The sequence below is a fragment of the Chlorocebus sabaeus genome, chromosome 13 (genome assembly GCF_047675955.1).
Source record: "Chlorocebus sabaeus isolate Y175 chromosome 13, mChlSab1.0.hap1, whole genome shotgun sequence".
Taxonomy (NCBI): domain Eukaryota; kingdom Metazoa; phylum Chordata; class Mammalia; order Primates; family Cercopithecidae; genus Chlorocebus; species Chlorocebus sabaeus.
Genome location: NC_132916.1, coordinates 73,987,922 through 74,060,010, shown reverse-complemented (window position 1 = coordinate 74,060,010; position 72,089 = coordinate 73,987,922).

The window sequence follows — 72,089 nt, the reverse complement described above, 5'->3', positions numbered from 1 at the left end:
TTATTTTTGCAACACTCGGACACCTTGTCATACCAATAAAGACACTGAAGTTGAAAGCAGAAATTTAAAACTAGATGTCACCTGCATCTATCAGTGCAGGTAATGACCCAGGAGTCAGTAAGGAAGATTGAAGACGAGGGTTGTTGGGAGATAAATAATGAGCACTCAGGAAGGAAGGAAAGATCTGTTGCTTCTTGCCTCATGTCTAGGCTTCTTATTTGCCTCAGGAGAGAGACCTTTTCCATTTGTGTTTCATCTTCTTGATTGAGAAAGGGTACATAGGAAGAAGCATGAGTATTTAGTTTATAAAACTAAAACCCACAGTGTTCGGGTGATATATCTAAATATATTTCTGCTACAGCTGCAACATGGGTTGTGTCTGTTTGTGTATGATCATGAGGCATTTGCAAGGGTGTGCACACTGGCCAGAACACATTTACCAATAATACTTCACACAATGTATACCTGCAACAGCCTGCTGGGTTTTAAACACTGGTGTATGGCATCATGGAAGAGGAAGGTCATCTTTCCTACTGGGCTGTACATAATTCCATCCTGCAGTCAGGTAGACTATCTGAAGCTGGATGTTCCAGCCATTCTTTACTCAATTAAACTTCTGGCAATACCTTTCTACTTATCACACAACAACCACTTTCTTAAAAGATCATTTGAACATTTCTGGCCATTCAGAGGCATCCTGTAATAAGGAGTGTTTGCACTCAAAAAGATGGACTTTACCCATTTCTTGGAAAAACCATTTGGGACATTTACTGATGCTAGCTTTTAATCAGCTACCTAAGCCACCCAGACTTGGAGAAGGTAGATTGATCTTGCTGTTCATTGATGAAAGGAGTGTTCCTCTAGCCACTATACCCATGCCAGCCTGAACATTGGGAATTTTTTAAAAAATTATTTATATAACATTAATTATCAAAGCTGAAGTTTGAGTCTTTTCTCTCTTTTCAGAAGAAAATTCTCTTTTATTTTCTCCCTTTCCTTGCATTTTATAAATAGATCAATCTCAAAGCAAGTCTCCAAGGGGCATTCAGGTGAAGTTAATGGAGGTTAATCCTTTTTTTACATGCTACACAAAATCCTATGATTCAACCACAAAAATATTACCTACCTGAACAGCTTGAGTTCCTCCCATTAGGGTAGATAAAGGGAAGGACAGAGAGAAAAATGAAATTTCTTCTTACAGATGAGAAGCTGCCTGGATTCTCAAAGATACTGACTTGGATACCTCACAAATTCCAGATTATACACATTCATAAAAATCATTATTCCATATCATAGAATCAAGTTTTCTGGAAAAGATGTATGTACAATATTTGTAAAAATATGATTTGAATCTATAGGCATAAAATGTTATACAAATTAATTATATTAAAGTAAGAAAACTTATATCTATTGTTTTATGTACTAGGCAAGAACAGCAAAATTATATATTGCCTTTCTTATCTGTGTGTGCATATGCTAAAAAAATACAAGGGAAATAAAAATAAGGGTGAAAGGATAAGTCTCTTATTTGCATTCTGGGGACAAAAAATATAACTTCTGTGTCTTTAGCAATCGCAGTCTGACCATGAAATGCAGAAACAGGACTCTCATGGTCCTTTTAACAGTAACAGGACCATCAAGACAAGGGCAGACAGGTTATAGAGCCAGGTACTTTGTAATCACAGACTCAAATCAAATCCTCTGTAATGGAATATAAATTATACCTATTTTTTTTCTATGTTGCAGTGTTATAGTGGCCTTGCATTATGACATTTTTTGAGTACATATGTACTCAACAGAAGGCAAGTTTCTCAAACCAAACATAATTTGAATGAGGTGTGAGGGGAAGCCAGCCCCTTCCTGACTCTCAGGTCCCTAGTTCACAAGCCTGCCTTTGAGGCAGATGATAGAGATGAACATATTTCTGATAAGCCATTTCCAGTTTGGAGCACCACAGAGCATACAACCTTCATAACCAAACTACTGAAGTCATTGGGCATCGAGGACAGTGGTTTGTGGACTGGGAGACAGCAGAAATAACCCTCCTCTGCTGATTCCTTCTGATGAGATCACTAAAATTGCTTTAAAGAAAGTCTAAGTATCTTTCTGAGAAGGGACAGGAGCAGGTACGAGATAACTGCTCTGAACAGGTCGTTAATTAGTACCAACACTTGCCACTCCAATCTACCAGATGATTCCCACCCTATTTGCCAAATATATATATATATATATTATTTTCTTTGATATCTTCCACTCACATATCAAGCCTGCAAAGACCGAATGAAGTCTTCAAACAAGTAGAATGATGAGGCTCTGCTGAAACCCTGGGAGGAGAAGCACCTGGTTTGTCTCTGTTGCTTCAGTGCACAAAATTGCTTCCCACTGATCACCTCATCCCTGCTCTCAGCAAAAGCTCCTTTCTGGAATAATAACCTGAAACCAGTGTCAAAAGTTAATCCCCACTTGGCTTGAGGGATGAGTTTCAAAGACCTGTTTCAGGAATCAAGATTCTCAGTACCCTTTTAGAAAAGGTTTGCTATTTATACAGCACATTTCCCAAATGGGGCTTCTGGTTATTTATAGAAAAGCCAGACTGAACATGTGTCTGGGTTACTACTGTGATTGGCATACTGTGGGGAAAGTTGGTTGCATCAGTCAAGAGATGTTTATGGATTGTCTACTCTATGTAAAATAGTGTAAAAATGAAATTTGTATCCAAGCTTTACTCTTGAGTAAAACAGAGGATTTCAAAATTGAACTGTCTTAAAAAAAACCTGCATGATTGCCATTCTAACTGGTGTGAGATAGTATCTCATTGTGGTTTTGATTTGCATTTCTCTGATGGCCAGTGATGATGAGCATTTTTACATGCGTCTGTTGGCTGCATAAATGTCTTCTTTTGAGAAGTGTCTGTTCATATCCTTCGCCCACTTTTTGACAGGGTTGTTTGATTTTTTTCTTGTAAATTTGTTTAAGTTATTTGTAGATTCTGGATATTAGCCCTTTGTCGGATGGGTACATTGCAAAAATTTTCTCCCATTCTGTAGGTTGCCTGTTCACTCTGATGATAGTTTCTTTTGCTGTGCAGAAGCTCTTTAGTTTAATTAGATCCCATTTGTCTATTTTGGCTTTGGTGCCATTGCTTCTGGTGTTTTAGTCATGAAGTCCTTGCCCATGCTTAGGTCCTGAATGGCATTGCCTAAGTCAGGAAACAACAGGTGCTGGAGAGGATCACTTTTGCACTGTTGGTGGGACTGCAAACTAGTTCAACCATTGTGCAAGACAGTGTGGCAATTCCTCAAGGATCTAGAACTAGAAATACCATTTGACCCAGTGATCCCATTACTGGGTATATACCCAAAGGATTATAAATCATTCTACTATAAAGACACATGAACACGTATGTCTATTGTGGCACTATCCACAAGAGCAAAGACTTGGAACCAACTCAAATGCCCATCAGTGATAGACTGGATTAAGAAAATGTGGCACATATATACCATGGAATACCTAGCAGCCATAAAAAAGGATGAGTTCATGTCCTTTGTAGGGATATGGATGAAGCTGGAAACCATCATTCTCAGCAAACTATCGCAAAGACAGAAAACCAAACACTGCATGTTCTCACTCATAGGTGGGAATTGAACAATGAGAACACTTGGACACAGGGTGGGGAACATCACACACTGGGGCTTGTTGTGGGGTGGGGAAGGAGGGGAGGGATGGCATTAGCAGAAATGCTTAATGTAAATGACTAGTTAATGCCTGCAGTACACCAACATGGCACATGTAACAAACCTGCACAGTGTGCAAATGTACCCTAGAATTTAAAGTATAATAAATAAATAAATAAATAAATAAATAAATAAATAATAAATTTTTTTAAAAAAACTGCATGATATGGTCTTTCCATATCCATGCTGTGTGTCAGAAAATGCTATTGAAACCTGTTTTCATAAGTAAAGGAGTGATGACAAAAAATTAGTGCAAAATATATACTATGCCACGGTCATTCAAATAAGCATTTGCTTTAAAAAGTACACAACATGATATGAAATAAGCACTAGACTAGGACTCAGGACTAGATACTACTTTAAACATGACCATTAACACACTGGATGACCTGAGCAAATTCCTCTTTGAATCTGAGTTTTGACTTCCTAATGGGTAAAGCTAAGCAGGTAGAACAAGATGATATATTAAGTTTATTCCAGTGTTGAAATTCTATGATTTTGTAATTCTACCTCAGTCATTCCTCCATTAACACTGAATTTCTTTTAACAGAAAACATATTAAGCATCAAAATAGAAAAATATTCATTCTGCCTTTCATCGTTAATATATATCTCAAAGCTTTTCAATCTTTAGTTCACCAAATTATATCACATAATTAATGCAACATCTACTGGTATTATCCACAAATGCTATATTTTGTCAAGAATCACTGTCGAGGAGTAATTTAAAATTCTGAATATTGAATTCATTACAAAGTACACTCATCAAACACTAATGATGATTAATTTTTGTTTTGCTGTGATTAGCTCACCTTGTGTCTCATTATGATAATTTGTTCTAATTCCCTCATTCTTCCCTAGCAGAATAATCTCCAACAAACATTTGAAGGGAACATCAAAAAAACTGTTATTTTCATAAGAAAAGACTGAGATACACTTAGTAATCATTTTCCAGAATATGAAGCCACAGATTATGATCAACTATTTTTCATTTACACAAAGGAGAGAAAACAAATCTAAACAGGAAGCAAGGTTGTGATTACCAAAGGAGTTTTCGTTATTGTTCCTCTCTAGAATCTGATACTAAGAAAAATTGGCAAACCTATTGTTCTAGATGCATTTCAGAATATGGGAGATACATTTGTGGTGCCTAATGTTTCTTTCTTGTTTTATCTGAGAAACGGGGGGTGGGGGTTTGGGGGGAACACCAATATTTTTCACAAGTTCTGTTTTATATTTTCCACTATCACTTCACTACTTCCTACCTTCAAACTATCTTGATATATTTAAAAGGTAACCAAAAACACCTTTCTAACTATTTACTTCTACAAAAGTTAAGGCTCTGCTGCTGAGTCTGTGTCTTAAATAAGAACATTAAACATAGTTTCTACTAAGCTATATCTAAGCTCAGCCATTTGACCTATGTAAGCATGCTCCCCCAAAATTTGGAGCAGACCTATCTCCGCTTCAGTATGCCCATGGAAAAGATTTCTGAAAGATTTTGGTCCCTTCTTTAGGGTTTGCTAAGTGCAATACAAATGATAGCACTGTTATCCATGATCAGAGGTCATTGCAGGGGGAGGGTAATAGGATGAGCTAAAGCAGATCTTTACAATATTAATAAATTAATACAAATGACTGCTATATTCTCCCAAATTTTGCATATTCTCTCATACAACCCTCACAACAAACCCAAAGCCATATTCCCCGAAAAATTTACTTGCCTAGCGTTGTACAACCTATAAGAAGATGAGTAAGAATTTGAATCCAGGTAAATTTCTTTATGTTTAAAAGTGTTAAAGAAAAATTCTACGTTGACAATATTTTCAGATAGATGATGTCCAGTTTGAAAGGTTTTATCTGCAAGTTTCAAGCGCATTCACTTACCTGACCCGATTAACCTGGGATCAATAACTTAGAATTTCAAAATAATGAAAAAGTTATTATGTATTTGTTAATAAAAGATATTGGATAGTCATCCAGGAGGGAAAATAGTCAGTCAAATTCTTGCTTATTGAAATCAAATTGTTTGAAGATCTTAATATAAATAAAAATGAAACCATAAAAGTACTTAAAGAGATATGGGAAAAATATGAATAATTGAGAGCAAAAAAGGCCTTTCTAAGAATGACACAAAATTCTGAAGACATAATAGAAAAGTATTATAAATTAGATTATTTAAAAAATAAATTCAACATGGTAAAACCAACATAAGCAATATGAAAAGAATACAACCAATCAGAAAAAAAGATTTGGTATTTATATGATAATTAAAATGTTTCTAAAATATAAAAATATCTAGAAATTAATATAAAAATACTCCACAGCAATTCAATAGAGAAAAGGACAGTAGGTATGAAAGGGCATTTCACATTTTTAAAAAATGAAAATACTTATCTTAAATTTAAGAAAAATATTTAACCTTACTCATAATAACAGAAAACAAATTATGAGATCATAATGATACCAGATTCTGTGTATTAGACTGGCAATGATGAAAGGTCTTGTTAATACCTTATTAATACATCACGTTGAAAAGTGTGTGGAGAAATTGGCCTTTTCACAAATTTCTTAGGAGACTGATGTAACTTCCGTATAGGGCAATTTGGCAATATCAAGCAAGATTTTAAATGCACATACTGTTTCACCCAGCAATTTCACCCCCAAGATTTTATCATTTCATATTCATGAAATTTTGTATGTACAAAGTTATTCATTTTTGAATATTCATGTTTGTGACATTTCTGCAATAGCAAAAGATTGGAAGCACCTTAAATGTCTATCAATAAGTGACGATCTAACCAAATTATGGTACATTTATAATGTAGAGGTTATGGGGGATGTAATTGCCACTCTCTTTTGTTGCCATCAAGAAGGGTTTTTCCTAAACATTCTTATATTCTTGCCCACTGTTTACTAAACCGAGTTGCCTAATTCATGAGTTTAGTGAGAAACTAGGTCCAGTACAACTGAGCCCCCTCATCCAACTTTCGCTTGGGATCTGCCTGCAGTGCGTTTAGATCTGCTCCACCAGGTCAAGAGCCCTTTAGGGAGGGTATCGTGGAGGGAGGCCTGTGGCTATTTGAGCTGTATATCTGGGTTGGTAAATATGCCCAATTTGAGGGCTTAGTGTCAGGAAATCATTGCGTTGTGCACCTGGGCTGCATTCTCCAGTATAGGCTTTAACAGTAATACAAAGATTTTTATTTTCATCTTCTTTGCACTTAATCTAATCTCTCAGTTAATGCAAAACAAAGGTGGGAAAAGCATCAGCACCATTTACTTTGCCTCTCTTATACCAATATGCACATTTGAATCCTATTTACCCACAAAAATAAGAAATACCTCTCCTGGTACAAATAGGAGATCATCTGCAAGTTTAATCACTAGGAGAAAAGAGCAAGGTGCAGAACAGCATGTGAAGAATGCTACCACTAGGTGGAAAGAGGGGAGAAAGCATATGTTCACATGTACCTACATAGCGTATCTCTACAGGGAAATACTGGAAGCTGATAATATCAGTTGCCTCCAGACAGGGGAAGACAGTGGCTGGAGACAGACAGAGGAGTTTTTTTGTAGTATTCATTTTTGTACTTTTTGAATTGTGAATCCATGAGGATGTACGATCATATGAGTCCATTACTTCGCAGTATATTGTACATGTTTCTAAAATTACCTCTTCTTTCCCTTTCCTGCTCCCCAGGAAAATTATATTTCAATAGTGCTGGTGTTAGTAAAACAACATAATTGCAAAATATGTTAGCGGGCAAGAAATAATATATGATTACTCTTGGACTTTCTTACCTATGACAACCAAGGACCTTCCTTACTCAGTCTCTCCTTGGCCCTCCTAATCCATGAAGGACTCTTTCCCCAGGGTTTAAATTTAGGCTTTCCTGATGCAACATCAGCAGACAAGGAGGGGGACAGTAGCAAGCTAAACAGGGAAGGAAGCTGTAGAGAGGAGTTCAGGTTTTTTTAATGTGTCTGGTGCACTTCTATGGAACACAGTATTAGAAATCCTGGCTAGTGCAATCAAGCAAGAGAAAGAAATAAAAGGCATCCAAAAAAAAAAAAAGAGAGAGAGAGAGAGAAAGAAAGCCAAACTATTCGTGTTTGCAGACAACATGATCCTGTATCTAGAAAACTCCTTCGTCTCAATCCAAAAGCTCCTTAAGCTAACAAACTACTTCAGCAAAGTCTCAGGATACAAAATCCATGTGCAGAAATCACTAACATTCTGATACACCAACAACAGTCAAGCCAAGAGCCAAATCAGGAGTGAACTCCCATTCACAATTGCAACACAAATAAAATATAATACCTAGGAATACAACTAACCAGCAAGGTGAAAGGTCTCTACAAGGAGAACTACAAAACACTGCTCAAAGAAATCACAGAGGAGACAAACATGGAAAAAACATTCCATGCTCATGGATAGGAAGAATCAATATCATTAAAATGACCACACTGCCCAAAGCAATTTATAGATTTAATACTATTTCTATTAAACTACCATCAATGTTCATCACAGAACTAGAAAAAACTATATTAAAATTCATATGGAACCATAAAAAAAGCCCAAATAACCAAGGCAATCTTAGCAAAAAGAACAAAGCTGGAGGCATCATGCTACAAGACTTCAAACTATGCTACAGAGCTACAGTAACTGAAACAGCATGGTACTGGTACAAAACCAGACACATAGACCAATGGAACAAAACAGAGAGACCAGAAATAAGGCCACACACCTACAGCCATTTGACCTTTGACAAAACTGACAAAAAATAAGCAATTAGGAAAAGACTCATTATTCAATAAATGATGCTGGAATAACAGGCTAGCCATATGCAGAAAACGTAAATTGGACCCCTTCCTTACATCATATACAAAAACCAACTCAAGATGAACTAAAGACTTGAATGTAAAATCCAAAACTATAAAAATCCTGGAAGCATTCTGGACATAGGTATGGGCAAAGATTTCATAATGAAGACACCAAAAGCAATTGCAACAAAAGCAAAAATTGACAAATGGGATCTAATGAAACTTAAGAGTTTCTGCAAAATGAAAGAAACCATAGCAACAGAGTAACCACATAACCTACAGAATGAGAAAAAAAATTTGCAAACTATGCATTCAACAAAGGTCAAATATCTGCAATCTACAAGGAACTTAAATTTACAAGCCAAAACAAACAATCCCATTAAAAAGTGGGCAAAGGACATGAACAGACACCTTTCAAAAGAAGACAAACATGTGACCACAAGCATATTAAAAAAGCTCAACATCACAGATCATTAGAGAAATGCAAATCAAAACCACAATAAGATACCATCTCACACTGGTCAGAACGGCTGTTATTAAAAAGTCAAAAAATAACGTTGTTGGCAAAGTTGTAGAGGAAAAGGAATACTTATACTCTGTTAGTGATAATGTAAATTAGTTCAGCCATTGTGGAAAGCAGTGTGGCAATTCATCAAATAACTAAAAACGGAACTACTATTTGACCCAGGAATCCCGTTACTGATTATATACCCAAAGGAATATAAATCATTCTATTATAAAGATAGATGCATGCCTATGTTCATTGTAGCACTAGTCTCAATAGCAAACACATGGAATCAACCTACATGCCCATCAATGGTAGACTGGATAAAGAAAATGTAGTACTTATACACGGTATTACTCTGCTCTCATGTTACTAATAAAGACATACCTGAGACTGGATAATTTATAAAGCAAAGAGATTTAATGGACTCACAGTTTCACATGGTTGGAGAGGCCTCACAATCATGGCAAAAGGCAAATGAGAAGCAAAGTCATGTCTTACATGGTGGCAGGCAAGATAGTGTGTGCAGGGGAACCTCCCTTTATAAAACGTCAGATCGTGTGAGACTTATTATCACAGGAACAGCAAAAAAAATACCTGCTCCCATGATTTGGTTACCTCCCACCAGTTCCCTCCCATGACATGTTGGAATTATGGGAGCTACAATTCAAGATTTGGGCGGGGATACAGCCAAATCACATCATACACCTTGGAAGACTATACGGCCATAAAAAAGAATGAGATTATATTCTTTGCAGGAACATGAATGGAATGGAGGCCATTATCCTCAGGGAATTAATGCAGGAACAGAAAAGCAAATACTGTATGTTCTCATTTGTAGGTGGGAACTAAATGAGAACACATGGACACATAGAGGGGAACAACACACACTGAGGTGTACCAGAAAGTGGAGGCTGGGAGGAGGGAGAGCATCAAGAAAAATAACTAATGGGTACTAGGCTTATTACCTGGATGACTAAATAATCTGTACGGCAAATTCCTGTGACACGTGTTTACCTGTATAACAAACTTGCACATTTAAAAAAAAGTTAAAACAAGAAAATGCAAAAAGAGAAAGAGATTGGTGGAAAAAATTGCTGGAATGTATGTTAAAAAGTCAACAGGAGAAAAGTCAGTACTTTTAGGAAGAAGTTCTGTGAACTTATATAAATATCATGGTTCTCGGGCTCTGAGATAGGACTACCTGGGTCCCAGTTTCAATGGACTTAACAAATATTATGACTTGGTGCTGAAACCTGAGCCATGATGGTGCCTTGCTGCTTCAGATGGCTCCCAGTACCACCATTTAGCAGACACATAAAACAAATTAAGGAGATTAAAATCCTCCCGCAGACAGGCTTTTCTTCTACTGATTCTTTTACTATAGAGAGGCATCACCTGCTATCTAAGCCCCTAATGAGTCATAAAACTGGCATCTGTTTTTTTTTTTTTTCCTTTCAGAAGAATATAATGGGGGTACCAGTAGCCTGTGTTCTGGGAGCTCCTAATAAACAGTTTTGCTCATATATATATAAGATACATGCACTGGGCAGCCACTGTGGGCACTGGGCTGGTTTATCCAGCACCTCCATGTTGTGGGCCCTGCGAGGAGAAGGAAGTGAAGCAAAGGCAATTCCCTCTGGCAAGGATGAGAGGAGGGTTCACTCAAACCCCTTTCCCAATTTGGCTGACTCTGTAATCCACATCTCTCTTGTCCCTAACTTCTTTCTTTTTGTTTATCTCAGAATTGCTTAGTTTAACTATTCATAAAAGACATATCATTGATAGGACTAGCTTATTTTTATATAAAGTATGATACTACACAGTTCATGCATAGATCATTAAAGTGTCAGATTGTCTTTGTTATGAATTTTCTTTCATCTCAATATGAAATCCTGTTCACATATTTTTGGTTGTCACAGTTTGTGGCTCACAAACCTCATAATTTAAACACACACACACACACACACACACACACACACACACACACACACCCAGAGGGAATCTTGAGCTTCAGTGCAATTAAGTAACATAGATCCCCTCTGCTGAGATTTGTTGGGATGTTTGTCAGAGTCCTTGATTTGCTGGCATTACCATTTGTTTCTACAACGATGGTAGTGATGGGAAATCATCACTGGCAAGAACTCTGATCCCCTTGCCAGAGAGGTTTGGAGTATGAGGAGAAAGCAGCCAAGAAACTTGATTTAAAATTCTAGAAAAAAATTTTTTTTGCAACAATAAATGTTAACTGTCATTCAGATACCTAAACAGAAGCAGAATTCCCTACAGGACAGAGATTGTTCTGAAATACATAACAAATAAAAAATCCTTCTTAGACATTTTATTATTATATATGACAGCAAGAAGAACAAAGGCAGCAATAAAGGATATGCTCTGGAAGTCTTTCAATGCTCTCCTTATATCACATTTTCAGCTGTATTCTCCCACTCATGGAAGTCAAATCATCCCAGCTAGATTCTATTTTTGCTTGTGAATATTGCTTACATTAGGAGGTTAACATCAAATTTATCACATATATATATATATTTTCAAAAACTGATTTCATTTTCCTGTATTTCTAAATCACCAAATCTTTCTTTCTTAATGGAATCATTAATTCATTGAATCACTTATAAATAAATAAATAAATAAATAAATAAATAAATAAATAAATATATTAATCTGCTTACACAGAACTGGGTTTGTTTAATAAGATATCACAAGGGAACTATCCCCTGTTGATGTGGTTTGGCTACATCCCCACCGAAATCTCAACTTGAATTTTATCTCCTAGAATTCCCACATGGTGTGGGAGGGACCAAGGGAGAGGTAATTAAATCAGGGGGGCCAGACTTTCCCGTGCTATTCTTGTGATAATGAATAAGTCTCACTAGATCTGATGGGTTTATCAGGGGTTTCTGCTTTTGCTTCTTCCTCATTCTGTCTTGCTGCTGCCATGTAAGAAGTTCCTTTCGCTCTCTGCATGATTATGAGACCTCCTCAGCCATATGGAACCGTAAGTCCAGTTAAACCTCTTTTTCTTCCCAGTCTTGGGTATATCTTTATCAGCAGTGTGAAAACAGACTAATACACCTGTGTTCTCTAAACTTTGGCTAATTAGGGTGAATGACTGGGCAGCTGATCGCGTCTTCCTTTTCTTCAATGTAGCCACAACACTATGCCACACATGTGATGATGCACATCAGAGCTACCTCCTCTGATGTAAGGGAGAAGAAGGAGCCCTTACCCGGACAGAGCCCTGTAGCCTGGGAATCCTCAAGGTTGCCACCAGTGGAGAAACCATACTTCCTCCATATACCAAGTAATCCAGAACAACGGGAAGAATATTCCAGATTTGTGACCAGAAAGGCAATCCTGAGAAAGATATTCTACAGCTCCAAGCTATTACAGTCAAATACTCTTCTGTCTAAATTCTACCTAAAACCTTCAAATCTTTCCGTCCTTCAGCTTTGGGACAATTGTTCCCTTTCAGCTGAAATTTTAAGCATTTCCATTGACTAGAATCATTGTAGCCCTTGAGTCTTAGGTCATGGTTTCAACTTGAAACCTTGCTAGGTTTCAACATTTATGGGAGTTAATCAATACCACAAGTGGGTTTTACTTTTGAGACTATTGGAGGTAAATTTATTTCCATATTCTCAGGTGGCATCTAACTGCTGCCATGGTGTAGGCAATATGTGGATTGATTGCAAATTTCACTCAGAAAAGGAGGGGTGTGTGCTAGTGGTAGCTACTATGAAGAGATGATGGTCATAATCCATCTTGGTTCTATTTTCCTTATGATGAAATATTAGACCAACGAAAATTATGACTTTTCTTTTTAATTTATCCATCCGATTACACAGTGTTTGATAGTTCTCTTATACTCTCCATCATTGCCAATTTTGTATTCCATTCTGGGATTTGACCATTACATTGTGTGAAAAGGACAGGCCGCAGGTACTTTCTCATACCAAGCACATGGTTAAGAGTTGAATAATCCTCATGTGCTATTTTGTTGTCATAAAATTGTATGCATGAATCATCAGCCAATGAGGCCCTGCACCTAAAAGATAAACAACCTGCTAGCTCTTGGGTAGAAGACTGAAGCCATAATTAGTCTCTGCTTAATTTGACTGCAAATGATTAATGGTGACAGCAAAGTTTTATTACTCCAAGTGCAGGTCGCTTCTTAAAGTTATGGTTTCTAATAATAGAAAACTGCTTTCCCACTGTATTTTAATGAGTAAGATTGCAGTCCTACTAATTAGGGTGATGTCAGAAATACTCTGAGATTTGGCAACCCAGGTTGGAGGCAAAATGAAGAGTTAAAAAGAATCTACATGACTTCTGTCTCCACGAGTCAGTACACCACAGCAGCAGTTAGATCCTATCTGAGAGTATGGAAATAAATTTGCCTTCAATCTTTTGACAAGTTAAATCCACTTGTGGTATTGATTAACTGTTGGAGCAAACACTAAGAGATTACAAAGTAGGTGACTGTGACACTTCAATAAAATGTGATCTGGTGCTAATTTCAGAATTATTAGTCAGACTCTTTCAAGATGGTAAGAAGCAAAGACCTACTCAGGTTATCTCCAACAGTGAACAATTATCATAAGAAATCACAGGGAAGGAAGTCAGGAAACAATCTCAGGAGCCTCAAAACCAGGGATTAGAGAGCCCAGAAAGCTGCTCGGGATTCAACAGGGGCTTTTGTCTGAGATGTGACCCAACAGAATCTCTTTCTCTGGAACTGGAAACCCTTGGCTCTATCCTCCAAGCATTGCTACTGAAATGAATCTATAATTTTATCTTCCTGCTTCTTTTACTCGCAGCCCTACAGACTCAGTTTACTCTCCTGTTTATCTGGTAGTTTCTTCTTATTTAAGGCTTTGCTGACTCACGACTTCTGCTCCTCACCGTTCCTTCTAATGCATCCTTTTCGCTGCCGTTGACCCAATTGCCAGACTCCTTCTCTGTGTGTCTCCTTCAAATGCGCCACGTGAGACGATCTAAACAGGATAGCAAAGTCGCTGGTGCCTAGCATCATCTTGGACAGGAGTCGCATATCAAGCTACTTCATATGTCACTGACCAGCACAGAAATCTCCGCCTTTGGGTTACAGGCCCATTAATTCTTGTTCTAATTAGCTGTAGCCAATGTAGCAGGAATGTGTGGTACAAAAATGATTCACTATGTGTAAGGAGCATCTCAGAAGAGTGCAGCAGGCTCTCTGATGATAACTAGAGGATCTCCTTCCATGGCTGATCCAGTACATTAGGAAATCAGGACAGAATTGTAACTGAGAAACTGGAAGCTGGTCAATTGTATTGTGCTGTGTGAATACAGAGATTCCTAGAGCGTGAAAGAGGAAATCCCTAACACCGGTGGGTGTCTATTCATTCTGCCCAGTAAAGAACATGCCTAGATAGGGAAGCTCAGGTGTTAGTCCATCTGAAAAGTACATTTATTGCAGAGATGTGGTATTTTCATCAAACCCATATATTAACCCTCCTTGTTCTGAGCCCAAGCAGGCCCAGCAGGCTTCACATAAAGCCACTTGGTATTGTCAGCCTACTGGGCAGGGATGTATGACTCTGTCAACATGAGTATGCCTGTCTACCTGACAGTCAGTCACAGTTGTCATTAAAAATAAGCATTATGGTATATATTTGTTAATGTGAATACATCCCTGAGAGAGAAGAACTCACAAAAATCAAGGTTTCTGGTCTTGCAAAATTGAGGACCAGCTCTGGAATGTGATCAATGCCTCCAAGATAGGTTTCGTCTTGTGCGGCCCTAGCTTAGTTTCTACAAACCTTCCCTATGTTCTCTTCTCTGCACCACCATGAATAATGAGCTGTATATTTGAAACTTAATACAAAGTACTTTATTGCCAAGTAAATTCCATTTGTATTCACTCAGCAATTAATAAGAATCCGTTTAATTTAACCAAATCATTGGCCATTGGAGAGCACGCTGGGTTCACAAAATGTTTTCCAAACAACCATGAAAGACAGTTAAAAGAAAAAAAAGTTTCAAAAATGTTTATAAGAACATTCTAAACTTGAGACAAATATACTATTATTTGAGGAATTAATTAGGCTCAAACATGGCCACTCAGCATCATCAGTTCTTAACCTTCCTTTCTGCCTCCCTCTTGTTCATGGGGTCAGGGGATTTCCATTACTGACACCTCTCACACATATACTGAGTTTCAACCAAGTGACATTCACATAGCTGAGGACAATTCTTTCATTATTCTGTATTACTGAAAGCTTCAGGGAGTACTGGGCACATTGTCTTCTATATGAATGGTACCCAGAGTTGCACAGTGTATAATCACATGACCACAGGTGTTGATGGACACTTGCATGTGGTAATATTAACTCTCTAATATATGAACTTGTCTTCATAGGTAAAGAGTATGGATGAAAGAAAGATGTGGATAATTTGAGAAGCAATATCCAACTTTGATATATGAAAACACTTTTCTGAAATATGACCAGATAGCTGGTAATTAAATTATTAAGATAATTTGTTGAAAATGTTAAGAAAAGAATCTGTAGTGTTAGGAGTAACAGAAGCATTATTGAATTGAACAAATTAAATATTGAGTCAGGTGACATGAAACCTTATGTTTTGGAAACTATGTACCATTAAGTGATTTGGAAGTAAAAGATACCTCTGGAAGGGAGGGGAGCATGAGTTGTTTAAATAACTAAAACTTCCATACACCTGTTTTTAAGAAGTTATACCATTTATTTTATTTTCTTGTATTTGATTTATACACAGTCTAGGTTTAAACTACTGCTGTCTTTTCACTTCGTCTTTTGAGCTCTTAGAATGTGTGAAAGGGCTATAATTATGGACAATTAGGAAACAAAAGTCTCCAATGTACGCATGTTTACTTTACTAAGAACAATCAGTGATGAAATGTTAATGCTCCAACTTAGTAAAAACCACAGGGCTAAGGGGCTTGTTTACATCATTCTTCAAGGTTTTGAACGAAATAAACTGCATAAGGAGGAAATATTGCTTTATGTCTAGGGCCAATGCTTGAAAAATGAATGTTAAATGCAAGAAATTGCTTGAGGTGTTTCACTGTAGTCAATAATTCCAGAAAGCACACTATATCTTAATTCTCTGGAGATTGGCTTCTGTGAGGCTCCTGTGTGTGTGTATGTGTATGTGTGTGTGTACAGGGGGTACATTTAGTTAAATTTGGACAGTCTAGTTATATGCAAGAGTGTATCACTTCCTTCAATCAGAAAAATCATTCTGAATAGAAATTGTTTGATTGCAGGGGTGGTTATGGGATCCCTTCAGCTTAAAAGCAGCAATTCTCCACCCCATTAATTCCTTATTCAAGTTCTTCACTGTTTAAATACTGCTGTTTGTCTCTTGCTCAGAGTTGCTGATTTGGAAAGAATCCTTTGATATTCATTACCCAATGAAGCATGCAAGGCTGTTGTTGCATTATCTTATTAAATGAGTAGTTGTTTTTGTGATGCATCATAAAAAAAGCACAAGAATTACTTCCTGTTATGAAAACCATACTGATTTAAAAACAAATCCAGCAAGATGGGCTCAAAACTTGTTTATGCCAGATTGATGATGACTAAAAACTTTTAGGATTTCTGCAAAATAGCTTTAAGATGAAGCACCAACAGCAACTACTTTTGCTGAGACACAAACAGTACTAAGCGAACTAGTATGAGAACCTGGCTAGGTGAAATGGTCCATATTATGTGCCTTAGCTTTTGATATGCCTTGAAGGTTTTAAGGTAATTAGAGAACTAAGGAACTAAATATGAGCAAAGTAAACATGTCTCTTACTTGCTTGACTTAATTAGTCCCCCTTCCTCTAATACTTTCCTGCCAGTACAGTCTCCAAATAACCAAAATGTCTTTCTTAGATTTGAGTCAATTAAAACTCCTGCATATTTTCCTCCTGTGTACAGATGAATTTCAAGCTTTTTAGCATTCTATCTGATACCCTTATTATTTTTATTTTTCTGACTCTCTGGATGATGACTGTCTCCTAGTCTCATTGCTACCAAAGGCTCTTCCTATCTCTGTTTTATACTGTTCTTTCTACCTAGTATGCACTTCCATCCTTGGACCCTCAAAATCAAATTCAGACATAACTCCCAACTGGGTTATTTCTGAGACTCCTTTCCCTCTTTTAAACTCTATCGTTGCACCTATCACCCTGTGATGGAGACAGAGGAGGCATCTGGCAGACAGTTTGCTTGAAGTGGGTATTTGGAACTAGGATAATTACCTTTAGGTTGTAGTTGTTTGGCAAACACGTGGACTTCCCTAATTTATCTAAATTGGGTGTTCATTTGGGTGGTTGAGAGATGCTGCTGGAGATTTTGCACTAGGGCGCATTAAAGCCCTGTAAGCCACCCTTTGTTATCAAACTGAACTGGGATCTGCTCGCCAGCCACAGTGAGGCCAAAACATCCACACTGAGGTTTGCAGCAGAAGAAAGGAGGCATTTATTTGCAGGGTGCCAAACAAGGAGCATCGGGCAGCTCTAGCTTAAATCCCAAACTCCCTGATGGCTTGCATGTAAGGGTTTTTAAAAGCAGGAGTAAATTTCAGGAAAGCAGAAGTTACAAGCAAAACCATAAATCAATATATAGGGATTACACATTGGTGTGACCTAAAAGGGTAGGATATCTTGAAGCAGGTGGCTTGCAGGTCATAGGTAGATTCAAACGTTTCTGATTTGCAATTGGTTAAGAAGGTGAAGCTTTGTCTAAAAATTTGGGGTCAGCAGAAAAGAACGTTGGCTCTGGCCCATGGGTGTGACCTTTTCCAGGTCCCTCAGGAAAAAACTTAGAACAAAGAACAGTGGTCAGAGTTCAATCCTCAGTTTCCCCTTTTCAGAGGTCTACGTGCCACAGATACATCTGGTGGACATCCAGGTTTCTGAAAAGCAACTTAAATACATATGTTAAGATATCATCTTCAGTTTCTGTAGGGAAACATCCTGTGATTCTAACTTCCTTGGCTATTGTTTTAAGATACTATTACCTTCTTGCTTATCAAGTCATTTATTTACTTCTCAGGGCTAAGTAGGTGCCTGGAATCTTCCTTTAAGGAACTAAAAACTTTTCTTCTTTTCCGAGGGGGCCTGCAGGCCCTAAGTGAAGTTCCAGTTCCATCTAAACTTGGTACACCACAAGCTGCACGTGTTTCTTAACATCTTCCATCTGTATCTGGATTTCCATTTCTTTGGGCAGAAGATTTTTCATTGCAGCATCCTACTGGCTAGCAGCATTAGGCACTCTAGGTACTAATGCTTATTAAATTTTTTAGTTAATTGAAATAAACATATTATGAATAAGTCTTAATGAACAAAGTCATAATATCCCTGAGAAAATAAAAATAGCAACCAATAAATGAACCACTTGAGGATTTATAAGGATCTTGATGCATATTTTATTTAATCCACACATAACTCCATGAACACAGTTGAAGGCATAACAGCAGCTCATCCTCAAATACACCTGAGAGATTAATAGCTTTTGCTTTGCCTCTTTTCTCTGACTCTGACTTCATCCCTTTCATACCACACTGCCACCAGGCAAAGGCTGTGTCACAACTGTGACAGGCTGATGGCGAGCAGCCAAGGAGTCTCATAAAGTGACTTTTACAATAGTAACTTTGCCACAGTCAAAGGCCTAGTCCTTGTTCTTGAGGGTTCAGAAATTCGGTTGCTAAGACTTCATTAGTATATTAGTATCCCTCCTCAAGAAGACTTTATCTGAATTCAGAAACATGGACTAGGTACTACTTCTAAATGGTCCCACAGGAGTCTTTGTTTACCTCTCTCTAAGCACTGAACTCGATACTGTTAATATCCATGACTGTCTTCCTTATCAGATTATTGATATCTGGAAGGCAGGGCTGGTCCTAGCTCATTATCTCTTCCTATTGAAGTAGGGTGATGTATAGAAGGGAAAAATTGCTTCCCTCGACTTTCCTAGATCCTTTGGCTAGTCTACAAATTAAATGGACATAAAACAGATTAACAGGAGAATAACAGGCTGGGCACAGTGGCTCATGCCTACAATCCCAGCACTTTGGGAAAGCAAGGTTAGCGGATCACAAGGTCAGGAGATTGAGACCATCCTGGCTAACATGGCGAAACCCTGTTTCTACTAAAAATACAAAAAATTAGCCAGGTGTTGTGGTGGGCGCCTGTAGTCCCAGCTACTCAGGAGGCTGGAGGCAGGAGAATGGCGTGAACCCAGGAGATGGAGGTTGCATGAGCCGAGATCATGCCACTGCACTCCAGTCTGGGCGACAGAGCAAGACTCAATCTCAAAAAAAAAAAAAAAAAAAAAAAAAAAAAAAAAAAAAAAAAAAAAAAAGAAAGAAAGAAACAGGAGAATAACAATTTACAAGTATGTACATACAAGTATGTAACTTGTAGTATGTTAATTCATACATAACAAGTATTATGTTAGTTACATACTTACAAGTATTATGTTAGTTACATACTTACAGATGGGAATCTCACACACAGAAAAATGAGACTCAAAGAAATGACCAGATGATTGAAGGCTGTACACCATCCTGAGCTACAGAAAGGAACAGGAGTTTGGGGCTTCTGGTAGGTGGTATAGAAACAGTAGGGGAGTGTGAGGAGAGGAAATATATCATAAGTTAAGATTGCCTTGTTATGCAGATAAAAGTCTCAAGTCTCTCAGGTAGGCCGAGTGCAGTGGCAAGCGCCTGTAGTCCCAGCTACTGGAAAGGTTGAGGTGGGAGGCTCACCTGAGACCAACAGTTTGGGGCTGCAGCAAGCTATGATGGTACCATTATACTCCAGCTTGGGTGACAGAGTGAGACCCTGTCTTTAAAAATAAATAAATAAATAAAAATAAGCCTTTCAGTTGATAAAAGTTCTCTCAGAGTAGCTAGCTCTCTTCCTGGTCCTGATACCTTTACTAATGAAAATTTCCTTTATAAGTATATGTTTCTCTGTACAAAAGGGGTTTCATACTTTATTTTAGGCAGTTGAGTGGGAGGTGAAGAGCTTTTCCTGTGTTGGCTGGTTCTCAGTGTCTTTCAGCTCGAAGTAATCAATATGCCAGGGTGGCATGCTTTAGGTGGCCTCCTCAGTGTCAATAAGTGTTTAATAAATAATGAATGAATGCACACATTCACTTTGGAGATGCTTCATCTTGTTAAAAGTGTCACGAGATTCTGAAACCTAAAACTATCTTGTCAGTTTCATAATTTTACATTTGAAAATGTCACTGTCATGTTGCAGCACCTTCACTCCTTTGGTCACGAGGGTTGTGGCATCTGATCTGTCTGTGTTTGAGATGACCCCCTGCCATTTCCACATTGAGTCCTGCGACTCTCCACTTTCTGATGGCTTTGCTGACCAGACTATTGTTTTCCTGAACACATTATTTTCCAGTCAAATTCCTGTTGATTTCAGCATCTCTGAGCTCATCCTATCTTCTAAAGATAGCTTTTATGTTTCTCCTTGGTCCATTACACATTGATTTATAATTTAACGCTCTAGGGGAAATATCTGGGGCACATAGGCTTTCACTACTCATTGTCAACCCATGTAGTAGGTAAAATTACTCTCTTAATTTATAGATAAATAAAACAAGACCCAGAAAGGCCTTATTAATTAAACAGGTTATATAACTTTTAAACCACAAAATTTGGGCTAAAAAAATGGCTTCTACTTCCTAGTCCATGATGCTTCTCTCATTTAAAGAAGAATACATGTTGTTGAAGAATAATATACACAGAGAAAACTGCAAATATCATACTGTATACCTAGATGAATTCATTCAAATTGAAAAAATTCATGTCATCACCAACCAGACTCAACATCATCACATTCCCAGCACCCCTGAAGGCCCTTTCAGTCCCTCTTCCAGTACTACACCATCTCTACCCAAAGTACACACACTATCCTAACTTCTAAGAGCATAGATTAGTGTTCCTTAATTTAATACATTATATCAATGAGATCATACATTATGTACACTTTGACATCTGGCTCTTTTCACCCTATATCATGTTTATGACATTTATCCATATAGCTGCAGTTTTTTCATTCTCACGATTATATAGTATTACGTCGGATAAATGTATCTTACTTTTTAGCCACTCTTCTTGATGAACATCAGATGACTTCTACTTTGGGGCTGTATGAATAGGACTGCTGTTAACATTTCAGTGTCTCTCTTTTTGTGAATATCTGTTTTCATTTCTGTTTTATAATTGCTAGGTCATAAGGTACATGTAGATATTACCAAACAGATTTCCAAAGTGATTATATCAATGTTATGAAAGTTAATACTGTCAACTTGATTGGATCGAAGGATACAAAGTATTGATCCTGGGTGTATCTGTGAGGGTGTTGACCAAAGAGATTAACATTTGAGTCAGTGGGCTGCGGAAGGCAGATCCACCCTTAATCTGGTGGGCACAATCTAATCAGTTGCCAGCAAATATAAAGCATGCAGAAAAACATGAAAAGGAGAGACAGGCCTACCCTCCCAGCCTACATCTTTCTCTTGTGCTAGATGCTTCCTGCCCTAGAACATCGGACTCCACGTTCTTCAGTTTTGGGACTTGGACTGGCTCTCCTTGTTCCTTAGCTTGCAGAAAGCCTATTGTGGGACTTTGTGGTTGTGTAAGTTAATAAACAACTCCTATATATGTATGTATACCTATGTATATGTATATACATATACATCCTGTTAGTTCTGCCTCTCTGAGAACTCTAATACAAAAGTATACTCCTAAAGCTATGGAAAAGGGTTATCTTTTCCTTTCTCTCTCTCTCTCTCTCTCTCTCTCTCTCTCTCTGTGTGTGTGTGTGTGTGTGTGTGTGTAGGGGGGGAGATTAGATAGATAGACAGATAGATAGATAGATAGATAATGTGATTAGAATTATTTGAATGAATGCTTTCTAGTTATTAGTAAGGATACATCCTGGCCATTATCTACCAATTGTCATTCAACAAAGATTGGTTGAGAGCACATTATATGCAAGATACTATGCTAAAGACTAGAAATATAGCAAAAACTGGACATTAAAAGGTCTCTGCTTTCATGGAGCTTATAGTCTATAAGGCGAGACAGATGATCTACAAATAACTACATAAAGTTAATTAATTAAATTTACAATAAATATGATAAAGGACAAATATAGTGTCTGATAAAAGTATATAGCAGAAAAGTATATATGTCTTAGTTAAAGAAGCAGGTCAAGTTCTGGGCCTTAGCTAAGAGAAACAAGGGAAATGGACAGTACAATGACAACATGGGTAGAGGTGACATACTTAAATAGTAGTTGAGGTTAACTAAGAATCTTCATTGTTGGCAGATTATTCTACAGATTATAAAAGCTTCCAAATATCTTTAGGTTTTACTTCCTCATCCTCAAAATCCTGATTGTGCACATCAAATGATGTTAGAGATGAAAACATAAATCCATGGCAGAATGAATCAAGCCATGCTGTGGTCTAAATTTTTCTAAATGTTTGTGTTGCCACCAAAACTCCTATGTTGAAATCCTAATCCCAAGGTGAAAATATCAGGAGGTGGAGACTTTGAGAAGTGATTGAGTCATGAGAGTGGAGCCCTCACGAATGGAATTAGTATTCATAAAAGAGACTCGAGAGAGACCCATTGTTCCTTCTATCACATGAGGATGCAGTGGAAAGGCATTATCTATGAACCAGAAAGTGGGCACTCACCAGAATGAATATGCTGGCGCCTTGATCTTGGACTTCCCAGGCTCCAGAACTGTGAGAAATAAATTTCTGTTGTTTATAACCTACCAACTATATGGTATTTGGTTACAGTAGATCGAACAGACTAAGATAAGCCATTGATTCTTAAAATGTTTGTTTAACCACAGAATGTCAAGGGTGGCATAATTTGACTAACACAATAATGACATTGAAAGTGTAAAAGGGGAAAAAGTGATTATCTAAAGAGATACAGAATGTTTTCCAACAAAATTAATTGTGTAGCTCCAATTTAAATTCTTAACAAACTAAGAGCAAAAGGAAATTTTCTTAACATATTAAAGATCTAAAAAAGTTCTACAGCAAAATGATACTTTTTTTTGAAATGTGGAAAAGCCTTCCCTTTAAGATCTGGAGCAAGACAAGTGTGTTGTCTCTTATTACTAGTCATTATGCTGAAGGCCTTGGTAAGCACAATGAAATGTGAAATAATAATAATAAGTGAAAGTTGCAAGGATCATGCAAAAAGCATTTTATCAACAAATGATATAATAAAATCTGTACACATAAAATATTAAATATAATTAAAATTTAACAAGTTTACTGGATGCAAAAAATTCTTTAAAATATCTACTCAACACATAAGCAAAGACTGTTCAAAAATACAATTTAATTAAAAGGTTAGAATTTATATCACATTTTAAAAATGAAGCATTTAAAAATAACTCTAAGAACTCCTAAAATTAATTAAAAAGTGACATGAAAATATTGGTAAAAGTCTTATAGAAGCATTGCATTGAAAAAGTCTCTATAGTATAGAAATAAACATGAGAAAAGATGTTCAATCTCATTAGTAAGCAAAGAACTGCATGGAAATTAACTACATCCCATTTTCTTCCTACTTTATGTGCAAAAATTAGATGTTGTCAAGGTTATGGAGCAAATAGTACACTTAAAATGTGTCTGGTACTGTGTAATCACCTCAGAAAACAATTTATCAGATAAAGTTGATTTTTGTGCACTGAATGCAACTCAACCATTTCAGTCCTGAATGTATACCCTAGAGATACACTTAGACACATACCAATATCTATCCACAGTAGAATGGAAAAATATGAAATACTCATATGATGGATTACTTTATATTGGGGAAATGAATGCGTTTCGGATACCTGTAAAAACATAGATAAATGTTAGTGACATAATATTGAATAAAAAAGCAAAGTTGAAGATGATACACATATAGTATGATTCAATTTATGTGAAGTTTGAAAGCAGGAACAATGAAACTAAGCTTAGACATATTTGATTAGTCTATAAAGTAAAGCAAGGAAATGGTAAACACAAAATTCAGATTAGTCATTACTAATTAGGGAAGAAAGAAGGGATAAGATTTGAGAAAGATAGGGAACTTGAAAGGTAACAGCAATGACCTTTATTTTCTTATCTGCATGGTATCGAAGCAGGCCTGATATTCACCCGGCATAAACTGGTAGATCTGGGCTAATACATTGCTAACTTGTTGCAAAGAGATGCTTTTCTGAAACTTCTGATTTCACCCCCAACCACTGGAATTGCCCCAACCTTGGGTTATTAATGTATTTACATGTAATTTAATTATTGATATATTTGGATTTAGACCAATGACATTAGTTTATTTTCTACTTGTTGTCCCTGTTTTATGTTCCTTTTCTCCTCTCTTCCTGTCTTCTTTTGGTATTCTTTATCATTCCTATTCCATTTTATTATTATTTTTTTCCTTTTGCTATACATTCTTGTATTTTCCTGGTTTTGGTACCCTAGAGATAAATGCATGCATCCTTAACTCAATACAGTATACCTTATATTAATATTTTATCACCTCTGAAACAATGCTGAGAACCTACAACAGTTAACTGGATGGCAAACTAGAATGTTAAACACTTTAAGATGGAATAACACATAGCAAAGACAGTTTTGATACTTGCAAAATGTGCACTTTCTCGTAAAAAATGAACAAGTATTGCAGATCAACTCCTTTAAAATGGCATGTCCCATTGGTCTGGCAAACTGGTAGATTTCTTGAGGGCAAGAAGGCAGCCTTGGATTTTCTTTAATTCTCCATCACTGCCCAGTCAGCTCCTCACATATAGGGTAGGAGTTCACTTGGTATCTGTTGTAAACATCCAAAACATTGAATGTAAACAAAAATTTCTATGCCACTTTACAACATTAATCAATAAGTGAGTGTCACCATCCACTATTTAGCAATAAAAGCCTAGGAATTAGATTGCAGCATATATACAGGTAAGGAAGAGAAATTTTCAATTCCATCAGGTAAAACTGTTAAGAATGAGTATGCCGTCTCTTAATACACAGCACTGGTTCTGGTGCCCTTCTATAAGAAAATTCCAAGAAAATGTGGTTTGGACAAGCCACTTACTGAATATAATTTTCAAGTCACTCAACACAAAAGAGTTTTAAGAGAACATTGTAGTATTTGAGGGGAAAGGCAGGTATAAGTCATTAAAACTAGCTGATGTAACAGGCAAACTGAAATTACAAAGCCGTAACACAATAGAGAATTTTTTTCCCCGTCAGTCAAAACCTAATACAGGTTTCATATCCCACTTCATCATGAGGCTATGCTACTCAGGCCACATGACCTCCAAGGCCACCAGGACATGACCAACTGGACTGGAGGAACTAGAAGATATTTTAGAGGACTGCCATTACTTTGTTCATTTTCCACTGGTCATAACCCAATCACGAGGCCCAACCAACTATAAAGAGGCTCAGAAATCTAGAAGAAGAGCTGTACTGTAAATTACTAAAACTCCGTATTTTCCCAATTCCTCAACATTCCCCATCAATAGTCAGTGAGCACCCCAACCGGGTGACCAGGTGCAGCAGTGTGATAAGGCTGGTCCCTGACACAGTGTTGTAAGGCTGATCCATTCTTGCCCTCCCCGACTGTGACCTAATGACATTAAACCACACCAGTGAAATCCCCTCAGACCTTTTGCTTGGGTCCTCCACCATGATCTCCAGTAAAGTTATGTCCAGAATTGGTGGGTTCTTGGTCTCGTTGACTTCAAAAATGAAGCCGTGGACCCTTGTGGTGAATGTTACAGTTCTAAAAGATGGTATGTCCAGAGTTTGTTCCTTCTTATGTTCAGACATATTCGGAGTTTCTTCCTTCTGGTGGGTTCATGGTCTCGCTGGCTTCAGGAGTGAAGCTGCAGACCTTCACGGTGAGCGTTACAGCTCATAAAGGTGGCGCATCTGGAGTTGTTCTTTCCTCCCCTCCAGAGTTGTTCATCCCTCTGGTTGGGTTTGTGGTCTCACTGGCCTCAGGAGTGAAGCTTCAGACTTTGGTGGTGAGTGTTACAGCTTATAAAGGTAGCATGGACCCAAAGAGTGAGCAGCAGCAAGATTTATTGCAAAGAGCAAAAGAACGATGTTTCCACAGCACAGAAAGGCACCTAAATGGGTTGCCCCTGTTGGCTAGGGCAGCCTGCTTTTATTCCTTTATCTGACCCCACCCACATCCTGCTGATTGGTCCATTTTACAGAGAGCTGATTGGTCCATTTTGACAGAGTACTGATTGGTGAGTTTACAATCCCTGAGCTAGACACAGAGTGCTGATTGGTGCATTTACAACCCTTTAGCTAGACAAAAAAGTTCTCCAAATCCCCACTAGATTAGACACAGAGTGCTGATTGGTGCCTTTACAATCCTTTAACTAGACACAAAAGTTCTCCAAGTCCCCACCAGATTAGCTAGATACAGAGTGCTGATTGTTGCATCCACGAACCCGGAGCTAGAGACAGAGTGCTGATTGGTACATATACAGTCCTCCAGCTAGACATAAAAGTTCTACAAGTCCCCATCCAACTCAGATGCCCAGTTGTCTTCCCCTAGTGGATCCCATGCTGGGCTGCGGGCAGAGCTGCCCGCCAGTCCTGGCTGGGCACCAGCACTCCTCAACCCTTGGGCAGCTGATGGGACTGAGACCAGGTGCCGCGAGCAGGGGGTGGCTCCGGCCGAGTGGGAGTCCACTAGTGGTGGGGTGTGGGGGGCCTCGTGCTTGGTGGGCTGCAGGTCCCCAGCCCTGCCAGGCAGGGAGGTGGCTGAGGCCCAGTGAAAATCCGCGTGCTGTGTGCGCAGGCGCCGGCAGTGTTGGGGAACCCTGCACACCCTCCGCAGCTGCTGGCCCGGGTGCTAAGCCCTTTACTGCCCCGGCCGGCAGCTCCAGCTGGTGGCTGTGAGTGCAGGGGCACACTGAGCCCACGCCCACACAGAACTCGAGCTGGCCTGTGAGCCCCGAGCACAGCCTCAGTTACCACCCACATCTCTTCCTCCACACTTCCCCATAGGCAGAGGGAGCCTGCTCTAGCCTCTGCCAGCCCAGAGAGGGGCTCCCACAGTGCAGCCGTGGGCTGAAGGGCTCCTCAAGCACGGCCTGAGTGGATGCTGAGGCTGAGGAGGCACCGAAGGAGCGAGGGCTGCTAGCACATTGTCACCTCTCAAAGGCACTTGCCCACTGGTCCTCAAATCTCTCTCTCTGTCTCCCCTCTGCACCTGCTTGCTTGAGCTCGCTCGCCAGGAGTTCCTCCCATATGGCTGGCTCCCTGTGTGGCAAGCCTTGCCGTACCTCCTTTCTCTGGGTCCTGTGATTATAATAAACACATGATATTTTTACATATTATATGCCTCTCCCAGTGTGATTTCTGTGACTATGTTGGAGTGATCTGTAAAGATTCCAACAGGACTTCCTTCCCCATTAGCAACATAGGGGCACATGGCATTTGGTGACTGTTAAGAGTCTCTGTGGGAGGAAGAAGAGGAGAGGATATCTATGTGATGTCAAATTTATGTCAAAAGTATTGCTTGGCCTGGATTTTTCACTCTTCTATTATTGGGTGAAAACAGAGACAGAGAATTCTGACAGTGGTGGTAACAGAGGTGTAATGGTTAATTTTATGTGCCAATTTAGCTAGGCCACAGTGCCCAGATTTGTGGTCAAACCTTACACTAAATGTTTCTGTGAAGGTGTTTTTGAATGAGATTAGCATTTAAATTGTTAGATTTTGAGGAAAGCAGATTACCCTCCGTAATGTGTGGAGAATTCATCCAATCAGTGAAGGCCTGACTAGAACAAAGACTGACCTCTCCCAAGCAAAAATGAACTTAGCCAGCAAACTGCCTGTGGGCTTGAACTGCAACTTTTCCCTTGGTCTCCAGCTTGCTAGGTTATGCTGCAAATTTTGGATTTACTAAGCCTCCGTAATCACATAAGCCACTTCCTTAAAATAAATCTCTCTCTCTCTCTCTCTCTCTGTGTGTGTGTGTGTATGTGTGTGTGTATATCTATCTATCTATCTATCTATCTATCTATCTATCTATCTATCTACCTACCTATCTATATCTGCACACACACACACACACACACACACACGCATCCTGTTGGTTTTGTTTTTCTGGAAAGCCTTGACTAATACAAATAGTTTTAGGGGCTTCTAAAGCAAATATTTTTCTTTTATTCATTTAATAAGGTGTATTACAGAACTACTATATGCATCCAACACTGCAATACGATGAAATAGAAATAAAAGTAAATCAGCCAAAATGTTTTCCTCAAGGAGCAAGATGTCAAAGAGGGAAGATAAAGACATGTTGCAAAATGTCTACTCGTTTACCATTTCTTGTATCTGTCTCCCCAAACTATTGGTTTTTTTTTTTTTCATTTCTTAACAAAAGTAACCAAAAGCATATAAACACCATTTTGAGTTCTTCATTTTCTTTTTACGTTAGAAATTATATTCTTATCTGTATCTGCAGGCTGGTTGAACAGTTGTCAAATTAGTGTGAAAAACATGAGTATAGGAAGCTGTAATAATTTCGTTTTAATGTGGGGAGAGCATACTGCCAGACATCAAAGCACTGGAGTTTTATTTTCCATTTGCAACTGTGATGTTCATCAGGACAGCTCAACCCTAAGGTCTTTGATTTTCCCATGGTAGGTGAATATGTTCTCCAAGGTCTCTCTCTTCCAAGTGAGCTTTGTTTCTTTTTTCAGATTCGTTTTCACTGTTTGTGCATTACTCTTCCCTCCCTAGGAAAATAAGTTTCCTCAGCTTCTGCCCATGAACCCCAACTGGTGACCCTGACGAGTTTGACGTCTCCAAACAAAGGCCCAGTCTCTGGACTCTGAATCTTCCTGAACCTCTTCTTGCTCTGCTTCTGTGTTGTCTTAGTTTGTTCAGGCTGCTATAACAGAAACCATAGACTCAGCGGTTTGTTTAATTTTATGTATGTATGTATATATGTATGTGTGTATTTATTTATTTATTTATTTTGAGATGGAGTTTTGCTCTTTTTGCCCAAGCTGGAGTGCAGTGACGCAATCTCGGCTCACTGCAACCTCTGCCTCCCGAGTTCAAGCAATTCTTCTGCATCAGCCTCCTGACTAACTGGGATTACAGGCACCCACCACTAAGCCTGGCTATTTTTTTCTATTTTTAGTAGATATGGGGTTTCACCATGTTAGCCAGGCTGGTCTCGAATGCCTGACCTTAGGTGATCCTCCCACCTCAGCCACCCAAAGTGCTGAAATTAACAGGCATGAGCCATTGCACGTGGCCTTATTTTATTTTACTTTGTGAGACTGGCTCGCTCTTGTCACCCAGGCTGGAGGGCAGTGGCGTGATCTCAGCTCACTGCAACCTCTGCTTCCCGGATTCTCCTGCCTCAGCCTCCCAAGTAGCTGGGATTACAGGCACCCGCCGTCATGCCTGGCTAATCTTTTGTATTTTTAGTAGAGACGGGTTTTCACCATGTTGGCCAGGCTGGTTTTGAACTCCTGACCTCAAGTGATCCCCCCCACTTCAGCTTCCCGAAGTGTTAGGATTACAGGCATGAACCACCGTGCCCAGCCGACTGGGTGGTTTAAGCCACAGAAATTTATTTTTCACAGTTTCAGAAGCTAAGTAGTCTGGGATCAGAGTACCAGTGTGGTCCGGTTCTAATGGGGGCTCATTTCCCGGTTTGCAGATGGCCATCTTCTTACTGTGTCCTCATGAGGCAGAGAGATGATCTCTCCCATCTCCCATCTTATAAGGACATGAATCCATTCATGATGGCTGCCCCTCTCTCCACCTCCCTCGGGTTCCCAATATCATCATATCTGGAACTAAGGCTTAAATGTATACATTTTGGAAAGATATGAACATTCAGTTCACAGCAAATGTATACCTGTCCTGTGGCTCATTCTCTCACAGTCCATTTTCTGCTTCTAGAGCTTTGTCTATTCAGTTAGATAAACTAACATGCACCAGTGGAATAGAGAACCTGTTGCTTCGTGCCTATAGTAAGTAGCACACATGCAGGGAAATTTGTAGTTTTCTGGGAAAAAAACAAACAAACAAACAAAAAACAGAAACCTCACAAAGAGCACTGCTAAGGAGGCAAACATCAGGCTTCTTGTCTGATGAGAGGCCGAGAAGAGTGAAGCACCATACCACCTGATTAATTAATTGTTCCAGTGACATAGGATAGACAAGTCACTAAAACTATTAATATTTGCTGTGGATAATTTCATGACAGAGTATGTCTTACATCATCCCCTCTCTACAACAGCACCACTCTCTTTAGCCAGTCTTAATATCTTCCAAACTATGATTACACTGATTATGTAATAGTGCATAAAGAAAATGTGTTTAAATTTTACCAAATACTTTTTCAAGTGTAATGAGCTGATGATATGATTCCCTCTTTTATTTCATAACTGTCCTAAATTATGTCAACTGAGTTTTGAATGTTATGCCAAACTTGTATCTGGGAATAAACTCAACTTTTTAATCATATATTACCCTTTTTACATATTCCTGAATTTGATTTGCTAATATTTTGTTTAGGACTTTTGCATTTGTAATTTTCTTTACTTGTAATGACTCTGAAAGTTTAGTATGCTGCACTCAAAAATAGAGTTAAAAAATATTTCTTCTACTATTCTCTAGAAAAGTTATATATATTTGATATTATTTCTTACTGAAAAATTTGTAGAATTCATTGCTAAAGCCACCTGAGAACTTTGTTGAATGGTTTTTAATTACATATTTCTTTTGATTAAGGTCTATTCTTAAGATTTTATACTTTCTGTCATTGTTAATAAGCTGTGTTTTCTTCAAGGAAATTTTTCATTTCAGTTACATATTTAATTGACTAGCGTAAAGTCAGAAATAATGTACATTTTTATTCTTTTAATATATAAAATACCTATAGTGACTCTTTTTTATTCTTGATATTTGTAATTTATGTCATGTTCCTTTTTTTTCCTTGATCAATCTTCCCAGGAGTTTTTCATTATCATCAAACTTTTCAAAGAAGCAATTTTTGGCTTAGTTAGGTTTTCTCTATTGCATGGTTTCTGCTTTTATTATTTTGGATTGAGTTTGCTGTGACTCTTCTGATCTATTTATATGAGTGCTTCAAGATTTGATTTTTAGTCTTTTTTTTCTAACATATGCATTTAGAGATAGATATTTCTAAGCATGGCTGTTGTGGCATCACAGATGTTGATATATCATATTTTCGTTATCATTTAATTAAACATATGTTCTAATTCTCATTGTAATTTTTTCTTTGACCTAGGGTGTGCAGAAAAGAGTTAACATAGCAAACTTGAATGCTATGTTTTGAAAGTCCTAAACATAAGGTTGGCCTTGGAAGATTTACTAGAACTTGGATTTGGGGAAGGATCCCTCCATTCCCACAAATGATAAGAGTGGCTCACTATGCTTAAACTGTACAAAGAATATGATGTATGCTGAATACTTGCTTTCCTTCTAGGAGTCTGAAAATTTTGGCACATGCCAGGCAGAGCCTGCCTATATGACCAACCTCCAATATAAACCCTGGGCACTAAGTCTTTAATGAGTTTTCCTGGTTGGCAACATTTCACATGTGTTGTCACAACTTGTTGGAAGAAATAAGTGCATCCTGTGTGTGATGGGTAATTTTATGTGTCAACTTGACTGGGCTAAGTAGTGTTCAGATCACTGGTAAAAAACTATTTCTGGGTGTGTTTGTAAGAGTTTCCAGAAGAGGTTAGCATTTGAATCAGTAGACTGAGTAAAGAAGATCCCGTCTAACCAATATAAGCAGGCATCATCTAAGCTGTAGAAGGTTAGAATGGAATAAAAAGATGGAGGAAGAGTGAATTCTCTCTTTTCTTTGGTGGTGGCATCCAGCTTCTCCTGTACTTGGACATCAGAGCTCCTGGTTATTCAGCCTTTGGACTCCTGGGTTTACTCCAGTGTCTTCCTGCTCCCCAGTTCTCAAGTCTTCAGCCTTGGAGTGGGAGTTACACCACCAGTGGCCCCCCTGATTTGTAGTCCTTTGGACTGGTACTGGACTACCCCATCTGCATTCCTTGTCCTCTACCTTGCAGATGGCATAATGTGAGACTTCTAGGCCATAATCATGTGAGCCAATTCTGATAAGTTTCTTCTTATATATGTCTATATGTATTCTATTAGTTCTGTTTCTCTGGAGAACCCTAATACAATGTATGATCCTCTTTGGGAGAAGATTCTGGAAATTTGTCACTGTATTTTCCCCTAGACTTTACCCCATCAGTTTTTCCCTTTGCTGATTTTGCCTTTCATTTGTAACAAATCATAGCCATGAGTATGACAATATGATGAGTGCTGTGAGTCCTCATAGCAGATCATTGAACCTGGAAATTGCCCTGGAGACCCTCGACAAACGTAGTCTTAAGCACTTAGGAATCCCTCCCTTTTTTTTCTGTGCATCTGTTTTGCTTAATTCCATGTTGTTAGAGAACTACGCTGAATAATTCTAGTTAGAATATGTTGAAACTGACTGCATGAAAAGCCAACTTTAGTAAATGTTCTATAAGCAATTTTAAAGGAAGCGTTTCTTGAACTTGTGTGCCTTATTTATATATGCTGATTAGATCAAGTTTCTTAATTGTATTTTCAAATATTTCTAATATTTAGTGATTTTGTCTGTTCCATCAGTTACTGAGAAAAATGCGTATAAATGACTTAAAATAATTGTGAAATTTGAATACTTTTTCTTACTAGTTCCATCCATTTTTGTTTTATGTATTTTGAGTCCATATTATTATTTGCAGTCAATTTAGAGTTAATACATCTTCCTGGTGGATTGACTATTTTATTATAATGAAACATCACTTCTTGTCACTAATTACATTTCTTGCCTTAAATTCTACTTTGATTGATAGTAACAGTGCAGCATTCATTTTGGCATATGTATGTATGTGCATGTGCATATGTATGTGCATATGTGTTTTACTTCGGTTTGTATGGTATATATCTTTTTTATTCTGTGACTTTTTAATCTTTCTGTGCCGTTACATTTAGGTATGTCTCTTGTAAACAGCACATACTTAGCATGTTTAATTCTTATTCAATCTGAGTATTACATTCAGTTGGATTACTAATATTTTTTAATTTAAGCCTACCATCTTGCTCTTTGTTTTCTACTTCTTCTATGGGAATAAATAAAAAAAAATATGGGAAAGTATAGATATTCAAAAACTATATTGACTGGAGGAGGTCAGTTATGTCTTCAAGGGAGGATTTGACACACTTTTTCTTAAAAAGGAAGATAATTAACATTTTACACTTGCAGTTCATTCAGTTTCTAGTACAACTAGCCAACTCCACTATTGTAACCCAGAAAACTTCCTAAATAATATGTAAACGAGTAGAAATGGCCATTTTTCAATAAATTGTATTTACCAAAATAGGCAGCCAATTTATAGACTATAGTTTGTCTATTTTTGTTCTGGAATCAATTACTTCTATCTTTATTTGTGCCACATATGTTTCTTACATTTCCTTATATATTTTTACTTTTATGTTTCTCTTTACTGGGTCTTAATATGTTCTATTGAGTTGTTTTCTATTTCATTAATCTTCTCTTCTGTGTATCTAATCTTCAGTAAAACAATTTATTGTGTACTTAATTTCAAGTATTTTTTGTTGTTGCTGTTGCTACATTTTCTTTTTTCTTTCTTTTCTTTTTTTTTTTTTTTGAAATGGAATCTCAAAAATTGAATTGCTGGAGTGCAATGGTACATTCTTGGCTCACTGCAACCTCCATGTCCTGGGTTCAAGCGATTCTCCTGCCTCAGCCTCCTGAGTAGCTGGGATTACAGGCATGTGCCACCACACGCAGCTAATTTTTTGTATTTTTAGTAGAGACAGTGTTGCATCATTTTGGCCAGGCTAGCCTCAAACTCCTGACCTCAAGTGATCTCGGCCTCCCAAAGTGCTGGGATTACAGGTGTGAGCCACTAGCCTGTTGGTATATTTTCTGTTTAATGTTTTTGTAGGTTCCAATTCTCTGGTAAAGTGCTCCATGTAATCATCTCTTTTCTTTAACTTATTGGTCATGGTTACATTAAAGTCCATTTCTATTAACACTATCTGAGTGGTCTGTGGTTCTATTTTTATTTTCTTTTTTTTTTCCTTGGTTTTCAGTCATTTGTTTCTGTTTTCTAGTCTTCATGGTAGGCCAATAATTATGTACAACAAGATGTGGAGATAACTGAAGGCTATATCTAATGTTATGATTTTCCCAGATAGAATTTAATTTTTTTTTTCTTGTGGACATTCAGAATAGGGGCATGCCACCTTAATCCAGATTGGGCTATAGCTAGATTAAAGATAGGTTTTAATCTTTTGTTTATACAAGTTAATTTCTTTGTAAAACTTAATCCCAGAGTACAGATATTCAGGAGTTCTAACTGTAAGGGTGGCCCTCCTCCCCTGACAGGCTTTGGTTCTGAGTTAGTACCATCACCTTTTTGAGACTGTTAGAAACTCAGTTGTTTCCCAGCTTCTTAGTCAAACATTTCTGCTCTGCCTTGTAGCCTTTTGTTCTGCAGTTTAGGAATTGGAAAATACCTCAAGGGGAAAAGCAGTTCAGAGTATTGGCTCACATCAATATGTTTTTCCTTTTTCTAAGATCTTCATTTCTTAAGTCTTGATTGCCTTAGCAGCCCTCCTTTAGAGTGTTAGGTGAGAGTTTTGAAAGCTTTGCTCAAGATCTCAGCCCCCTATCTTCACAAATTCTCAGTTTTATAGACTTTTGTTAAAATGGCTCAAGGGGAAGGATTTCACAGAACTCCTCGTCTATAACAATTCATTTAGCTTATTTCTTGAATCTTGGTAGCTCAAATCATGACTGCTTAAAGAGCATTCCAATGTTTTCAACCAGGTGTGTGTATGTGTGTGTGCGTGTGTGTGTGTGTGTGAGATGTGGTTCTGTCCATTTGTAAATTATTCTCTTTGAAAGGATTAATCTGTAATAAGCTACGCCAATTGAAACAGGCAGGCAACTCAATGTACTCATTTATAAATCTAAGGCTTTAGATGTTACCAGTTCAAACTGCAATATGAGCTTCATTTACAATGATAGGAATTCTATCCTTCTATTAGTAAAATATAAATTTATATTAGTTAGTTTGAAAGCTTCTACTCTGCCTTCTTACATTGAATCACCAGCATGTAAAACTAGATTTTTTTTAATGAACAACTACTGAGCAGTGTTTTTACTAGTGTATATATTTCTTTATGTAGAATTGTATATTGAAATTATATATTGTTAATTTAAATCATTCTTCTTTATAGTAAAGAAAAATGAACCAAAATAATAATTTAAAAGTTATGTTTATTGTTTCATATTTATATTACATTTCTTGAGAAAACCATAAATCTTCCATCTTTTTTATTTTTTTAAAAAAAACAGTTTAAAGCCACATTTTAATTCCCTTAGCAATTCACTGAAAATTTATTCAGATGAAAGATCATGACCAACAAGTCTCAAATCCCCTTATACCTAATGGATAGTGCCTTTTATGTGGTAGATCTACTGAATTTTTTGAAGGTTCTGTTGATCCTGGGTTTTTAGCTTTTTCTAATGCTATTATTATGCTCTATGCCCTTCTTGTATAATCATTGCTGGTTACATCACTCTCTTCTATTATTTAAGTGTCCTTTAAAAATATAATTTTTTTATGATGGCTATGAATTGTTAGATGCCTCCTTTTTTCCCCGTGGGTCATTTTTTAAATTAGATTGCAAGTTTTCTTTTTGAAAGATTTTAACAGTCTTGGGCTACTTTCCTCTCCAAGCCTGGCCATTGGATTATTTTTTCCTGAGTATATAGATATATGGCTGTCTAAGCTTTAGTTCACCTGTCTGTCCAGGCTCAGCATTCCCTTCTTTGGACACGAAAACTTTAAGATGAAAATGGTTCTTCTTTCTGAATCTGGCCTTATCTAGATAGCACGAAACATCTTTGTTGATTAGAATTAAGTATAAAAGAATAGCTCACACAGTTTTATCTTTTGAAAAGAAAGAAAACTGTCAATAAAGTAAATCAACAATTTATCAGACAGACTTCTTTGAGCAGAGAGAGATTTTCAGCAAATATACAGCTTGTTGGATTAAACACAATCCTTAGTACAACTTACCTCTTTAATAGTTGCTTGATTTTTATTAAATCACAAAATTTCAGCTCATGAGACAAACAGGGGGAAATGCCAAAATAGAAAATCAAATCAGGGAAAAAGAAATAAAATGAAAAACAATTTTGCATACAAATGAGTAAATGGAGGAAAAACATAAACATATGTGAGCTCTAATTAGATGCTGATTTTTTTCTAAGTTGCACATCTATGATCATTTATTTAAATAGAAAACTGAAAATAATAAAGGATATTTAAAGAAAACAGAATGGAATTTAAGCAGAAGTTGACTTCAACTTTTGCACAAAAGCTGAAAAATTGGGAGGGAAAGAAGGAGAAACACTTATAAACTCAGCCAGCCAACTTATTCCAAAAGATGTACCAAAATTGGGTACATAACTGCTTATTCTAGGCCACTGAGGTCTGTACTTGCAACTAGCCAACTGCAAGCAACAAAGGGATAAAACTAGGTGGAATGGCTGTGTCCAGGAGTTGGCCAACTACTTCAAGACACATTCATATAGAACTTGGACGTTAATGGTTTTGGTAGTCAGCACAAAATTTTTAAATGATTATTTCTATTTCAGCTTGATCTCCAAGTGCCAGATCTTCTTCTAAGGTGGCTGCAAGCTGTGCTGCCTGCCATTCACTTCAGGGTACAATGGAATATGCCATCTTGAAGTTGGCCAGATCTTGTTTTCTGGCTCTCCTTATAGATTGAATTTCACTGTATTTTCTTTTTCCTAGGCAAGTCTGGCACCATGCTAAAATTCAATAATAAACAAAGATGACCGAAGTTGGTTTTTTTTTTTTTTATCAACATTTTTTACATAAGATTCTGTGTGGAAATGATATCTAGCTCTTCCCCCAAACATTTGTGTTCCCCTTCCATGATGCCATTGTAGCTAGGAAGGGACTACCTAGCTCAACCAGTTGTTTAAAGTGATGTCATGGAACTAGTTCTCACCAATGCAATATAAGCAGAATGGTGGGTGCCACTTCTAACCTGAAGTGGCTAGGATATAGGTAGATATATTCTCCTGTGTGTCTTATCCCATCTTCTGTCTGAATGCTGTTGCCCAGGGAGACCTCAGTAGTCCTTTCTTGGAGAGAGAGAAGTCTCCTGAGGCTAGGTTTCTAAATAAGTACAGAAAAAAAAAAAATGTATCCTCTCCCACAACAAAGAGAAATGCATTAGACTTCTGTGGAGCAACAAAAATTTATTGTGTTAAATTACTGTGGTTTGTTTTAAGGATATTTGTTCCAACAGCTAGCATTACTCTAACTTATAGTGCCTTTGTCTCAATCATACACACACACACACACACACACACGCACAGAGAGATAGAAAGAGAGAGAGAGAGAGAGAGAGAGAGAGAGAGAGAGAGAGAGAGAGAGAGATTGAGAGAGAGCACTCTTCAGCAATTTATCTCCAGGGTCTGTTAGACCCGCTGTATCAAGCAGGATTCAACTGGAGAAGCAGAACCAGTAGGAGGTATATATACATACATATTCACATGCATACATAGGGGGGGTGTGTGCATGTAAAAGATTTTTTTACAGGAATTTGACCTTGTGCAGTTGTGAAAGTTAAACACTGTTGGTAAGGCTATTGTCTTTGCATCTGATGCTGGAGCTTGAAGTCTGCTGCACAGGCTGTCAGAGGCAAGATGGCTATAGAATGTGGGAAAACTGGGACAAGCTAGAGCCCACAAGCAGATGCTGGGACCCACGAGGACACACTGGAGCCAGCCTCAGTTCTCAATGCTTCCAAACTTGCAGATATGAGTATTCCACAGGGCACACCAGCACCCTTCATCATGGAGCTGAAGGTACAGGTGACATACAAACTGGAGAAATTCAAAGGGGATCTGGGGATAGGTGAAGCAGTTTCTGTCCTGGTGGCCATTCATGTCAAGGAGGTGCAACAGCAGATAAGCAACAATGTTGGTGAGCGACAAAAGCATCTGATGACCTTGCCTCAAACTTTTGAGTGCTTAAAAGCAATGTGTCTGCTGCTTCCTTTCTGCCCTCTGAAGCTTACACAGTATATTTCTCATGGATCACTCTGAAAGAAAAATTTCAGAAAAAAGGAAACCCTGTAAACATAAGTCAGTCTTGCCAAGTTGGCACATTACAAAGCCTCCATACTAGTTCACTGATTAAATAACCAGCCAATGTTTGTTCTTTAAAAGGTTACTACTCATTTATTAAATGTGCATTCAATTCTACTTATTTTCTAGCATTTAGGAAAGTACTACAAATAAAAATAAAAATGTGAATAAATATAGCTTCAATCTTTAGCAATGCACTATTGGAATTAACAAACCTATAAACAGAAAAGTATAATATAATGCTGTCATTGCAATGGTACTGTTATTCAAAGGACATTGTATGAACACTGTCTGAGGAGGAGCAGTGCAGGGTATTGATGTTAACAATTACACTAGACTGCTCTGCCCACATCTACATTTACAAATACCTGGGAAACATCCTGCTGTCCCAATACCAACTTCCAAGTCAGCTTTTTGCTCTCAGTAACATCCCCTACTGCCTTCCTAATGTGTTAGATTGACAGTCATAAGTGTAGAAAGAAACAGGGGCCTCATTTTAGCTTCAGAAGCCAGAGTTGAGGCTAAAAGCAGTCACCAGGAGAAAACAATGTCAATCATTTTATTTTAAATATAACATAACATATAGGAGAGGAAAACAAAGAGTGAACCGAGATTGGTAGACACTGCGTAAAGTCATTTTTCATACGCACTTCACCAGGACTACGCCATGGTATTACAGCAAGCATGCCACTGACAAGAAATGAGAACTGATCTGTCCTCCTAACTCTGATGAGTAAATTATGTATAGGTCCATCATCAAGGCATGGGACATACAAATTGTTTTTCTCAAATTGTTGAAGGTGTTTCACCAGCATTCTCTAATTAAGCAACATATAGCAAGAAAATAAAAAGCCAATTATTATAACCTTCACTTCTCAAGTGGGAAAACTGAGGGAAACAATACATTTATTCAAGGTCAAGAAGAATTTATGACAAAGCAAGAAACAGGGACCATGTCTCCGACTCTTTTTCAGGATCTACATTGCTCATCTCGATCACTGGGCAGTAACTGAAAGGTATTGTGTAGTTCAGAGTACTTGTGTTGCACTTGAATTTAGTTGTTATTGCCCCCAATCTCCCCCACCCCAGGTATGACTAGTTGTGTTTATTCCAACTTGTTTCAACAAAGCAAAACATTATTTCCTGAGGACCCAAGTATTAGAGGTGTGATTTTGTGGGTCCCAGAATGAATTAAGCCTGAAAGTGACCCAGGCTCTGGGAATCTTAAATCTTCAATTCACTGCAGTGTTAGAGGGATTTTGCCTGTGACACTAGAAATTTTTTAATGGAAAATACAGAAGATTAGTGATGAAACTGTATTCTTTCACTAAATGCTTAATAGTGCACATAGAGGGAGAATGGTCATAATTTATTATCCAAACTGGGATACTGTGAAAGTGAAAGAGTCCTAGTAGTTATTATGCCCAGAAAGTAAGTGGAAACCAGCATTCCCTGGACAAACTGAGACAAACCTTGTCAATCTGCACCTCTCACATATTTAGAGATGACTGCAATATACCCTTTCATTAACCAATGTGTGGAGACGTTCGACACCATTGGTCAAATACCCACATCGTGCATTACTAGTTTGTCTCTATATGCTCACTAGCTTCTTACCCCTCACTCCAGAGATTTAAATTTAGATAGTATATTAGTTTCCTAGAGATGCTGTAATAAAATACTATTATACAAATTCAGTGGCTTTAAACAGCAGTAATGTATTCTTTCCCAGTTCTGGAGGCCAGATGTCTGAAATCAAGATATTAGCAGAGCCATTCTCTCCCTGAAGGCTCTAGGGGAGAACTTGTTCCATGCCTTTCTCTTAGTTTCTGGTATTGCCGGAAATCCTTGGTATTCCTGGCTAAGAGAGCATCATGCCAATCTCTGTCTCTATTGTCATGTGGTATTCTCCTTGAGTGACCATGTCTGCCTCTTTCTTCCTCTTATTTTTTATGTATTTGTTTGTTTGTATGTTTGTTTGTTTATTTATTTATTTTTGAGACTGAGTTTCACTCTTGTCGCCCAGGCTGGAGTGCAATGGCGGCTCACTGCAACCTCTGCCTCCTGGGTTCAACTGATTCTCCTGCCTCAGCCTCCCAAGTAGCTGGGATTACAAGTGCCCACCACCATGCCTGGCTAATTTTTGTATATTTAGTAGAGATGGGGTTTCACCATGTTGGCCAGGCTAGTCCCAAACTCACGACCTCAGGTGATCTGCCCACCTCAGCCTCCCAAAGCTCTAGGATTACAGGCATGAGCCACCACGCCTGGGCCTTTTCTCCTCTTCTTATGAGGGCATTAGTCATACTGAATTAGGTCCCACCCTAATGACCTTATCTTAACTTGTGTACATTTGCAAAGTGTACTTCCAAAGCGGGTCACATTCATAGGTACCTGGGGTTAGGCACTTCAGCATATCTTTTTGGGGTACACACTTTACTGTTATTGTCCTTTCTTGAACAAATGAACCTCTAGAGAGGCCAGAAACAAGTTGTTGAAAGGGGACACTAGAGAACTGCAGAGCACAGAGGAAGTTATTCCACAGCATGATTCAATCCATCATACAGCAAATAGTGTTTAAGAATGCAAAATGCCTTCTGTATGGCTATGCCTTTATTGAAGAATATTCCCCACCCCGTCCTTGAATAGAGCCTCAGTAAATTCAGGCAACAAAACCTTTTAAACATTTCTTAGTTTCTGTGGTAGAAAAAAAAATGCCACACCTATTTTAAAATAGCTCCTGGAAAGGCTAGTGATTGGATGCTGGTGGCTGTGAGCTCTGGTGATACACTCACTCACCTCCACAGCGCACAGCTAAATATATTCGCAGATGCATTTGATCCATTATTCATGTGATTTCTTTCAAAAAGCAACACTGCCATTTAATGCTCATCAGATTTACTTCCTCTCTGCCACATTCTTTTTTCTTTAGACAAACACCAGAGATAAATCATTACCATGTCTTCCTGAGGTATTGTTTGCAGCTTCATGCTGTCATTTCACAGAACTAAGTTATTTGTTACCCAGAAATGAGTTAATTGTTAGCTGGAATGAAATATATGGTATGATACAAAATCAGAGCTGAATTGTTATCTGGAAAAGCGAAAATGAATGAGGGAGAAAATATTCCTGCCTTCAAGCAATGTGTTTATATTTATAGAGTTTTCACATTTTATCATTGAAGTTTATTCCACCAAGATGCTTTACAGTAACCCATAGAATAGTGCATTTCAAGATCATTTGTTTATTGACAAACAGTAACATATAGAAACCTTTCTCTCGAATGCCATTATTAAAATACCAGGGTGTGAAACCATTGTAGATTCATCATATTTTATTGGGAAAGCCAGTTATTATTATAAGGTCCATATATGTAACTATTATTCCATAATATTTTTAGGTCTCATTGAAATGGAATCCTCTTTCTTTTGTCCAGAAGACATGCATCACACTTCCAAAGGATTTGTTGACTTAATGCAAATGTGTACTGTATACCGCATGGTGATGTCTGAATGATGCATGCCTTCAACATCAATAGTCATCTTGCCTTCATGCAGTAAGAAGATTATATTTTATCTTACATTTTCACATGTTTCCTTGCAGACATCTAAGAGATCAGTTAAGAACATTTCAAATGGCCGGGTGTGGTGGCTCATGCCTGTAATCCCAACACTTTGGGAGGTGGAGGCAGAAGAACCACCTGAGGTCAGGAGTTCGAGACCAGCCTGGCCAACATTGTGAAACCCTGTCTCTATTAAAAATACAAAAATTAGCTGGGCATGGTGGTGGGCATCTGTAATCCCAGCTACTCTGGAGGCTGAGGCAGGAGAATCGCTTGAACCCAAGAGGCAGAGGTTGCAGTGAGCCGAGATGGTGCCACTGAACTCCAGCATGGGCAAGAGAGTGAGACTCTATCTCAAAAAAAAAAAAAAAAAAAAAAAAAAAAAAAAAAAAAAACAAAAAACATTTAAATTAAGGGATGGGGCACATATGAATTATTATAAATTTGAAAAAGGAAAATTTAGGGAATCTGATTAATAATAGAAACAATGATGTGACTTCAGGTACTGCCATGACAGGTAAAAAAGACAGTAATAACCTACGCTAAAATGGAATGCCTAAAATTTGCAACAGACAGTAATCTTTAAAAATTATCAAATGTCATGTATTGTACTTAATTCATATCACAATTCATTTACTCCTAAATATCTTGGCACTTGTGACAAAATGTGTATCTCATATATATATTTTTTATTATACTTTAAATTCTGGGTTACATGTGTGAAATGTACAGTTTTGTTGGGGTATACATGTGCCACGGTGGTTTGCTGCACCCATCAACCCATCATCTACATTAGGTATTTCTCCTAATGTTATCCCTCCCCTAGCCCCCCCATCCCCTGACAGTCCCTGATGTGTGATGTTCCCCTCCCTGTGTCCATGTGTTCTCATTGTTCAATTCCCACTTACGAGTGAGAACATACAGTGTTTGGTTTTCTGATCTTGTGATAATTTGCCGAGAATGATGGTTTGCAACTTCATCCATGTCCCTGCAAAGGACATGGACTCATCCTTTTTTAAGGCTGCATAGTATTCCATGGTGTATAAGTGCCACATTTTCTATATCCAGTCTATCATTGTGGACATTTGAGTTGGTTCCAAGTCTTTCCTATTGTGAATAGTGCCACAATAAACATACGTGTGCATGTGTCTTTATCATAGAATGATTTATAATACTTTGGGTATGTGCCCAGCAATGGGATTGCTGGGTCAAATGGTATTTCTAGTTCTAGATCCTTGAGGAATCATCACACTGTCTCCCACAGTAGTTGAACTAATTTACACCCCCACCCACAGTGTAAAAGCATTCCTATTTTTCCACAACCTCTCCAGCATCTGTTGTTTCCTGACTTTTTAATGATTGCCATTCTAACTGGAATGAGGTGGTATCTCATTGTGGTTTTGATTTGCATTTCTCTAATGGCCAGTGATGGTGAGCATTTTTTCTTATGTCTGTTGGCTGCATAAATGTCTTCTTTTGAGAAGTGTCTGTTCATATCCTTTGCCCGTTTTTTGATTTTTTTTTTCTTGTAAATTTGTTTAAGTTCTTTGTAGATTCTGGATATTAACCCTTTGTTAGATGGATAGATTGCAAAATTTTTCTCCCATTCTTAGGTTGCCTGTTCACTCTAATGATAATTTCTTTTGCTGTACAGAAGCTCTTTAGTTTAATTAGATCCCATTTGTCAATTTTGACTATTGTTGCCATTGCTTTTGGTGTTTTAGACATGAAGTCTTTGCTCATGCCTATGCCCTGAATGGTATTGCCTAGGTTTTCTTCTAGGATTTTTACAGTCCTAGGTCTTACATTTAGATTTTTGATCCATCTTGAGTTGATTTTTGTGTAAGGTGTAAGGAAGTGGTCCAGTTTCAGTTTTCTGCATATGGCTAGCCAGTTTTCCCAACACCGTTTATTAAATAGGGAATCTTTTCCCCATTGCTTGTTTTTGTCAGGTTTGTCAAAGATCAGATGGTTGTAGATGTGTGGTGGTATTTCTAAGGCCTCTGTTCTGTTTCATTGTTCTATATATCTGTTTTGGAACCAGTACCATTCTGTTTTGGTTACTGTAGCCTTGCAGTACAGTTTGAAGTCAGGTAGCATAATGCCTCCTCCTTTGTTCTTCTTGACCAGAATTGTCTTGGCTATGTGGGCTCTTTTTTGGTTCCATATGAAGTTTATAGTAGTTTTTTCTAATTCTGTGAAGAAAGTTATTGGGAGCTTGAGGGGATAGCATTGAATCAATAAATTACTTTGGGCAGTATGGCCATTTTCACAATATTGATTCATCCTGTCCACGAGGATGGAATGTTTTTCCACTTGTTTGTGTCCTCTCTTATTTCCCTGAGCATTGGTTTGTAGTTCTCCTTGAAGAGGTCCTTCACATCCCTTGTAAGTTGGATTCCTAGGTATTTTATTCTCTTAGTAGCAATTGTGAATGGGAGTTCACTCATGATTTGGCTGTCTGTCTATTATTGGTATATAGGAATGCTTGTGACTTTTGCACATTGATTTTGTATCCTGAGACTTTGCTGAAGTTGCTTATCAGCTTAAGGAGATTTGGGGCTGAGATGATGAAGTTTTCTAAATATACAATCATGTCATCTGCAAACAGAGACAATTTGACTTCCTCTCTTCCTATTTGAATACCTTTATTGCTTTCTCTTGACTGATTGCCCTGGCCAGAACTTCTAATACTATGTTGAATAGGAGTGGTGAGAGAGGGCATCCTTGTCTTGTGCTGGTTTTCAAAGGGAATGCTTCCAGCTTTTGCCCATTCAGTATGTTATTGGCCGTGGGTTTGTCATAAATAGCTGTTACTATTTTGAGGTACGTTCCATTGATACCTAGTTTACTGAGAGTTTTAGCATGAAAAGGTGTTGAATTTTATTGAAGGCCTTTTCTGCATCTATTGAGATAATCATGTGTTTTTTGTGATTGGTTCTGTTTATGTGATGGATTATGTTTATTGATTTGCATAAGTTGAACCAGCCTTGCATCCCAGGGATGAAGCAAACTTGTTCGTGGCACATTAGCTTTTTGATGTGCTGCTAGATTGCTTTGCCAGTATTTTATTGAGGAGTTTTGCATCAATGTTCATCAAGGATATTGGCCTGAAATTTTCTTTGTGCTTTTGTCTCTGCCAGGTTTCAGTATCAGGATGATGCTGGCCTCATAAAATGAGTTAGGGAGGATTCCCTCTTTTTCTATTGTTTGGAATGGTTTCAGAAGGAATGGTATCACCTTCTCTTTGTACATCTGGTAGAATTCAGCTGTGAATCCATCTGGTCCTAGACTTTTTTGTTTGGTAGGCCATTACTTACTGCCTCAATTTCAGAACTTGTTATTGGTTTATTCAGGGATTCGACTTCTTCCTGGCTTAAACTTGGGAGGGTGTATGTATCCGGGAATTTATTCATTTCTTCTGGATTTTCTAGTTTATTTGCATAGAGGTGTTTCTAGTATTCTCTGATGGTACTTTGTATTTCTGTGGGATCAGTGGTGATATCCCATATATCATTTTTCATTGCATCTATTTGATTTTTCTCTCTTTTCTTCTTTGTGATCTGGCTAGCGGTCTATTTTGTTGATTTCTTCAAAAAATCAGCTCCTGGATTCATTGATTTTTTTGAAGGGTTTTTTGTGTCTTTATCTCCTTCAGTACTGCTCTGTTCTTAGTTATTTTATGTCTTCTGCTAGTTTTAGAATTTGCTGTTGCTTCTCTAATTTGTTTGCTATTGCTTCTCTAAGTTCTTTTAATTTTGATGTTAGGGTATCAATTTTAGATCTTTCCTGCTTTCTGCTGTGGCCATTTAGTGCTATAAATTTCCCTCTAAACACTGCTTTAAATGTGTCCCGGAGATTCTGTTTACATTGTGTCTTCAATCTCATTGGTTTCAAAGAAGATCTTTACTTCTGCCTTCATTTCATTATTTACCCAGTAGTGAAAACCCTGCTCATTCAGGAGCAGGTTGTTCAGTTTCCATGTAGTTATGTGTTTTTAAGTGAGTTTCTTAATCCTGAGTTCTAATTTGATTGCACTATGGTCTGTGAGATTTTCATTCTTTTGCATTTGCTGAGGAGTGTTTTACTTCTAATTATGTGGTCAATTTTGGAATAAGTGCGATGAGGTGCTGAGAAGAATGTATATTCTGTTGTTTGGGGGTGGAGAGTTCTATAGATTTCTGTTAGGTCCATATGGTCCAGAGTTGAGTTCAAGACCTGAATATCCCTGTTAATTTTCTGTCTCGTTGATCTGTCTACTATTGACAGTGGGGTGATAAAGTCTCTCATTATTATTGTGTGGGAGTCTAAGTCTCTTTGTAGCTCTCTAAGAACTTACTTTATGAATCGGGGTGCTCTTGTATTGGGTGCATATATATTTAGGATAGTTAGCTCCTCTTGCTGCATTGATCCCTTTACCATTATGTAATGCCCTTTTTTGTCCGTTTTGATCTTTGTTGGTTTAAAGTGTGTTTTATCAGAGATTAGTTTTGCAGCTCCTGCATATTTTGTTGACATTTGGACTCACTTTCCTCTTAAAACCTTTTTGCTTTAATATAGACTGAGTTGTGAAGAACTGACTAACTGTTCAAGTGTCGAGTTAATGAATCATTATTGTTAGTAACTTTCCTTTTCTTTTCTTTTCTTTTCTTTTTTTTTTTTTGTGACAGAGTCCTACTCTATCACCCAGACTGTATGGCAGTGGCATAATCTTTGCTCACTGCAAACTTTGCCTCACAGGCTCAAGTGATCCTCCCACCTCAGCCTCCCAAGTAACCGGGACGACAGACGCGCACCACCATCCCTGGCTAATTTGTTATTTCGTTGGTGGGGTAGGGTTATCTCTTCAGATAAAAATTGAAAAGAAGCGTTCTGAGAAACTGCATTGGGACGTGTGAATGTAACACACAGAGTTACACTTTTCTGTTCCTTGATCAGTGTGCTAAAACAGTTTTCTTCAAATCTACAATGGGATATTTCTTTGCACAATGAAGCTTATGGTGTCAAAGGAAATATCTTCAGATAAAAAATAGAAAGAACCTTTCTCAGAAACTGCTTTGTTATGTGTGAATTCAACTCATTGAGTTACAGCTGTATTTTGTGGAGCTGTATGCTAGTCCTGTTTTTGTGGAATCTAAGAAATGATATTTTGGCTTGCTTTGAAGAGTATACAGCCAAAGGAAATATGCCCAGATAAAAAACGAGAAAGAAGTTTTCTGAGAAATGTTTTTCTGATCTCTGAATTTATCTCAGGGAGTTACACCTTTCTGTTCATGTAGCTGTTTGCTAACACTCTTCTCTTGGAATCTGCAAAGTGATATTTGGGAGCGCATTGAGGGCTACAGTGAAAAAGGAAATATCTTCTGATAAAAACTGAAAAGAATTGTTCTTGGAAACTGCATCGTCATGTGTGAATGCAACTTACAGAGTTACACTTTTCTGTTCATTGATCAGTTTACTAACACAGTTTTCCTGAAATCTGCAATGGAATATTTCTTTCACCAATGAAGCTTACGGTGACAAAGAAAAATTTTCAGATAAAAAGTAGAAAGCAGCATTCTGAGAAACTGCTTTGTGATGTGTGAATTCAACTCACTGAGTTACATCTGTATTTCCTGGAGCTGTTTGCTAGTCCTGTTTTTGTTGAATCTAAGACCTCATATTTTGGATCGTTTTGAAGAATATACAGCCAAAGGAAATATCCCAGATAAAAACGAGAAAGAAGTTTTCTGAGAAATGTCTTTCTGATCTCTGAATTCATCTCACAGAGTTTCACCTTTCTCTTCATGTAGTTGTTTGCTAACACTCTTCTCTTGGAATCTGCAAAGTGATATTTGGGAGCACATTGAGGGCTACAGTGAAAAAGGAAATATCTTCAGATAAAAACTGAAAAGAAGCGCTCTGAGAAACTGCACTGTGACGTGTGAATGCAACTCACAGAGTAACACTTTTCTGTTCATTGATCACTTTGCTAACACAGTTTTCTTCAAATCTATAATGGGATATTTCTTTGCCCAATGAAGCTTACGGTAACAAAGGAAACATTTTCAGATAAAAAGTAGAAAGAAGCTTTCTGAAAAACTGCTTTGTGATGTGTGAATTCAGCTCACTGAGTTACATCTGTATTTCATGGAGCTGTTTGCTAGTCCTGTTTTTGGGGAATGTAAGACGTGATATATCAAATCGCTTTGAAGAGTATACAGCCAAAGGAAATATGCCCAGATAAAAACGAGAAAAAAATTTTCTGATAAATGTCTTTCTGATCTCTGAATTCACCACACAGAGTTCCACCTTTCTGTTCATGTAGGTGTTTGCTAACACTCTTCTCTTGGAATCTGCAAAGTGATATTTGGGAGTGCATTGAGGGTTACAGTGAAAAAGAAAATATCTTCTGATAAAAACAGAAAAGGATCGTTCTTAGAAACTGCATTGTGATCTGTGAATGCAACTTACAGAGTTACACTTTTCTGTTAATTGATCAGTTTGCTAACACAGTTTTCCTGAAATCTGCAATGGGATATTTCTTTTACCAATGAAGCCTAAGGTGACAAAGAAAACATCTTCAGATAAAAAGTAGAAAGAAAGTTTCTGAGAAACTGCTTTGTGATGTGTGAATTCAACTCACTGAGTTACAGCTGTATTTCCTGGAGCTGTTTGCTAGTCCTGTTTTTGTGGAATCTAAGACCTGATATTTCGGATCGCTTTGAAGAGTATACAGCCAAAGGAAATTCCCCAGATAAAAGCAAGAAAGAAGTTTTCTGAGAAATGTCTTTCTGATCTCTGATTTCATCTCAAAGAGTTCCACCTTTCTGTTCATGTAGCTGTTTCCTAACACTCTTCTCGTGGAATCTGCAATGTGGCATTTGGAGCATTTTGAGGGCCACCATGAAAAAGGAAATATCTTCAGATGAAAACTGAAAAGAAACGTTCTGAGAAACTGCATTGTGATGTGTGAATGCAACTTACAGAGTTTCACTTTTCTGTTCATAGATCAGATTTCTAACACAGTTTTCCTCAAATCTGCAATGGGATATTTCTTTGCCCAATGAAGCTTTCGGTGACAAAGAAAACATTTTCAGATAAAAAGTAGAAAGAAGCTTTCTGAAAAACTGCTTTGTGATGTGTGAATTCAACTCACTGAGTTACATCTGTATTTCATGGAGCTGTTTGCTAGTCCTGTTTTTGTGGAATGTAAGACCTGATATTTCGGATTGCTCTGAAAGGTATACAGCCAATGGAAATATCCTCAGATACAAAAGAGAAAGAAGTTTTCTGAGAAATGTCTTTCTGATAGCTGCATTCATCTCACAGAGTTCCACTGTTCTGATCATGTAGCTGTTTGCTAACACTCTTCTCTTGGATTCTGCAAAGTGATATTTGGGAGTGCATTGAGGGCTACAGTGAAAAAGGAAATATCTTCAGATAAAAACTGAAAAGAAGCATTCTGAAAAACTGCATTGTGACGTGTGAATGCAACTCATAAAGTGACAGTTTTCTGTTCCTTGATTTGTTTTCTAACACCGTTTTCTGCACATCTACAATGGGATATTTCTTTGTCCAATGAAGCTTACGGTGACAAAGGAAATATCTTCAGATAAAAAGCAGAAAGAAAGTTTCTGAGAAACTGCTTTGTGATGTGTGAATTCAACTCACTGAGTTACAGCTATATTTCGTGGAGCTGTTTGCTCATCCTGTTTTTGTGGAATGTAAGACCTGATATTTCGGATCGCTTTGAAGCGTGTACAGCCAAAGGAAATATCCCCAGATAAAAAACGAGAAAGAAATTTTCTGATAAATGTCTTTCTGATCTCTGAATACATCTCACAGAGTTCCACCTTTCTGTTCATGTAGCTGTTTGCTAACACTCTTCTCTTGGAATCTGCAAAGTGATATTTGGGAGCGCATTGAGGGCTACAGTGAAAAAGGAAATATCTTCTGATAAAAACTGAAAAGAATTGTTCTTAGAAACTGCATTGTGATGTGTGAATGCAACTTACAGAGTTACACTTTTCTGTTCATTGATCAGTTTACTAACACAGTTTTCCTGAAATCTGCAATGGGATATTTCTTTCACCAATGAAGCTTACGGTGACAAAGAAAACATCTTCGGATAAAAAGTAGAAAGAAGCATTCTGAGAAACTGCTTTGTGATGTGTGAATTCAACTCACTGAGTTACATCTGTATTTCCTGGAGCTGTTTGCTAGTCCTGTTTTTGTTGAATCTAAGACCTGATATTTTGGATCGCTTTGAAGAGTATACAGCCAAAGGAAATATCACCAGATAAAAGCGAGAAAAAAGTTTTCTGAGAAATATCTTTCTGATCTCTGATTTCATTTCACAGATTTCCACCTTATTGTTCATGTAGCTGTTTATAAACACTCTTCTCTTGGAATCTGCAAAGTGGCATTGGGAGCGTTTTGATGGCTACTGTGAAAAAGGAAATATCTTCAGATAAAAACTGAAAAGAAACATTCTGAGAAACTGCATTGTGACGTGTGAATGCAACTTACAGAGTTTCACTTTTCTGTTCATTGATCAGATTTCTAATAGTTTTCCTCAAATCTACAATGGGATATTTCTTTTCCCAATGAAGCTTACGGTGACAAAGGAAACATTTTCAGATAAATGTAGAAAGAAGCTTTCCGAAAAACTGCTTTGTGATGTGTTAATTCAACTCACTGAGTTACATCTGTATTTCATGGAACTGTTTACTAGTCCTGTTTTTGTGGAATGTAAGACCTGATATTTCAGATAGCTTTGAAGAGTATACAGCCAAAGGAAATATCCTCAGATAAAAAGGAGAAAGAAGTTTTCTGAGAAATGTCTTTCTGATAGCTGCATTCATCTCACAGAGTTCCACTGTTCTGATCATGTAGCTGTTTGCTAACACTCTTCTCTTGGATTCTGCAAAGTGATATTTGGGAGTGCATTGAGGGCTACAGTGAAAAAGGAAATATCTTCAGATAAAAACTGAAAAGAAGCATTCTGAAAAACTGCATTGTGACGTGTGAATGCAACTCACAGAGTGACAGTTTTCTGTTCCTTGATTTCTTTGCCAACACCGTTTTCTGCATATCTACAATGGGATATTTCTTTGCTCAATGAAGCTTGCGGTGACAAAGGAAATATCTTCAGATAAAAAGCAGAAAGAAAGTTTCTGAGAAACTGCTTTGTGATGTGTGAATCCATCTCACTGAGTTACAGCTATATTTCGTGGAGCTGTTTGCTCGTCCTGTTTTTGTGGAATCTAAGACCTGATATTTCGGATCGCTTTGAAGAGTATACAGCCAAAGGAAATTCCCCAGATAAAAGCAAGAAAGAAGTTTTCTGAGAAATGTCTTTCTGATCTCTGATTTCATCTCACAGAGTTCCACCTTTCTGTTCATGTAGCTGTTTCCTAACACTCTTCTCTTGGAATCTGCTATGTGGCATTTGGAGCATTTTGATGGCTACCGTGAAAAAGGAAATATCTTCAGATGAAAACTGAAAAGAAGCCTTCTGAGAAACTGCATTGTGACGTGTGAATTCAACTCACAGAGTTACACTTTTCTGTTCCTTGATCAGATTGCTAACACAGTTTTCTTCAAATCTACATTGGGATATTTCTTTGCCCAATGAAGGTTACGGTGTCAAAGGAAATATCTTCAGATAAAAAAGGATAAAAACTGAAAAGAAGCTTTCAGAGGAACCGCATTGTTACATGTGAATGCAACTTCAAAGTTTACACGTTTCCCTTCATTGATCAGTTTGCTAACACAGTTGTCTTCAAATCTGTAATGGGACATTTTTTGCCCAATGGAGTTGACGGTGACAAAGGAAACATCTTCAGATAAAAAGTAGAAAGAAGCTTTATGAGAAACTGCTTTGTGATGTGTGACTTCAACTCACTGAGTTACACCTGTATTTCATGGAGCTGTTTGCTAGACCTGTTTTTGTGGAATGTCAGACCTGATATTTCAGATCGCTTTGAAGAGTATGCAGCCAAAGGAAATATCCCCAGATAAAAACGAGAATGAAGTTTTCTGAGAAATGTCTTTCTAGTCTCTTAATTCATCTCACAGAGTTCCATCTTTCTGTTGATGTAGGTGTTTGCTAGCACTCTTCTCATGGAATCTGCACAGTGATATTTGGTAGCACATTGAGGGTACATTAAAAGAGGAAATATCTTCAGATAAAAACTGAAAAGAAGCGTTCTGAGAAACTGCATTGTGACGTGTGAATGCAAATTACAGAGTAACACTTCTGTGTTCATTGATAAGTTTGCTAACGCAGTTTTCTTCAAATCTGCAATGGGATATTTTTTGACCAATGGAGCTTACGGTGACTAGGAAACAGCTTCAGATAAAAAGTGGAAAGAAACTTTCTGAAAAACTGCTTTGTGATGTGTGAATTCAACACACAGAATTACATCTGTATTTCATGGAGCTGATTCTAGTCTTGTTTTTGTGGAATGTAAGACCTGATATTTCAGATCGCTTTGAAGAGTATACAGCCAAAGGAAATATCCCCAAATAAAAACGAGAAAGAAATTTTCTGAGAAATATCTTTCTGATCTCTGAATTCACCTCATAGAGTTCCACCTTTCTGTTCATGTAACTGTTTGCTAACACTCTTCTCGTTTAATCTGTAAAGTGGAGTTTGGGGGCACATTGAGGGCTACAGTGAAAATATAAATATCTTCAGATAAAAACTGAAAAGAAGTGTTCTGAGAAACTGCATTGTGACGTGTGAATGCAACTTACAGAGTTACACTTTTGTGTTCATTGATCAGTTTGCTAACAGTTTTCTTCAAATCTGCAATGGGATGTTTCATTGCGCAATGAAGCTTAGGGTGAAAAAGGAAAAATTTTCAGGTAAAAAGTAGATAGAAGCTTTCTGAAAAACTACTTTGTGATGTGTGAATTCAACTCACTGAGTTACAGCTGTATTTCGTGGAGCTGATGCTAGTCCTGTTTTTGTGGAATCTAAGAACTGATATTTCGGATCGCTTTGAAGAGTATACAGTCAAAGGAAATTTCCCCAGAAAAAAATGAGAAAGAATTTTTCTGAGAAATGTCGTTCTGATCTCTGAATTCATCTCACAGTGTTCCACCTTTCTGTTCATGTAGCTGTTTGCTGACACTCTTCTCTTGGAATCTACAAAGTGATATTTGGGAACACATTGAGGGCTACAGTGAAAAAGTAAATATCTTCAGATAAAATCTGAAAAGAAGCGTTCTGAGAAACTGCATTTTGACGTATGAATGCACCTCACAGAGTCATACTTTTCTGTCTTTTGATCAGTTTGCTAACACAGTTTTCTTCAAATCTAGAATGGGATATTTCTTTGACTAATGAAGCTTACAGTGACAAAGGATATATCTTCAGATATAAAGTAGAATGAAACTTTCTGAAAAACTGCTTTGTGATGTGTGAATTCAACTCACTGAGTTGCAGCTGTACTTTGTGGAGCTGTTTTCTCGTCCTGTTTTTGTGGAATCTAAGACCTGATATTTTGGATCGCTTTGAAGAGTATACAGCCAAAGAAAATATCCCCAGCTATAACGAGAAAGAAATTTTGTGAGAAATGTCTTTCTGATCTCTGAATTCATCTCACAGAGTTCCACCTTTTGGTTCACATAACTGTTTGCTAACACTCTTCTCATTTAACCTGCAAAGTGATATTTGGGAGCACATTGAGGGCTACAGTGAAAAAGGAAATATCTTCAGATAAAAACGAAAAAAACTGAAAAGAAGCGTTCTGAGAAACTGCATTGTGACGTGTGAATGCAAATCACAGAGTTACACTTTTGTGTTCATTGATCAGTTTGCTAACAGTTTTCTTCAAATCTGCAATGGGATATTTGCTTGCCCAATGAAGCTTAATGTGACAAAGTAAATACCTTCAGATAAAAAGTATGAAGTAGTTTCCTGAAAAATTGCTTTGTGATGTGTGAATTCAACTCACTAAGTTACATCTGTATTTCGTGGAACTGTTTGCTAGTCCTGTTTTTGTGGAATATTAGACCTGATATTTCGGATCGCTTTGAAGAATATACAGCCAATGGAAATATCCCCAGATAAAAACGAGAAAGAAGTTTTCAGAGAAATGTCATACTGAATTCTGAATTCATCTCAGAGAGTTCCACCTTTCTGTATGTAGCTGTTTGCTAACACTCTACTCGTGGAATCTGGAAAGTCAAATTTGGGAGCGCATTGAGAGCTACAGTGAAAAAGGAATTATGTTCAGATTAAAACTGAAAAGAAGCGTTCCGAGAAACTGCATTGTGACCTGTGAATGTAACTCACCAAGATATACTTTTCTGTTCCTTGATCAGTTTGCTAACACAATTTTCTTCAAATCTACTATTGGATATTTCTTTGCCCAATGAAGCTTACAATGACAAAGGAAACATCAGATAAAAAGTAGAAAGTCGCTTTCTGAGAACCTGCTTTGTGATGTGTGAATGTAATTCACTGAGTTACAGCTGTATTTCGTGAAGCTGTTTGCTAGTCTTGTTTTTGTGGAATCTAAGACCTGATATTTCGGATTGCTTTGAAGAGTATACAGCCAAAGGAAATATCCCCAGATAAAAATAAGAAAGAAGTTTTCTGAGAAACGACTTTCTGATCTCTGAGTTCGTCTCACAGAGTTCCACCTCTCTGTTCATGTAGCTGTTTGCTAACACTGTTCTCTTGGATTCTGCAAAGTGATATTTGGGAGCACATTGAGGGCTACAGTGAAAAAGGAAATATCTTCAGATAAAAACTGAAAAGAAGCGCTCTGGGAAACTGCATTGTGATGTGTGAATGCAACTCACAGAGTTACATTTTTCTGTTCCTTGATCAAGTTGCTAACACAGTTTTCCTCAAATGTGCAATGGGATATTTCTTTGCCCAATGAGCTTACCATGACAAAGGAAATATTTTCAGATAAAAAGTAGAAAGAAATTTTCTGAGAAAGTGCTTTGTGATGTGTGAATTCAACTCACTGAGTTACAGCTGTTTTTCGTGGAGCTGTTTGCTAGTCCTGTTTTTGTGGAATCTAAGACCTGATATTTCGGATTGCTTTGAACAGTACACAGCCAAAGGAAATATCCCCAGATAAAAACGAGAAAGATGTTTTCTGAGATATGTCTCTCTGATCTCTGAATTTATCTCACAGAGTTCCACCTTTCTGTTCATGCATCCCTTTGCTAACCCTCTACTCTTGGAATCTGCACAGGGATATTTGAGAGCACATTGATGGCTACAGTAAAAAAGGAAATATCTTCAGATAAAAACCGAAAAGAAGAGTTCGGAGAAACTACATTATGACTTGTGGATTCAACGAACAGAGTTACACTTTTCTGTTCCTTGATCAGTTTGCTAACACAGTTTTCTTTAAATCTGGAATGGGATATTTCTTTGCCCAATGAAGATTACGGTGACAAAGGGAACACCTTCAGTTACAAAGTAGAAAGAAGCTTTCTGAGAAACTGCTTTCTGATTTGTGAATTCAACTCACTGAGTTAGAGCTGTATTTCGTGGGGCTGTTTGCTAGTCCTGTTTTGGTGGAATCTAAGACCTGATATATTGGATTGCTTTGAAGAGTATACAGCCATAGGAAATATCCCAATAAAAACGAGAAAGAAGATTTCTGATAAATGTCTTTCAGGTCTCTGAATTCATCTCACAGAGTTCCACCTTTCTGTTCATGTAGCTGTTTGCTAAGACTCTTCTCAGGTAATCTGCAAAGTGATATTTGGGAGTGCTTTGAGGGCTACAGTGAAAAAGGAAATATCTTCAGATAAAAACTGAAAAGAAGCGTTCTGAGAAACTGCATTGTGATGTGTGAATGCAACTCACAGAGTTACACTTTTCTGTTCCTTGATCAGATTGCTAACACAGTTTTCTTCAAATCTACAATGGGGTATTTCTTTGCCAATGAAGGTTACGGTGTTAAAAGAAATATCTTCAGATAAAAAACGATAAAAACTGAAAAGAAGCGTTTGGAAGAACCGCATTGTTACGAGTGAATGCAACTTGAAAGTTTACACTTTTCCCTTCATTGATCAGTTTGCTAACACAGTTTTCTTCAAATCTGCAATGGGGCATTTTTTTGCCCAATTGAGTTAACGGTGACAAAGGAAACATCTACAGATAAAAAGTAGAAAGAAGCTTTCTGAGAAACTGCTTTGTGATGTGTGAATTCAACTCACTGAGTTACAGCTGTATTTCATGGAGCTGTTTGCTAGTCCTGTTTTTGTGGAATCTAAAACCTGATATTTCAGATCGTTTTGAAGAATATACAGCCAAAGGAAATATCCCAGATAGAAAAGAGAATGAAGTTTTCTGAGAAATGTCTTTCTGGTCTCTTAATTCGTCTTACAGAGTTCCACCTTTCTGTTGAGTAGGTGTTTGCTAACACTCTTCTCGTGGAATCTGCAAAGTGTTATTTGGGAGCACATTGAGGGTACATTAAAAGAGAAAATATCTTCAAATAAAAACTGAAAAGAAGCTTTGTGATAAACTGCATTGTGACGTGTGAATGCAAATTACAGAGTAACACTTCTGTGTTCATTGATCAGTTTGCTAACACAGTTTTCTTCAAATCTGCATTGGAATATTTCATTGCCCAATGAAGCTTAGGGGGAAACAGGAAAAATCTTCAGTTAAAAAGTAGATAAATGCTTTCTGAAAAACTCCTTTGTGATGTGTGAATTCAACTCACTGAGTTACAGCTGTATTTTCTGGAGCTGATGCTAGTGCTGTTTTTGTGGAATCTAAGAACTGATATTTCGGATCGCTTTGAAGAGTATACAGTCAAAGGAAATTTCCCCAGATAAAAACGAGAAAGAAGTTTTTTGAGAAATGTATTTCTGATCTCTGAATTCATCTCACAGAGTTCCACCTTTCTGTTCACGCAGCTGTTTGCTAACACTCTTCTCTTAGAATCTGCAAAGTGATATTTGGGAACACATTGAGGGCTACAGTGAAAAAGTAAATATCTTCAGATAAAATCTGAAAAGAAGCGTTCTGAGAAACTGCATTGTGACGTGTGAATGCAACTCACAGAGTCATACTTTTCTGTTCCTTGATCAGTTTGCTAACACAGTTTTCTTCAAATCTGCAATGGGATATTTCTTTGCCCAATGAAGCTTAATGTTACAAAGGAAATACCTTCAGATAAAAAGTACAAAGTAGTTTCCTGAAAAATTGCTTTGTGATGTGTGAATTCAACTCACTAAGTTACATCGGTATTTTGTGGAGCTGTTTGCTAGTCCTGTTTTGTGGAATATTAGAGCTGATATTTCGTCCCATTTAAGAGTATACAGCCAAAGGAAATATCCCCAGATAAAAACGAGAAAGAAGTTTTCTGGGAAATGTCTTTCTGATCTCTGAATTCATCTCAAAGAGTTCCACCTTTCTATTCATATAGCTGTTTGCTAACAGTATTCTCTTGGAATCTTCAAAGTGGTATTTGGGAGTGCATTGAGGGCTACAGTGAAAAGGTAATATATTAGATAGAAACTAAAAAGACGCATTCTGAGAAACTGCACTGTGACGTGTGAGTGCAACTCACAGAGTTACACTTTTCTATTCCTTCATCAGTTTGCTAAAAAAGTTTTCTTCAAATCTGCAATGGGATTTTTCTTTGCCCAAAGAAGGTTATGGTGACCAAGGAAATATCTTCAGATAAAAAGTAGAAAGAAGCTTTCAGAAAAACTGCTTCCTGATGTGTGAATTCAACTCACTGAGTTACATCTGTATTTCGTGGAGCTATTTGCTAGTCCTGTTTTTGTGGAATCTAAGACCTGATATTTCAGATCGCTTTGAAGAGTATACAGTCAAAGGAAATATCCCCAGATAAAAACGAGAAAGAAGATTTATGAGAAATGTTTTTGACATCAGAATTCGTCTCACAGTGTTCCACCATTCTGTTCATGTAGTTGTTTGCTAACACTCTTCTCTTGGAATCTGCAAAGTGGTATTTGGGAGCGCATTGAGGGCTACAGCGAAAAAGGAAATATCTTCAGATAAAAATTGAAAAGAAGCATTCTGAGAAACTGCATGTGACATGCGTATGCAAGTTACAGAGTTACACTTTTCTCTTCGTTGATCAGTTTGCTAACACAGTTTTTTTCAAATCTGCAATGAGATATTTCTTTGGAAAGTGAAGCTTACGGTGAGAAAGGAAACATCTTCAGATAAAAAGTAGAAAGAAGCTTTATGAAAAACTGCTTTGTGTTGTGTGAATTCAACTCACTGAGTTACAGCTGTATTTCATGGACCTGTTTGCTAGTCCTGTTTTTGTGGAATGTAAGACCTGATATTTTGGATCGCTTTGAAGAGTATACAGTCAAAGGAAATATCCCCAGATAAAAACGAGAAAGACGCTTTCTGAGAAATGTCTTTCTGATCTCTGAATTCATCTCACAGAGTTCCACCTTTCTCTTCATGTAGCTGTTTCCTAACACTCTTCTCTTGGAGTTTGCAAAGTGATATTTGGGAGCACATTGAGGGCTACAGTGAAAAAGGAAATAATTTCAGATAAAAACTGAAAGGAAGCATTCTGAGAAACTGCATTGTGACATGTGAATGGAACTCACAGAGTTACACTTTTCTGTTCCTTGATCTGTTTTCTAACACAGTTTTCTTCAAATCTACAATTGGATATTATTTTGCCCAATGAAACTTAGGGTGACAACGGAAATATCTTCAGATAAAAAGTAGAAAGAAGCTTTCTGAGAAACTGCTTTGTAATGAGTGAGTTCAAATCACAGAGTTACATCTGTATTTGGTGGAGCTTTTTGCTAATCCTGCTTTTCTGGAATGTAAGACCTGATATTTTGGATCACTTTGAGGAGTATACTGCCAAAGGAAATATCCCTCTGTAAAAACGAGAAAGAAATTTTCTGAGAAATGTCCTTATGATTTCTGAATTCATCTCACAGAGTTCCACCTTTCTCTTCTTGTAGCTGTTTGCTAACACTCTTCTCATGAAATCTGCGAAGTGATATTTGGGAGCACATTGAGGGCTACAGTGAGAAAGGAAATAACTTCAGATAAGAACTGAAAAGAAGTGTTTTGAGAAACTGCATTGTGGCGTGTGAATACAACTCACAGAATTCCACTTTTCTGTTCCTTGATCAGTTTGCTACATAGTTTTCTTCAAATCTACAATGGGATATTTCTTTGCCCAATGAAGCTTACCGTGAATAAGGAAATATCTTCAGATAGAAAGTAGAAAGAAGCTTTCTGAAAAACTGCTTTGTGATGCGTGAATTCAACTCACTGAGTTACAGCTGTATTTCGTGGAGCTGTTTGCCTGTCCTTTTTTTGTGGAAGTTAAGACCTGATATATCAGATTGCTTTGAAGAGTATACAGCCATAGGAAATATCCCCAGATAAAAACGAGAAAGAAATTTTCTGAGAAATGTCTTTCTGATCTCTGAATTCATCTCAGAGAGTTCCACTTTTCTGTTCATGTAGCTGTTTGCTAACACTGTTCTCTTGGAATCTGCAAAGTGAAATTTGGGAGCACATTGAGGGCTACAGTGAAAAAGGAATTATCTTCAGATAAAAACAGAAAAGGAGCTTTCTAAGAAACTGCATTGTGACATGTGAATGCAAATCACAGAGTTACACTCCTCTGTGCCTTGATCAGTTTGCTAACACAGTTTTCTTCAAATCTACAATGAGATATTTCTTTGTCCGATGAAGTTTACAGTGACAAAGAAAATATTTTCACATAAAAGTAAAGAAGATTTCTGAGAAACTGCTTTGTGATGTGTGAATTCAACTCACTGAGTTACAGCTGTGTGTCGTGGAGCTGATAGCTAGTCCTATTTATGTGGAATGTAAGGCCTGAGATTTCGCATCGCTTTGAAGAGTATACAGCCAAAAGAAATATTCTCAGATCAAAACGAGAAAGAAGTTATCTGAGAAATGTCTTTCTGGTCTCTGAATTCATCTCACAGAGTTCCACCTTTCTGTACATGTAGCTGTCTGCTAACAGTCTTCTCTTGGAATCTGCAAAGTGGTATTTGGGAGCCCATTGAGGGCTACAGTGAAAAAAGGAAATATCTTCAGATAAAAACTGAAAAGAAGCATTCTGAGAGACTGCATTGTGACATGTGAATGCAACTCACAGAGTTACACTTTTCTGTTCCTTGATCAGTTTGCTAACACAGTTTTCTTCAAATCTACAGTGGGATATTTCTTTGCCCAATGAAGCTTACAGTGACAAAGGAAATATCTTCAGATAAGAAGTAGAAATAATCTTTCTGCAAAACTGCTTTGTGCTGTGTGAATTCAACTCAGTGTGTTACAGCTGTATTTGGTGGATCTGTTTGCTTGTCCTGTTTTTGTGGAATCTAAGACATGATATTTCGGATCGCTTTGAAGAGTACACAGCCAAAGGAAATATCCCCAGATAAAAACGAGAAAGAAGTTTTCTGAGAAATGTCTTTCTGATCTCTGAATTCATCTCACAGAGTTCTACCTTTCTGTTCATGTAGCTGTTTGCTAACACTCTTCTCATGGAATTTGCAAAGTGATGTAAGGGAGTGCATTGAGAGCTACAGTTAAAAAGGAAATATCTTCAGATAAAAACTGAAAAGAAGCGTTCTGAGAAACTGCATTGTGACGTGTGAATGCAACTCACAGGGTTACACTTTTTTGTTCCTTGATCAGTTTGGTAACACAGTTTCACTCAAATCTACAACGGGATATTTCTTTGCCCAATGAAGCTTACGGTGACCCAGGAGTATCTTTAGATAAGAAGTAGAAAGATGCTTTCTGAGAAACTGCTTTGTGATGTGTGAATTCAATTCACTGAGTTACAGCTGTATTTCATGGAGCTGATTCTTAGTCCTGTTTTTGTGGAATGTAAGACCTGATATTTCGGATTGCTTTTAAGAGTATACAGCCAAAGGAAATATCCCCAGATAAAAACGAGAAAGAAGTTTTCTGAGAAATGTCTCTCTGATCTCTGAATTCATCTCACAGAGTTCCACCATTCTGTTAATGTAGCTGTTTGCTAACACTCTTCTTTTGGAATCTGCAAAGTGATATTTCGGAGCGCAATGAGAGATACAGTGAAAAAGGAAATATCTTCAGATAAAAACTGAAAAGAAGCGTTCTGTGGAATTCCATTGTGACGTGTGAATGCAAGTCACAGAGTTTCACTTTTCTGTTCCTTGTTCAGTTTGCTAACACAGTTGTCTTCAAATCTACAATGGGATATTTCTTTTTCACTGTAGCCGTCAAAGTGCTCAGAAACATCACTTAGCAGATTCCACGAGAAGAATGTTAGCAAACAGCTACATGAACAGAAAGTTGGAACTCTGTGACGTGAATGCACAGGTAACATAGATGTTTCTCAGAACGCTTCCTTTCAGTTTTTATCTGAAGATATTTCCTTTTTCACTGTAGACCACCATGCGCTCCCAAATATCACTTTGCAGATTCCACGAGAACAGTGTTAGCAAACAACTACAGGAACAGAAAGGTGGAACTCTGTGAGGTGAACTCAGAGATCAGAAAGACATTTCTCAGAAATCTTCTTTCTCGTTTTTATCTGGGGATATTTCCTTTGGCTGCATACTCCTCGAAGTGTTCCGAAATATCAGTTCTCAGATTCAACAAAAACTGAACTAGCAAACAGTTCCATGAAATACAGCTGTAACACAGTGAGTTGAATTCACATATCACAAAGCAGGTTCTCAGAAATCTTCTTTCTACTTTTTACCTGAAGATATTTCCTTTGTCACCGTAAGCTTCATTGGGCAAAGAAATATCCCACTGCAGATTTCAAGAAAACTGTGTTAGCAAACTGATCAATGAACAGAAAAGTGTAACTCTGTGAGTTACATTCACAGGTCACAATGCAGTTTCTCGAAACGCTTCTTTTCAGTTTTTTTCTGAAGATATTTCCTTTTTCACTGTAGCCATCAAAGCGTCCCCAAATATCAGTTTGCAGATCCCACGAGAAGAGTGTTAGCAAACAGCTACATGAACAGAAAGGTGGAACTCTGTGAGGTGAATGGAGATGCCACATACAAGTTTTTCAGAACGCTTCCTTCAGTTTTTATGTGAAGATATTTCCTTTTTCACTGTAGCCCTCAATGAGCTACCAAATATCACTTTGTAGATTCCACGAGAAGAGTGTTAGCAAGCAGCTACATGAACAGAAAGGTAGAACTCTGTGAGATGAACTCAGATATCAGAAAGATATTTCTCAGAAATCTTCCTTCTCATTTTTATTGGGGGATGTTTCCTTTGTCTGTATACTGCTCCAAGTGATCCGAAAAATCTGTTCTCAGATTCAACAAAAACTGGACTTGCTAACAGCTCCATGAAATACAGCTGTAACTCAGTGAGCTGAATTCACACATCACAAAGCAGTTTCTCAGGAAGCTTCTTTCGACTTTTTATCTGAAGATATTTCCTTTGTCACCGTAAGCTTCATTCAACAGTATAGTGTAACTCTGTGAGTTGCATTCACAGGTCACAATGCAGTTACACAGAACGCTTCTTTTCAGTTTTTGTCTGAAGATATTTACTTTTTCACTGTAGCTGTCAATGCGCTCCCAAACATCACTTAGCAGATTTCACGGGAATAATGTTAGCAAAGAGCTACATGAACAGAAAAGTGGAACTCTGTGAGATGAATGCACAGGTCACAATGCAGTTTCTCAGAACACTTCTTTTCATTTTTTTTGTCTGAATATATGTCCTTTTTCACTGTAGCCATCCATGCACTCTGAAACACCAGTTAGCAGATTCCATGAGAAGAATGTTAGCAAATAGCTACATGAACAGAAAGGTGGAACTCTGTGAGATGAATGCACAGGTGACACAGAAGTTTCTCAGAACGCTTCTTTACAGTTATTATTTGAAGATATTTCCTTTTAAACTGTAGCCCTCAATGTACTCCCAAATATCGCTTTGTAGATTCCACGAGAAGAGTGTTAGCAAACAACTACATGAACAGAAAGGTGGAATTCTCTCAGGAGAATGCACAGGTCACTTAGAAGTTTCTCAGAACGCTTCCTTTCAGTTTTTATCTGAAGATAATTCCTTTTTCACTGTAGCCGTCAATGGGCTCCCAAATATCACTTAGGAGATTCGATGAGAAGAGTGTGAGCAAACAGCTACATGAACAGAAAGGTGGAACTCTGTGAGATGAAAGCATATGTTACATTGAAGTTTATCAAAACGCATCCTTTCAGTAGTTATCTGAAGATATTTCCTTTTTCACTGTAGCCCTCATTGCGCTCCCAAATATCACTTTGCAGATTACATCAAAAGATTGTTAGGAAACAGCTACAAGAATGGAAAAGTAGAACTCTGTGAGATGAACTCAGAGATCAAAAATACATTTCTCAGAAATCATCTTTCTCGTTTTTATCTGGGGATTTTTCCTTTGTCTCTATACTCCTCCAAGTGATCTGAAATATCAGTTCTGAGAGTCAACAAAAACTGGAATAGCAAAGAGCTCCATGAAATACAGCTTAACTCAGTGAGTTGAATTCACACATCACAAAGCAGATTCTCAGATAGCTTCTTTCTACTTTTTACCTGAAGATATTTCCTTTGTCACCATAAGCTTCATTGGGCAATGAAATATCCCACTGCAGTTTTGAAGAAAACTGTGTTAGCAACTGATCAATGACCAGAAATGTGTACCTCTGTGAATTGCATTCAAAGGTCACAATGCAGTTTATCAGAACGCTTCTTTTCAGTTTTTATCTGAAGATATTTTCTTTTTCACTGTAGCCATCATTGTGCTCCTAAACATCACTTAGGAGATTCCAGGAGAAGAATGTTAGCAAACAGCTACATGAACAGAAAGATGGAAATCTGTGAGATGAATGCACAGGTCACATAGAAGTTTCTCAGAAAGCTTCCTTTCAGATTTTATCTGAAGATATTTCCTTTTGCACTGTAGCCCTCAGTGGGCTCCCAAATATCACTTTGCAGATTCAACGAGAAGAGTGTTAGCAAACAGCTATATGAACAGAAAAGTGGAACTCTGTGAGGTGAATGCACAGTCCACATAGAAGTTTCACAGAACACTTCCTTTCAGTTTTTATCTGAAGATATTTCCTTTTTCACTGTAGTCCTCAATGTGCTCCTAAATATCACTTTGGAGATTCCACGAGAAGAGTGTTAGCAAACAGCTACAGGAGCAGAAAGGTAGAACTCTGTGAGATGAACTCAGAGATCAGAAAGACATTTCTCAGACATCTTCTTTCTCGTTTTTATCTGGAGATATTTCCTTTGGCTGTATACTTCTCCAAGTGATCCAAAATATCGGTTCACAGATTCAACAAAAACTGGACTAGGAAACAGCTCCATGAAGTACAGCTGTAACTCAGTGGGTTGAATTCACACAGCATAAAGACTTTCTCAGAAAGCTTCCTTCTACTTTTTATCTGAAGATGTTTCCTTTGTCACCATATGCTTCATTGGACAATTAAATATCCCACTGCAGTTTTGAAGAGAACTGTGTAAGTTGCATTCACAGGTCACAATGTAGTTTCTCATAATGCTTCTTTTCAGTTTTTATCTGAAAATATTTCCTTTTTCACTGTAGCCGTCAAAGCGCTCCCAAACATCACTTAGCAGATTCCATGAGAAGAATGTTAGCAAACAGCTACATGAAGAGAAAGGTGGAATTCGGTGAGATGAATGCACAGGTCACATGGAAGTTTCTCAGAACGCTTCCTTTCAGTTTTTATTTAAAGATATTTCCTTTTTCACTGTAGCCCTCACTGTGCTCCCAAATATCACTTTGTAGATTCCAAGAGAAGAGTGTTAACAAACAGCTACATGAACAGAAAGGTGGAACTCTGTGAGGTGAATGCACAGGTCACATAGAAGTTTCTCAAAATGTTTCATTTCAGTTTTTATGTGAAGATATTTCTTTTTTCACTGTAGCCCTCAATGCACTCTCAAATATCACTTTGCAGATTCCACAAGATGAGTGTTAGCAAACAGCTACAGGATCAGAAAGGTGAAACACTGTGAGATGAACTCAGAGATCAGAAAGACATTACTCAGAAATCTTCTTTCTCGTTTTTAGCTGGGGATATTTCCTTTGGCTGTACATGCCTACAAGTGATCCAAATTATCGGTTCTCAGAATCAACAAAAACTGGTCTAGCAAACAGCTATATGAAGTACAGCTGTAACTCAGTGCATTGAATTCATACATCACAAAGTAGTTTCTCGGGAAGCTTCTTTGGACTTTTTATCTGAAGATATTTCCTTTGTCACCGTAGGCTTCATAGGTCAAAGAAATGTCCAACTGTAGATTTCAAGAAAGCTGTGTTACCAAACTGATCAATGAACAGAAATGTGTAATTCTGTGAGCTGCATTGACACATCACAATGCAGATTCTCACATCGCTTCCTTTCAGTTTTTATCTGAAGATATTTCCTTTTTCACTGTAGCTGTCAATGCCCTCCCAAACAACACTTAGCAGATTCCACAAGAAGAATGTTAGCAAACAGCTACATGAACAGAAAGGTAGAACACTGTGAGATGATTGCACAGGACATGTAGAAGTTTCTCAGAATGCTTAATTTCAGTTTTTCTCTGAAGATATTTCCTTTGTCACTTTAGCCCTCAATGCACTCCCAAATATCACTTTTCAGATTCCACGAGAAGAGTGTTAGCAAACAGCTACATGAAGAGAAAGGAGGAACTCTGTGAGGTGTATCCACAGGCCACATAGAAGTTTCTCAGAACTCTTCCTTTCAGTTTTTATCTGAAGAGATTTACTTTTTCACTGTAGCCATCAATGCACTCAGAAATATCACTTTGCAGATTCCACGAGAAGAGTGTTGGCCATCAGTGACAGGAACAGAAAGGTGGAACTCTGTGAGGTGAACTCAGAGATCAAAAAGACATTTCTCAGAATTCTTCATTCTCATTTTTATCTACGGATATTTCCATTGGCTGTACACACCTTCAAGTGATCCGAATTATCAGTTCTCAGAATCAACAAAAATTGGACTAGCAAACAGCTCCATGAAGTACAGCTGTAACTCAGTAGGTTGAATTCACACAGCATAAAGACTTTCTCAGAAAGCTTCCTTCTACTTTTTATCTGAAGATGTTTCCTTTGCCACCATAAGCTTCATTGGGCAAAGAAATATCCAACTGCAGTTTTGAAGAAAACTGTGTTGGTAAACTGATCAATGAACAGAAAAGTGTAACCCTGTGAGTTGCATTCACAAGTCACAATGTAGTTTCCCAGAACGCTTCTTTTCAGTTTTTATCTGAAGATATTTCCTTTTTTACTGTAGCCATCAATGCATTACCAAATATCACTTAGCAGATTCCACGAGAAGAATGTTAGCAAACACCTACATAAACAGAAAGGTGAAGCTCCGTGAGCTGAATGCACAGGTCACAAAGAAGTCTCTCAGAAAGCTTCTTTCTCATTTTTATCGGAGGATATTTCCTTTGGCTCAATGGTCTAAAAGGTTTCCGAAATATGAGTTCTCAGATTCCACAGAAAAAAGGCTAGCAAACGGCTCCACGAAATACAGTTGTAAGTCAGTGAGTGTAAGTCACACATCACAAAGTAGTTTCTCAGAAATCTTCTTTCCAGTTTTTATCTGAGGATATTTCCTTTTTCACTATAGCCCTCTATGGGCTTCCAAATATCACTTTGTAAATTCCACAAGAACACTCTTAGCGAACAGCTTCTTGAGGGGAAAGCTGTAACTCTGTGAGATGAATTAACAGAACACAAAGCAGTTTCTCAGAAAGCTTCTTCCCAGTTTTTATCTGAGGATATTTTCTTTTTCATCATAGCCCTCCATGGGCTTCCAAATAACACTTTGCAAATTCCACAAGAAGAGTCTTACCGAAAGGCTTCTTGAGGGGAAAGCTGTAATGGCATGAGATGAAATCACAGATAATAAAGAAGTTTCTCAGAAAGCTTCTTTCCAGTTTTTATCTGAGGATATTTTCTTTTTCACCATAGCCCTCTATGGGCTTCCAAATATTGTTTTGCAAATTCCACAAGAACAGTCCTAGCGAACAGCCTCTTGAGGGGAAAGCTGTAACTCTGTGAAATGAATTCACAGAACACAAAGCAGTTTCTCAGAAAGCTTCTTTCCAGTTTTTTTTTCTGAGGATATTTTCTTTTTCACCTTAGCTCTCCATGGGTTTCCAGACATCACTTTGCAAATTCCAAAAGAACATTCTTAGCGAAAGTCTCCTTGAGGGGAATGCTGTAATTCTGTGAGATGAATTCACAGATCACAGAGAAGTTTCACAGACAGCTTCTTTATCATATCTGTCTTAGGATATTTCCTTTGGCCCTATAGTCTTCAAAGGGATCCGAAGTATCAGTTCTCAGATTCCAGAGAAATAAAGCTAGCAAACAGCTCAAGGAAATATAGCTGTAACTCAGTGAGTGGAAGCCACACATCACAAAGCAGTTTCTCAAAAAGTTTCTTTCCAGTTTTTATCTGAGAATATTTGCCTATTCACCATAGCCCTCTAAAGGCTTCCAAATATCACTTTGCAAATTCCACAAAAACAGTCTTAGTGAACTGCTTCTTGAGGAGAAATCTGTAACTTTGTATGATGAATTGATAGAACACAAATCAGTTTCTCAGAAAGCTTTTCCAGTTTTATCTGAGGATATTTACTTTTTCACCATCAACCTTCATAGATTTCCAAATATCACTTTGCAAATTCCACAAGAACAGTCTAGCGAAAGGCTTCTTGGGGGGAAAGCTGTAACTCTGGGAGATGAATTCACAGATCACTAAAAAGTTTCTCAGAAAGCTTCTTTCTCATTTTTACCGGAGGATATTTCCTTCAGCCCTACAGTCTTCAAAGGGATTCGAAATATCAGTTCTCACATTACACAGAAATAATGCTAGCAAACAGCTCCATGAAATACAGCTGTAACTCAGTGAGTGGAAGTCACACATCACAAAGCAGTTTCTCAGAAAGTTTCTTTTCAGTTTTCATCTCAGGATAATTACTTTTCCACCATATTCCTCTATGGCCTTCCAAATATCACTTTGCAAATTCCACAAGAACAGTCTTAGCTAACAGCTTCTTGAGGGTAATGCTGTAACTCTGTGAGATGAATTAACAGAACAGAAAGCAGTTTCTTAGAAAGCTTCCTTCCGGTTTTTATCTGAGGATATCATCTTTTTCAACATAGCTCACTAAGGGCTTCCAACTATCACCTTGCAATTTGCACAGGAGCAGTCTTAGCTAACGGTTTCTTGAGGGTAAAGCTTCTTTTTCACCATGGCCCTCTAGGGTCTTGGAAATATCACTTTGTAAATTCCACAAGAACAGTCTTATCGAATGGCATCTTGAGGGGAAAGCTGTAAATCTGTGAGATGAATTCACAGAACAGAAACCAGGTTCTCAGAAAGCTTCTTTACAGTTTTAATCTCAGGATACTTTCTTTTTCACCATAGCCCTCCATGGGCTTCCAAATATCACATTCCGAATTCCACAAGAACAGTCTTAGCGAAAGCTTCTTGAGTGGAATCCTATAACTCTGTGAGTTGAATTCACAGATCACAAAGAAGTTTCTCACAAAGCTTCTTACTCATTTTTATCGGTGGATATTTCCTTTGGCCCTATAGTCTTCTAAGGGATCTGAAATATCAGTTCTCAGATTCCACAAAAATAAGGCTAGGAAACAGCTCCATGAAATACAGATGTAACTCAGTGAGTGGATGTCACATATCACAAAGCAGTTTCTGAGAAAGCGTCTTTCCAGTTTTTATCTGAGGATATTTTCTTTTTCACCATAGCCCTCTAGTAGCTTCGAAATATCACTTTGTAAATTCCACAAGAACAGTCTTAGCAAACGGCTTCTTGAGGGGAGAGCTGTAACTCTTTGATATGAATTCACAGAACACATAGTCGTTTCTAAGAAAGCTTCTTTCCAGTTTTTATCTGAGGATATTTTCTTTTTCACCATAGCCCTCTATGGGCTTCAAAATATCACTTTACAAATTCCACAAGAACAGTCTTAGCGGACGGTTTCCTGAGGGGAAAGGTGTAACATTGCGAGATGAATTAACAGATCACAAAGAAGTTTCTCAGAAATCTTCTTTCTCATTTTTATTGGAGGATATTTCCTTTGGCCCTATAGACTTCAATAGGATCTGAAATATCAGTTCTCAGATTCCACAGAAATAAGGGTAACAAACAGCTCCAGGAAATACAGCTGTAACTCAGTGAGTGGAAGTCACACATCACAAAGTAGTTTCTCAGAATGGTTCCTTCCAGTTTTTATCAGAGGATATTTTCTTTCTCATCATTACCCTCTAGGAGCTTCCAAATATCACTTTGCAAATTACGCAGGAATAGTCGTAGCCAACGACTTCTTGAGGGGAAAGCTGTAACTCTGTGAGATGAATTAAGAGAACACAAAGTAGTATCTCCGAAACTTTCTTTCTAGTTTTTATCTCAGAATATTTTTTTCTCCACTACAGCCTTCTAAGGCCTTCCAAATATCACCTTGCAAATTCCACAAGAACAGTCTTAGCGAAAGCCTTCTTGTGGGGAGCTTAACTCTGTGAGATGAATTCACAGATCACAAAGAATTTTCTCAGAAGGCTTCTTTATCGTATTTTCGGAGGATATTTCCTTTGGCCCTACAATCCTCAATGGGATCCAAAATATCAGTTCTCACTTTCCACAGAAATAAGGCTCGCAAACAACAACATGAAATACAGCTGTAATTCAGTGAGTGGAATTCACACATCAGAAAGCAGTTTCTCAGAAAGCTTCTTTCCAGTTTTTATCTGAGGATATTTTCTTTTTCGCCATAGCCGTCTATGGGCTTCCAAATATCACTTTGCAAATTCCACAAGAGCAGTCTTAAAGGACGGCTTCTTGAGGGGAAATCTGTAATTCTGTGAGATGAATTAACAGAACACAAACAGTTTCTCAGAAAGCTTCTCTCCAGTTTTATCTGAGTATATTTTCTTTTTTACCCTAGCCTCTATGGGCTTCCGAAAATCACATTGCAAATTCCACAAGAACAGTCTTAGCGAAAGGCTTCTTGAGAGGAAAGCTGTAACTCAGTGAGACGAATTAACGGAACACAAAGCAGGTACTGAGAAAACTTCTTTCCAGTTTATATCAGAGGATATTTTCTTTTTCACCATACCCCCCATGGACTTCCAAATATCACTTTGCTGATTCCACAAGAACAGTCTTGTGAAAGGCTTCTTGAGGGTAAAACTGTAACTCTGTGAGATGAATTTCAGATCACAAAGAAGATTCTCAGAAAGCTTCTTTCTCATTTTTATCGGAGGATATTTTCTGTGGCTCTAAAGTCTTCAAGGAGATTCAAAATATCAGTTCTTATATTCCACAGAATTAAGGATAGCAAACAACTCCATGAAATAAAGCTGAAATCCAGTGAGTAAAGTCACACAACACAAAGCACTTTCTCAGAAAGCTTCTTTCCAGTTTTTATCTGAGGGTAATTTCGTTTTCACCATAGACCACTATGGGATTCTAAATATCACTTTCCAAATTCCACAAGAACAGTCTTAGAGAACGGCTTCTTGAGGGGAAATCTGTAACTCTGTGAGATGAATTCACAGAACACAAAGCAGTTGCTCAGAAAGCTTCTTTCCAGTTTTTATCTGAGGATATTTCCTTTTTCACCATAGCCTTCCAAGGGCTTCCAAATATCACTATGCAAATTCCACAAGAACCATCTTAGCGAAAGGCTTCTTGAGGGGAAAGCTGTAACACTGTGAGATGAATTCACAGATCAAAAAAAAAGTTTCTCAGAAAGCTTCTTTCTCATTTTTAGCGGAGGATATTTCCTTTGGCCCGACAGACTACAAAGGGATTCGAAATAGCAGTTCCCAGATTCCACAAAAATAAGGCTAGCAAACAACTCCACGATATACTGCTGTAACACACTGAGTGGAAGTCACACATCACAAAGCAGTTTCTCAGAAAGCTTATTTCCAGTTTTAATCTGAGGATATTTTCTTTTTCACCATTGGCCTCTATTGGCTTCCAAATATTACTTTGCATATTTCACAAGAAGAGCCTTAGCGAACGACGTCTGGAGAGGAAAGCTGTAACTTTGTGAGATGAATTCTCAGAACACAAAGTAGTTTCTCAGAAAGCTTCTTTCCAGTTTCTTTCTGAGGATATTTCCCTTTTCACCATAGCCTTCCATTGGCTCCCAAATATCACTTTGCAACTTCCACAAGAACAGTCTTAGAAAAAGGCTCCTTGAGAGGAAGCTCTAAATCTGTGAGATGAATTCACATATCACAAAGAAGTTTCTCAGAAAGCTTCTTTCTCATTTTTATCGGAGGATTTTTCCTTTGGCCCTATAGTCTTCAAAGGGATCCGAAATATCCTTTCTCAGATTCCACAGAAATAAGGCTTGCAAACATCTCCATGAAATACAGCTGTAACTTAGTGAGTTTAAGTCACACATCACAAAACAGTTTCTCAGAAAGCTTCTTTTCTGTTTTTATCTGAGGATATTTTCTTTTTCACCATACACCTCTATGGGCTTCCAAATATCACTTTGTAAATTCCACAAGAACAGTCTTAGCGAACAGCTTCTTGAGGGGAAAAGTGCAACTCTGTTGAGATGAAGTCACAGAACACAAAGCAGTTTCTCAGAAAGCTTCTTTCCAGTTTTCATCTGAGGATATTTTCTTTTTCCCCATAGCCCGCCATGAGCTTCTGAATATCACTTTGTAAATTCCACAGGAACACTCTTAGCGAAAGGCTTCTTGAGGGGAAAGCTGTATCTCTGTGCGATGAATTCACAGATCACAAAGAAGTTTATCAGAAAGCTTCTTTCTCATTTCTATCGGAGGATATTTCCTTTGGCCCCAAAGTCTTCCAAGGGATCTGAAATATCAGTTCTCAGATTCCATAGAAATAAGGGTAGCAAACAGCTCCACGAAATACAGCTGTAACTCAGTGAGTAGAAGTCACACATCACAAAGCAGTTTCTCAGAAAGCTTCTTTCCAATTTTTATCTGAGGATATTTTCTTTTTCCCCTTAGTCCTCTATGGTCTTCCAGATATCACTTCGCAAATTCCACAAGAACAGTCTATGCGAACG